A 52085-nucleotide genomic window follows, 5' to 3' on the forward strand; every position below is an offset into this window, starting at 1 on the left:
AGCTTAATTAGCACCTTTCTGTTTCAACATAAACTGAACATAACAATCAGTGAGGCGGGTTTTGTGAAGGACTGTTATACTACAAGGCATTCATTTTCACTGGTGTACCTAATGAACTGACAAGTGAGTGTTTGTACTTGGGCTCTTAGATGATTGTTATATCCATATGTGAAGCTATAGGGATCCAAATTAATGAAAGAACATGCAAAGACAATCCAACCAACTAAAGAAACAACACTGTGTAATTTAGCTTATTTATTTAACTTATTATGTCTTTGTTAATGCTTTTCCGTAGGCTCTTGCTGGCCTATATTAATCTCTGCAATCTTCCTGTGGGGATTCACAAATGGTCTCTGATCCACAGTTTGGGGGCCAAAAACAACTAAGCTTGCCTTTTAATTTCACTGTCATAAAAAAAAAAAATATATAAAAATCAGCGTGAGCGAGCACTTCAAACTACCTAATTAAAACCCTCCCCGGCCATCACCGCACACCGCTGCTGGTCCCACAAGGCAGGATGCTCTTTTTTCCTCTGATGAATAAAATTAAGCTCTCTCTCTCTCTCTCTCTCTCTCTCTCTCTCTCTCTGTCTCTCTCGCCCTATAAAACCGCAACAGCTGATCTCGTGCATCACAGAGAGCCGCAGCTCTGAACGCGCAGAAGAGAGAGAAGGAGAACAGAGAGAGAGGAGGAGGAGGAGAGAGTGAAGCGGGAGAGATGAGCTGTTCTGGTCTTCCATCTGCAGTTTTGAAAACATTTTTTGAGCAATATTTTGAAGGAGCTGTGTTTGTCTCAGTTGTGCATTCGCGCGCTTTAAAATCTCCTTTCTCTCAGACCAGCCTCAACCAACCGTGACAACTCGTTGCCTGCTTCTTTTTGGAGACACACACAAAAAAAAAATCCTAATTTTGTTGACTTATCTGCATCGGAGAGTAGTTTGCTCTCGGCTGAGCCAGATTCTCTTTCTTTTTTTTATCTCTGTTTTTACCTCTGGAGCTGCACAGCTGTGGCATGCGGTGTTGAGGACGGAGTCTCGCACCGACAGGAGCTGTCCGGTGCTGAAACCACGAGACTGGCGCGGCCGCAGCTGTTTACTGGGAGCTGTCCGGTGCTGAAGTCCACATCCTTCTGTCTGTGATAAACAACGGGATCAAACGAGCAAACGAGACTCGCGGGACGTTTTTTTTTTTTTTTAACGGAATAGCCATAGAGGAACTGATTCATATTTTTTTATATTTGACCTTTTTAAAACTCCACAGGTCTTCCGGAGGCGACTCGAAGGGATGAAAACAGACTATTTATCACCCTAGGATCCAACAATCACTTCGCAAACCATAGCAACAAACAAAAACTAACATTTGCTATGACAAAAACACAGAAGCATGCGAGGACTGCTTGGTTTGTCTGATCCTTAAAAGCCATGACTCAATTTTCGAGGCTGTTTGATCGGAAGTAGCAAACACACGTTTATTAGGCAGAACATCAATGCAAAAAAAAACGAAAAAAGTCCACTGAATACGAGTTCCTTCCATAGCTTTTGAGTTTAGATTGAAGTGGGTTAAAATAAAGAGCTTGTTTATCGTGTGAGTGTGGAGGAGCAGCTACTGTCCCATCATGCCTCGGTCTTTCTTAGTGAAGAAAGTCAAGCTGGACGATTTTTCAGCTGCTGATCTGGACAGCTCCTATGGTCACAGCCGAAGAGAAGAGCTCAGTCTGCGATTCCATCATCATGACAAAGGTTAGTCACCCACCTACACGCACATACAATCCCTGTCGTACATCACCCAGGGTTTTCCTCCTTTTTATAAATGTATTTATTTTTCATGTATCTGTGGATGTCAAGTATTCATGACTGTTTCAGAAAGAGGAGGTACAGTGAATTACAGGGTCAAACTCCGGTCAAAGCCCAAAAATATACCAGTTGCAAGCCGTGAAATTCTATTCAGTGAAACGCGCGCTTTCCATGAAACAGCATTATGTGGAGAAACAAACAAGAGGGATGGCTGGGGGCTGGGGGGGTTGGCGAGAAAACCTACGTCTTTACTTTGCTGGGAATGCAGCCTCATGCTTGAGGCAACACAAGAGACACATTTGGAGTAAAAGTGCGTGAATATTGTCCCTTTCCACGGTCAGGTCAGAGGTCAGGGCAGAGCAGAGCACAAGGGACTTTCTCAAAGGCACTTCATCAGAGTGAATTATTGATGGCTTAAACCCAATTTATGTGAACTTCCTGTTTCCCCCAAAGGAGACGCACAGAAAACATTCCCTCATATAGGTTTATATATATACAAATGAAGAGTTAGGGAATCAAGTGCAGACATATCAAACATATTTTATATTTAAGGTTTAAGTAAATAATTAAAAATAGATTACCAGTTTAATTTATGTAGACATAGTTGCTAACAAGTGAGGCAGAAAAAGATATTTTCCCCTTAGAACCCGTGCAGACTGTTCTGGAGCAACAGGGAGCCGAGATCATTGCAGGGAGCCATGCTAAATGATTATGTTAATACCTTATGTCACCAGCACACATACGCAGGGATTTTCCGTTGTTCTGTTGCCAATTATTTTATTCAAATCAGCTCCTTTCCAGCACCTGCGAGCCTGTTTCCAAGATTTCGACAATATTGCCCAGCCACATTGACTGCAAATGGTTCCCACGCGCTCCATAATCCCAGATGCACGGGCGAAATACAATACCAAGTCAGCGAGGATGGGCAATATTGGGCCAAATATTCAGTAGAAGAGTATTGATAAAAAAATTTTCCTCAACAGAAGATGAGATGGTTATAAAGGATATTCTGGTTTTGAAAGGTCGTTTATAGTTCTGGAGGCTAAATCGACCTTAAAACCACCTCAGTCATAGCTATGTTCACTTTCTTTCTTCTTTCTCTCTTTTTTTATGTTAAGACTGCATTAATGTCTATGCACTGAGGAAGAGTAAAGAGTTGACTTGTCTGTTAGCATTCTTGCTTGTTGTTTTGGTTTAAGTTTGTGTCAGTCTTTCCTCTCTTACTAGTTTTCAGCAAACATGGTCTGAGGATATGTTAGAGAGTCAAAGATAAGCACATAAATAACCTTACTTTAATTTTGCACGATTATGGCCCTAACACTTTTATAAAGCTCTAAATTTTCATTTCTACTGTGTCTGCCGGCTTGTTACCGCCCTCTAGTGGGCGAGCGCGGATGAACACAGCTTTAAAGAGCTGACAGAAAAATTCCTTGTCACCTCACGGGGACAAGCATGTTGTGGAGTTAGTGCATCCTGGTGGGTTTTCATGTTGTACCACGGTCAAATGTACGATGGATGGCTCCAAGGCGTTCTGATGACAGATCTGAGCAGAGAAACATGCAGCGGCAGCAGCAGCTTTGTGGCAAGCATGTAAAGACAGAGGAAGCTATTCTTTGTTATAAATATAACAAGAGTTTGACTGAAGCAACTGCTGCAGCTTGTTGCACACACACACACACACACACACACACCAACACACACAGACACACACACGCATATAGCCGTGTTTCTGTCAACTCGGCACATTTCCCAGGCAGCTTGCACAGCTGAGTGCACAGCATTACGCACTCAAACACACTCACACTCACACACACACACACAGGAAGCAGTCAGTGACCTACAAGTGTCCAAAGCACACAAGTGTGCATCAGTTACTGCTGGTTTGGTTCAAAAATTAAATTGTAGCTCGCAGCTCTTCTTTTTTTTTTCCATCTCTCATTGCCTCTCAGCTTTTCCTTTCACTTTCTAGTTTTTGGTATTTCAAAGGCACGCCAAAGAGGCATGGACTCTGGTTCGGCAGAGTATTTAATCTTTAATAAGCATTTAGAAGAGCTATCAGCTCTAATGCTGCCGGAGCACTTTGAAATAAATGCAGAGTTGACACAGCAAGACAGAGACAGAGAGAGACTGAGACGAACAAATAGAGGCAGAACACTGATGCCGAGAAGCACAGCAACAGTCACAACGCTTTCTATAAAAAGAGGATAACAGGGAACGGTTGTGTTTAATTGGCAGGGATCACAGAAAGAGCTTCTGTGGAAAAAAAAAAAAAACAACAAAAAAATAAAAACAGGTCACATTGTGTTCACACTTGAGAATTTTGCCATCGTGAAACCGGGGACCGAGCTTGTTTTTATTCCTGCCTGTCAGTCACATATGCACAACTCAGTCTGGCCATTAGTACCTTCACAGCAGGGTAAACAAATGCAGCTGCAGAAGAGGTGACATGATGCACGGTGAACAGTGGGAGGGAAGGCAACGGAATAAGCTTCCATCCAGCCACCGGGCAGATTTCTATTAAGTTAGGTATAGATCATATTGGTTCCTGCAGGAGGGAGGATTTATTTGGTGACCCTGTTTTTTTTTTTACTTAAACACTTTCAATTTCCTACTGGTGGCCGAGAAATATTGATGCATTTGTGTTCCCGGACTTTATTATCATCTGTGTATATACTGTATTATCTGAGAAAGACTGATCCCAATAAATGTTACAGCTGCTGGGGCACTAACAAGATTTTTGAACTCATAAAATTTTCACTAGTGGTTAGAGGGGGAAGGGAAGCAGATGTAGGTGGTTTATGTGTATTTTTTATATAAAAAAAAAACTTTTCTAGAAGTTGCCAGCAGCAGCTCACAAGGCAAGGCCGCCTCCAGTGGAGCTCTTCAGCGTCCACCGGGGTTGAGTCATTATGACTCTCCCCAAAGACTGCAGCCTTTCCGAGTTGACTTACCTGGATAATTAGGGGTCTTGTCATGTTTCAAAACTTTACTCAAGCTCTCTGAAACAAGGCACACGCAAACATGATGACTGAATATATATGACTCATGGTTTTCTCTCTCTCCCCCACCCCATCACTCCTTCTCTCTTTTGTTCTTTATCTATTACCTTGTCTTAATTAAATTCAAAATGTTAAACTAGCATGAGGTTTGTGTACGGCACTGCCAAACCACCCAATCACCACTTTCTTTCTTTCTTTCTTTCTTTCTGTCTGTCTGTCTGTCTGTGTCTCTCTCCCTCCTCTTCCCCCTGTCTCTTATTCTCATCACATTATCGACCAACATCTGAGCTTTTCTCAGAACTGCATCATAAAATTATATTACCAGCAACAGTATCTCCTCTGCTGTCTGTGTCTTAATGCTCACATAGTGATAATTGAAATGGAGAGCTATCGATCGGCAGGAGTTGTGTCCGTGGGTTATTAGCTACCAGTCTCTCCTCCTGTCTGTTACCGTTCAGCTTGTTGAGCGTAGGAGCCAATAATAGATATAATGAAGCAGCTGACATCAGAAAATAATTTATCAGTTTTGTCGATAGCTGTGCTCAAAAACAAACAAAAAAAAGGAGGTTGCTGAGGAATTTGTGATTCTCAGGCATCTGTGTTTACTGTCAAAAGGGAGACTGTCAGTGTCAGGGTGCCCATTGAGCAATGCGCTGGAGCCTCCAGCTGCTGTAATAGAGACGCTCTGTGTACAACAGTTGAAGTTTTGACAGCCCCGAGGTGCGACTGTGCGCAGCTGTAGACCTGTCAGGGAAGGTGGAGCTCACGAGGAGCAAGTGTGCTCACTGAACCCTTCTATGAAAAATAAAGAGTGGAAAGTGCCTCCTCCTTTCTTAGCAAAGACATAAAAGCATTTTACTGCCGCTAGAAAACACCACAATTCCTTCCTTCTCCTTCTTTTCTGTTTTATCCCCGTTTTGTTTTTAGCGTGAGGGTGCTTCTTGAGAATGGACATGCGACTCCTTCCTCCCTCAAGTGGATACATGTGTTAATGGGAGATCACCTTAAAAGCAAAGTGCGCATGCTAATGTGATCCAGGGTGGTCCAATTGACATTCAGAAACCCGAGACGCCGGGCTGTAATCAGTAATGTTATGTGGAGACAAAATACGAAGCAGCTTTGTGAATAATGAATGAACTTTGGTGAACGAGTTTGATTTGTGGCCCATGTTTTTACAATTATACGAAATCAGTTTAATTGTACTGGTACCTCTGGATACTGCAGTAGCACTATCGGGCCACTGACGATATGTGTTGTGCACAAAGTCTGTAACACCGTCCCCGTCCAGAAGATGATACACTAGTTCAAATACGTCATAAAAGTGGTCTACAACCATTCTGGATCTGGATTTCACTGAATCTGGCTAAACACAAGTCCTACCTTATGCAGAGATAAATCATATTATCTTATATCTGATTAGACTCAAAATAAGACACTGTGAAAAAGAGCAGTTCCAATGCTGCTAAAGGTTCGGTTATTGAGAGGTTTGCCAATACTCAAATGTCTGTACTCCATGGTGTCAGAGGAATAAATCGATAAATCAGGATGGATCCGTTTCTAATTTCCAGTCAATCCCACTGCCACATTGACTAACCTCTTCCTCTGTCTCTTCAGGCTACGTCAGCGATTATCTGAGTCCGAATCCTTACGATGACGTGGTGGGAAGCGACTCATCAGTCATATCTAAAGTACCCTCCCCGAGTCACTCTTCAATCATCTACAGCCGCATCGACAGCACCTATTCTGGTATCCATGGAGACATCAACGGGGATTCAGACCAGCCAGACAGCCCGAGGTCCGAAGTTTCGTCATCCGCCGGCGGATACATCAACGGGGACGCGGCGGTGAGCGAGGGCTACACGGTGGATGCGTTTTTCATCATGGACGGGCGGTCGAGGCGGAAGGCCGCGGCCAACCCGAGAGGAGCCACCCAGAGGCACACCTGCAGCGAGTGCGGCAAAACCTACGCCACGTCCTCCAACCTGAGCAGGCACAAGCAGACGCACAGGAGCATAGACAGCAAAATGGCCAAGAAGTGCCCCACGTGCGGGAAGGTTTATGTCTCCATGCCCGCCATGGCTATGCACCTGCTGACCCACGACCTCAAGCACAAGTGCGACGTGTGCGGCAAGGCGTTCAGCCGGCCGTGGCTGCTGCAGGGCCACATGCGCTCGCACACGGGGGAGAAGCCGTTCGGCTGCGCGCACTGTGGGAAAGCGTTTGCTGACCGGTCAAACCTGCGCGCTCACATGCAGACGCACTCAGCCTTCAAGCACTACAAGTGCAAGAGGTGTAACAAGACGTTTGCACTCAAGAGCTACCTGAACAAGCACTACGAGTCGGCGTGCTTCAAGGGGGCTTTCTCCCCTATGAGCTCACTGGGGGAATGATGGACTCATTAATCATAACTTTATCTAAGTTGTTCACATCAGATTTTACTGGCCTCACTTCCTGCTTTTCCTGCTTCTTCCCACAACAAGAACCTGAGCACTAAGTTAAGATAAGATAAGATAGGTGTTTTTTCTGCAAGGATCATAAGGTACATGACAAAAACAGACCGACTGTGCTTATCAAGAAAACTTAATTCACTCTTTTGTGTCATCTCTCCTCATGCGGAAGTGAAAAATGTCCAACGCCTGATTCTAGATGGCCACCTGCTTCAATAAGACACGTCTGCTCGAAGCTTTTTTAAATATCTGTGACGATAAACAAAGCACAGCACATCTAGCTAATCATTTTTTTATGATACCTAGATCTGTTTATGTCCATGTCCATCCTCTTCATTCAGTATTTTTTCCCCAGTCTATGAGAAAAACAACACTGAAGCACAATTGTTCTTCCATCTCTCTGTCTTTCTGTGACAGGCCTTTCACAGCGTTTAAAAGCATGAATCAAAGCTTCAGTTTCCCTGCAAAGAGATTCAATGGACTTTTGTATTCCTTTTCTTTTGTATAAACATTCATAATCTGAGGATACACCTGGTGTCCTGCTTTTAAAGAAACTGACCTTGGACTGAACTTCCAATAAGAAAATACGCATCAAAACAAAGAAAGCACACAGCAAGAAAACAAGGTACTTGTAAAGGTTTTCGTACAAACTAGAGCACACGCTACAGCCTCTATACTATTGGCATAATGAACTGTGAAGAAAATAAGACACACAAACCTGCCATTACACGGTAGCACAGGTACAAGGAAGTACACCTGTGTAATGGGGAAATAGTGTATTTTTTGGGAATGTTTCTTTAAACCATTCAGCTGTTTCCTTCACTTCAAGGTCATGTTACTTGACAGAAAACAGTGGAAGGTCAAAGGAATTACAAACTAGACTTCCGGTTCAGGATCAGACAGCTAAAAAACACACCCACTGAGCCACCAGGGTATTCTTTAACAGTGTTTTTATTATGAATCTGACGGTATTTATTTCTATTTATCAATGTCAAACGGGGACTGAGACATTAAAAATGTCCCAAAACGTCCTCGAAAAGGTCAAACCTTTTTCCAGGTGTTGCGACCGAGCGGCACAGTATTCAGCTTTGAGGTTTTCGTACTTGTCTATTTATTGCCTAATTTATTTATTTATTTATTATTTTTCATTTGCACTTTATTTTGTTACTGTTTTTTTATTTTTTGGCCTTTGTTACGAATATGCCAAAGCATTTGACACTTTCTAATTAAGACCTTTTTATTTTTGTCTGCCACTTTAATTATAAAAACTACTGCATGCAAAAAAATAATAATAATTACAATAGCCTAATAATGGAATCTATGCCAATTTTATGAATTATCTTTGGGATATTTTGCCAAATCTCTTAGATAACAGGCAAATTAAGCAAATTTCTGTCTTGGGCAATATTTCATTCATATCTGATAGAGCAATAATGCATGATATTTTTGAAGAAACGTGAGTCATAACTGCTTGTAACATCTTGATTTATTTATTTATTTTATTTTTTCCAAGTACCACTATTCTATGTAGTTATGAGAAATGAAATTTCAGGGAGTTAGCGAACCAAGTTAGTGTTAAATAACGGGAGGGTGGGTTTGTTGAGCTGTGAATTTACAGGAACTGTGACACTGTTGTGATTCTTTGGGGCTTCATTCTGAGACTTTTGTGAGCAGTCAAAAGAGAGATTAAATTAGAAAGAACAGAGAGTTAGTTTTCTAATATTCTAACCTCTCCTGCTTCAGGATGTAATATTGTACAAAACAAGTGGGTAATAGTTACAATCAAATCTTGGCATCATTAGCTTATTGACAATTATGTCTGTACAAGCATTAGGAGCTGCTGGGGCTTCCAGGGATTCACACAGATGGCTCAGCTCCTCTAGATGGAAGGCTCTGGGTTGGGTCGGGACGGGACTTTTTGTACATGGTTTATGCACTGCCTGCCTTGTATTATTATTCTAAAATATTGTAGAAAGTAGAAGGTACTGCTGTAGACCTCTGGTGCTGAAACATGGACGAAAATGCGCATCCAAAGCGAGAACAGTTAAACGCTGGGTGCATGTTTTCATTGTTAAATGAGTGAAAGACAACTTTACAACGGCTGTGGTCGGTTTGACCCCCAGTAGTTGTTCATGCTTGTGTCTCGTAAGAGCTTTCTCCGATGAGCGGTTCAACATTAGTGAGTCCTCTTCTCACTTTGAATCCAATCAAAAGATCAGTTTTTCTCCTGGGCTTTAGGTGAGACATTAATTCACAAACTCCGCGTGAGGACTCCAGAGCCAACAATACTCATTAAAGCCTCTGCACAGTTTCAGGTTGTTGTTTTTTTTCGTCTTCTTCTTTTCATCATCTCTGGCTGTTGTGAGTTTGATGTGGCAAATCCCAATGCAATTATAAGGATTGTTGGGAGAGAGGAGAAGACGTTTGGTCAATATTTCAGCACCAGAGTGCATCGCCGAACACTTAGATTCTACTATGAACTACCGTAGCCGACTATAGCCACAAGCTAGTTTACCTATTCTTATATAAAAGCACTTCCTCTTACGAATAATATTCTACGACGTTTTGTTTTCAAAGACAGTAGCACAAACGAAAGAGTTTAGATTCAGGTAGACGATGCCTTGTATGTAGAAACAACGACCTCTTTCTCATTTTTCTACGACGACGAATCAAAGGTAAAAACATCAGAGATGCTGACACAACACAAGTTGTGTTGATCTTACATAAGACCTTACAGAAAATATAGTAAAAAGTGACACCTTCAATACATGCAGTGTCATTTTTTTAACATATTTGCGAAAGCATCTACATCCACGACTTTTTTTTTTAGAGCAAATGAAAACTCGACTATTTTGCGGCAAGAGGCCTTGTACATAAGCACTGATGTGACTTTGGACTTATTTCTACAGAATTGTACAAAGCAATGATGATGATGATGATGGAGACAGTGATGATTCATTTTTCTGGAGCTTCCTACTTTCTTTTGAGTTGTTTTTTTTTTTGTTTTTTTGAGACCTCCAGTGGCCGGTTTGAAACAACTGTAAAGCACAAAGACAACACTGGGCATTTTGGTTCACTTCCTAAATAAAAGTTACTTTAAAACAGTCATGGGTTAAGATTTTATTTCTACTCTGAATACTTTGAGAAAAACACAAATTATTAAAGTCTCAATGAAATGAGGGTGTCTTGTACTATAAGCAACGACCTTTACACAAGTGTCGAGCCTAACGTTGATACAAAAAAAGTCATTTTGTGGGTATTTTTGATGGTATATTAATGTTAATCATCTACAACTAAACACTTTGTCTAATTTTCATGTCCGTCCATCCGTCCACCTGCATCTCTTCTTCACCCGTAGCCCTGATGGTTTCAGATCTCAGCTTGAACATGTCTGGGCAGTTCTTACCACTGGAGTTGGCCAATCAAGGCAGACTGAGGTTTAAAGGAGGAGGGTTCAACCTCTTTAGCTTTCTGTTTTTACAGGAAACACAGACTCAAATAGCACTTCAGCTGCTTTTCATGGGGACTTTAGATAATGTTGATCTCGACAAGTAAGAACGTCTACTTAGCCCCTTTTACTTATGCACTGCAGCCTGGATTTTATCCTACAAGCTCCATAGTTCAAAGATGCTTTCCAATTAAGCCAGCGTACAAATACAGAAGGCAGTGAATGTGATGATGATGTTGGTGAAATTGCACAATCTATAACTGCTCATTGCTCTTTTCTTCTGGTCAATATATTGCTTACCACTCTGTGATTTATATTGTGAATACTTCCAGAAACATGCAGTATTGATGCAACAGCGGTCACTACATATTACGAATGACTCCTCCTCCTCCTCCTTCTGCATACTTTACCCAGCCTTTGTTTGTTGCATGTGAAAACAACTTTTGATATATTACATTCCCATGTCTTGCAAAGACTGTGGCCTTAGTTTGTGGTTTCCAATCTTTTCTCCTTACTTGTATCTAAGAACAGCTGAGGCTCCCCTGTCCACAAACAATCTGCACTCACAGTTTGTGCACAAAAGATTAGAGAGCATGTTTGCACTGAATGATGTTTGATATTTTAGTTAACAATCTAATTTTAAAGACTTCAAAGCAGGGAACACCTCAAAAACCCCCCTGTGATGTTTGATGTCCACCTTAGGAACCATGTGCCTTTCTGTAGTCTCCAACCTCTGACTTACTAAAGCTCCTCTAGGGCCACAGAAGACATTACGCATCTGTTTTCACAGGCCGAACGCTACTGTTCAAGATGAGTACACTGACCTTTAAGTGTGAAAGGCGTGCAGTGACCCCTTTAAAGAACGCATTCATGCGACCCGCAGAGTCCTTCAGAATGATATTCATGCTATCTATACATAACTTGGCCAGCTGTGAGGCAACAAGGATTGTTATTGGCTGCCCGTGTGTAGGCGGTATAAATTAATCAAAGGCAAATTGACAAAACAAGAAACAGCACAGACACACTGAGAACGTGTTAACGGTAATAAAAAAATAAATGTTAAAAGTTCAGTAAATGTTGTTTTAGGCCCCCGTGCTTTTATTACCAGGTAAACGGTTAATTAGTGTTTTTATAAAACATTCATTAAGTCTTGCCCGCAGTATTAAAAACTGATTATTGTTTACTTTCTTTCCCCGTGGCAACCGTGCAGAGGTCAAAATCTCTGCTGCGCTTGTGTGCGGTGTGTGATTTTTATTGTTCACACTGGGACCCCCCTCATGAACAGGGAAGCTGATGTCAGGGCAACGTCTTTAACCTTGACAACAATGCGACACAATGTGTGTGTGTGAGTAGGGCACTTGTGCTAGTGTGCGGGTGCACACTCAAACGTTAATATTGTGCTTTATTAAATAAGGGCATTAGTAATATGCATCAAGTATTTATATATGGACCTTAAAGCCGTTTTGGATGAATTCAAGATTTTAATAATAACTGAACGTAATAAATAATGGCGAGTGAGTTATTTTAATGATGTAATAAAAATCATGAGCTATTCTTAAGAAGAGAGTAATGGCTGCTTTAGTACTTTAATTGGATACTGCCATAATTTTCAACACGAAAGCTTGTAAGTTTAATTACAAAAACCGGTCTGGAAAAAAAAAGGGAACTGCAATGAAGTCTGTTCCATAACCAAAAACAAAAATGCTTACATTGCCTAGCCTGTAAAGACATAACATGGAAAACGTAAAGTAAAATGTAAAATGAGTTGCTGCCATCGTGTCCGCGCAAACTGATTAAAGAGAACTTTCAATTAAATTAAGCACGTCTGCGTCTCGTAGCGCAAATGTGTTTTTTCCCAATTCATTAGACGGTATAAAATATAATAGAAAGGGAACCATGAGGCTCCAGAGGCAGCAGCCGCTCCCTAGCATGCCTTGTATGGATTTAATGTAATTTCTTTGGACTGATCAGCTAGTTTTCCCCAAACAGCACACGTCTAAGAGCCAGATTGAAAAATAATAAAAACGGGATATGTCAGTTTCAACAGTGTATCTGCAGGAGAATGAGATGCTTGTGTAGATTCTCTGGCAGGAGAATACAAAGAGTATGTATTAGTTGTACCTGGTGGTTATAAACCATGAGTTGGGATGCACATCTATGATCTTGTCTTTAACAAGAGTCAAAAGCTAATGGCTCTACGAATGACTCATGATGGCACTTTGAGCCTAATGCTAACGTCAGCAGCTAACTTTATGAGCTCCCTTAAATACTGTCTATTATGGTAAAATGCTGATGTTTAGCAGATGTAATGTTCACCACGCAGGCTGCTTGTAAGGACTCAAATCCCATCACTATCGCTGCCGGTAAATCTGAAATCCATAATGCACCCATCAAACCTTTAACAACACATTATCTTTATTTTTCGACTAAATTTAGCTTCAGTCGCCATCACGCGCTGCCAATGATCTTCTTAACACTGCAACTTAGATCATTATCGGCTACACGGAGGATCCCATTGACTGCGATCGGCTACTATCTGCCAGTACTTTAACTCAAAAGATAAATGACCTTCTATTAAAAGGTGATTGATTTTCTCCTGTTGCTACTAAAGGTATTGATTCTTGTTACATTGCCTTCGGTCCACTAATGATACTAATTCTAATATTCACTGGACCCGAAAAAAGGCTTCCTAGCTATAATAGCTACTGTTAATGTGTGTTTGTTGCGCAAAAAACATCTATGAAATCCATACGCGCATTATTTTACTTACACACTACACAAGAGTCTGAAGTGGTATAGATCCACTGCAACAGATGGAGCATCACGGTTGGGAGATCCACCAACAACAACAAGAACATCGCTTTTCTACAGCTATAAACTGAGTGTAAAAACAAGTGAGTGAATGTATAAATGGAATTTAAATGTGGATAAAACATAAAAAAAAAATTAAAAAAAAGTTTACAGGCCATTTTTAGGATGAAACCAATGTGACCAGTACAGAAATTTCCACCCCTGTCGCTTAGAAATTAAATTTTAAATGAATGATCTGCGTTCGGGTTGGCTGGAGGTTGTTGGGGTGGAGTGTGGGCCCATCATCAGATTCTGGTTTTAGTGAAGTGTAAATAAACATGTTCCATCTCAAATCTCAGTGAACTATAGGTGCAAAATGTTGACTTCCTTGATGCCTAGAGGAATAGCTGAAAAACTAAATGGACTAATTATATCATATTTCCAAATGGATTTCATCTGTATGCACGCTCATACATACAGGAGAAAGACTAAAAAAGATATAAAGTGGAAGAAAATCAGAATATTTTATTTATTGCCCCAAAGCATTTAAATATGTTAATTCCTGTTTCCCAGGCTGCCTGACCTTCCAGCCTTCTTCAAGGATGATTTAAATAGTTCACACACCGCCCTTGTGTACGGCTCAGCTTAAATCATTCATAAATCGAAAGGACACTAAGACTCAAACCCACAAAATGAACACCACAATCAGACCGTCCGGTGTTTTGGACTTGAGATGGCACAAAACTGAAACCTGTTCAGAATAAATCCTCGCTTCATATTCTTCCCTTCACTTTTACGAGTTAGTGTCCTGTCCCTAAAGCAATCTTTGATTTTAACTATCACTGTCTAAAACCTGCCATCACACCTGTAACGTCCCCCGTGGTTAACAGCTGAAAGCTCGTCCCAGAGTGAAATGGGTTTTAGATGCTGCTGGGAGATTTATCTCTTATTTATTCACATCTGAGGTGTAAAGGAATGGGAACAGAGCACGCATCCTGCATGATCTGCCCAGTCATCACTAAGGGGCTTTTGAGTACAGACCAAACAGATACCGTAAAGTCTGCATGTTAACAAACAATTTTAGTAAATTTGTGGTAGACAATGTTGCATCTTCGACCTACAGAGCTGATTTGGCTCAAAACATTAGTAGTACAGATCCGACAGCATTGCTGTTCTATATGTTAGTTACACATTCAGTAATCTCATAAATCTCAGTCTCACAGAGGTTTGGAGTAAATCTTGTCAAATAATTTGTCCTGAAGTTGACTGGTGTGAGTAGTCTTGCTTGCTTCCTTATGACTGTACTCTAATGAAAAACAACAGCATCAATAGTGTCGGCACATGCTCCAAATTTACAGGTTGATTCTCAGAAACAAAAGGCTCTTCAGACCAAACTGTTCTGGGGTCTCTCTGAGAGTAACTAACTACTGGATATTCTCCCAGAAAAGTACACACCTTCAACATGTTTTTAGCTGTTTGTGTTCACACCGTCAATAGGCAGTCAACAATATGCTGGCTAGAGGCTGGTATCCCAACGTCACTCTGTGTGACATACAGCAACGACAACAACAATTTTTCCAATTTTTCAATGCTAACATTAACAGCTGTTGTTTACACAGATCACATTTACTAATGTGCTGCATCCATGTGTTTCATGGGTAAGTTAAGGTGACTTAAGGTTCCTCTTGTGTTGGGGAGTACAGGACCTGAAGTAGCAGCTAAAAAGTACCCAATTATTCGTAGTTCTTGCAGTGTGGATACAAAAGAAGTGGGCACTTTGTTCCAGCAGATATTGTTGGATGAAGTGCCTACATTTTCAGATCAGAGGAACATTTTCACAATTAACTGATAACTATGAAAATGTTCCTCTGATCTGAAAGCCCCTAAAGTTGTCTAGTTGACACATGGGTGCCCACTTTGATCTAGAGTAGCCAGAGTAATGACGTTAAGAGTAATGACATTATTATAGAGCCACAAAGAACATGTAGGGTTGTCTTACTGTATCAACAATCAGCATCAGGTTTGATGTTTGCTGCTTAAATTCTGCTTTAAAGATGGTGACTAAAAATGGTTTTACGTTTTATGTGGTTTTGGATAACACTGAGAAATGGGACTGTCCTGACAAACAGCATTTATTTTTAGGTTCTGGACAAACAAGATCTTGTTACTAAAGTTGTTCTGGTACAGTGTGGCTCCATGAGATGACATTTTTAATATCACGTTGATTTACAGTTCAGTAGTAGAAAGAAGAACACATTACATTTAATGCCCTGGACCTTTTGAATAGATTAATGATGTGACTGTCGATATGTATGACCATAATTAATTGATTTTAGGATTAAAATCTCTGATATTTACTAATGTTAAGCATAGAAGTCAAAAGAGAGATATGACGTTTGTCTTTTAGCTGAACTGGTTGTAATGTTTGCAGGCGCAGTGGCCCCAGAGCATGTTTAAAAAGTTATGTACATTAATTAATTAATTTTTATTTATTTTTTAATTATGGATATTTATGCCTGATGATGTTACAGTTTTGTTTTATTGTGGCCTTCGAGGACAAGTGACTTTCCTGTGTGTTTATATATGAATGCAAATGAATGAATATGTAATGTATAGAAGAAGCCTAGAGTGTAATATCACGGTTCACTAGTCTATATACAGGGAATATGCACATATATGCACATATACAAGCACATACTGTACATGACATTCACAGTGACAGTGATTTTCTGAAGACCTTAATCCTAAACAACTACGTGTGTAATCCTAACCTCACCCTAAAACATGCCTTGACCTGAGAATTCAATGATTTAAGGTATAGGGACTTGCTTTTTGTCCATATAAGGAGGAGGTGTCCTTATAAGGTGGTTTAGGTGCGCACAACACAACAGAAACCAACTGTCTTCAAAGAGGTGGGCGATGAGCGAATGGCTTTATATGTGGATGCTGCTTTAGTGCTTGTTTAATATCGTGCACACGCGTACAGAAAGATATTTATAGGTGTAGTTTTGTTTGTTTCAGTTTGAAATGCCCCTGACTTATTTTAATTCCTGTTCCAGTGGTTGATGTACGTTTATTTATTTCATTTGAAGGGTTTATGTCTTCAAGTTCATTTAATTCAATTAGCACTGATGCCTCACAGCTAGAAGGTTAAGGGTTCGAATCCAGGCTCCTTAGGTTAACTGGTGATTCTAAATTGGCCGAAGGTGTGAGTGTGAGCGGTTGTCTGTCTCTTGGTATAAGCCCTGCAATAGACTGTACCCTGCCTCCTGCCCAGTGACAGCTGGGATAGGCTCCAGCCCCCCCACGACCCTCCAGAGGACAAGCGGTTACAGAAGATGGATCAATATTGTTTTCTAATTTTGCCACGACCATTTTGTTAATGGGTGTGATAGGATGAGCCTTTTAATGCAGCCTTTTTAAGGTACCGCTGCACTAAGAGGCAACAGTCTTAAAGCTGCTACACTTGCATTATCAAAAACTGCACTGACTGCTTTAATTTCCGCAATCTATAAAGAATATATAAAAAAAAACCTTTTGATAAATAATGAGACAGCCTGCTGATTAACAGGTAACAGTGCAGCAAGCATGCAAGATGAAAGAAGAATGGAGCGTAAGAGGAAGACAGACGTAGAAGAGACAGAGATAATGAGAAAGAGATGGAGGAAAGATGGTGGAAGTCAGAGAGGCACTGAGGAGAGAAGAAGTGTCAGGACGCGGAGGAGAAACTCAGCCTGAGCACTAAACGATTCCCTAACAAGAGACTGAGAGGGCGAAATGAAATTAGACCTACACATGCATGCACGTACATTTATGTTTTGGTGTATACTTGTGCTCACGCTGCCCTCACGCATGAATTCAATTGCTACAAACAGGTTGCATGCAAACAGGTACATCCCTGCCTGTGTATGACACTCACACATTTGCATTTAACACATTCTGTCACACACACACACACCAACACACACACACACACCACATTGTATCTGCGGTCAAAGGGAGTTGATATGCATTGCACACACACGCATGAGCGTATACCCCAAACACACATTTAGCTTCACACACTGTGATAGGTCTTTTAAAGGGGTGTTTCACACCTCATCGCATTTCAATTAGTAGGTAAGACAGACACACACTCTCACACACACACACACATGCACACAGAGCTTGACAGTCTGTCCGTTGGGTGAAGAAGATTCATTGGGATTCTCATCTCTTCCCTTCCCTCTTCCCTTCTGTATATGCCCTTTCTTTTCACTCTTCCTCATTCTCCGTGTACCTCCCCCTGTATATTCACTTTGCTTTCTCTCTTCCTTTCCACCCCCCTCCCTCCCTCCTTTTCTCTGCCTGTCTTTCTCTCCATATCAATGTGAGTGACAGTGGTTTGACCTCCTGGCTTGTCAGGGGAGGCTGTTGCACAGACGGCTTGAATAGAGGAGTCTTTCCCTGGGTACAAGGCAGAAGAGGAAGTCCAGAACTCTTCAGACGCACATTCAGCACTAACACCACAGTGCAGCTTTGTCAGATAATTCTTCTCTTAAGTTACATAATAACTTATAACAAAGGGATAATTCTGAATTCGTATATGATGGGAAAGTCTGACAAACAAGGGCGGGATGGATGTCCTGTAGAATAAAATGGAAATGGTCGATGAGGAATAATAAGAAACACGTGTAAGTGCACCTGCAAGAAGCCAGTAGGTGTAAGTTGACCCACAAGGATTTCCTTTAATCTGATTGTCTGACTGCTGGACTGTTCGGTTTCATTGAGGTGGGGTTGTATGAGGTTCTTACTTAATGTCAATGTATTACACGCTGTAGACGGCGGTCAACAGGCCTCCAGGTTGGAGAAGCGGAGAAGAGCACGAGCAAATTTGCACTACACATCTACACACTGCGGGAACGAATGAATGGGTTAAATGCAAAGAAAGAAATTCCCCATGAGGGATCAATAACGTACAAATTAAAAAAAGTGAAAGTTTTGACCACTTTACATCATCGTTAGACAGCCTTTTCCTCCAATCTCTAAAAATCCACCAGACTCCATTGACCAAATCTGTGATTTTACCTCAAAGAACAACACATTAATTCAGATCCAAACTGACAGTCACTCAGCTGTACACTGGAAACTTCCTAGTTCTGTGAAGTAAAATTTGAGATTCTGTCATAGGAGTCAGGTGGCGTTAAAGAAGGTATATATCAATGTAACGACTTCAGTTCCCTCTGAGAGAAAGCTGTTTTAAGTATAGTATAGACTTATAAAAACATTATATTAATATTTGTAGGTGGCTATAACGGTGTCAACTCAGTCCACAGCAGTTCATTGTTAGGCATTTGCGTGGTATTCCTGCATGCTTCTCTAAACTGGGAACAAGTCAACAGTCATCTACTCTATACACCGACTATAGATAAGCACCTCAAGAAATCCCACCCATCCCCTTATGGATGATGCATTGTTTCCACATCACAGCTTGTGGTGAGCACAGTGTTATTAGCAATGAGACAGCCGGCCGACATCGTTCTCCGCCTGCGAAGTTCATCCTCACGCTGCGGCTTGACTTTATTGGGAAACTCCTCAGTAATCATCTCTGCTCTGTCTGCAATATTTCACAATGCACTGGGGGGGAGAGAGACTCTCGTTCTCCGACGAAACTGCCGGATGGCGGAGAGGACAGTAACGGCGCTAAAGCACAGATCTGCATTGTCGGCCTGGTGTCTATTGACTGACACACAGGTAAGAGGAACAGAAAGAGGTCGCGTAGAGGTGAAAAGGGAGATCAGGAGCTGCCGTATAGTGTGTGGTGAAAGAGGGAGAGGCAGAGGATGGATTGAGAATAAATTGAATCCTATCCAACTGGGAAACTATTGTCTGGTCATCACCACTAAAACACACCCGCCTTACACACACACTGTGACGGTAAGACAGGTGTTAAGCATGACAAGGAAATTGATTCTACCCTTTCTTCTTTTCTTTCCTTCCTCCCTTATCTTTAAGCCACCATCCTCCTCTTGGCCGCGTCTTCCCTCTTTCTTCATCCTCCAGGTTCTTCTCTACAGACTTCCCTCTGATATTTCTCCCTCTACCGGTGCAGCCAACGCTGTCACAGCTCTTAAAGGACACTCACTGCTGCACTTAAGACTACAAAACGCTTGTTTGCTTCAGTACGCCGCAACAAATGTCAATGAATGTCAGATTCCTCCGTGCCGGCGCTGACTGGTTGCAGTTACAGGACTTCCAGGCAGATACATCATGTGAAACCCCGCTCTGTTGCTTCTCACACCCACACAGATTTATTGTTTTTTTCTGTGAAGGGGGGAGAAAAAAAAAACACCATTTATATGTGATAATATTTTTTCTGTAATCTCTCTCTTTCTCTAATGTGTCTTTTATTGCACCAGTACAGAACAAAGCCTGGAGGCACTGCAAACACACACACACAATGTACTCCCTCCTTCTACCACACACACACATATAGTGCACATTCACGCACACATAAACACACGGGACATACGGAAACATGACGCGTTACGGTATGTTTGGCTTCATGTTGACAGATCACACAATATGTAGGACACACACACTCTTAAACATGCAGCCTACTCATGTGCACAAGTGCCCAGCACACACACATGCACACACACACACACGCAGGCTTTACATTGCTGATGCCATGATGTAACTGTCAGCGAGGCTCTAATTCTGCATCGTTTGTCAGTTTGCTGACAGTCGCTCACGCAGAACAATAACCGGTTGTGTGTTTTTAACTGGCTTTATGAGCGAGTAGCTGCATTTTACTGTTGGCCCTCGGCTACAGAATGGGCAGACAGACAAAAGGAGAAGCAGAGACAGAAAGTGGAGGAGACAGAGCAACCAGACATAGCAAATAAGGGAAAGGAAAATGGCTCAGTGAATGTGTGTGTGTGTGTGTGTGTGTGTGTGTGTGTACCCTGTTGCCAGTGCTATTAAAGTTGTATTGCACGCAGGGCTTTTAGAGCATCGACCATCAGCCAAGTAACTTTAGCTAATAATTTTTTTAAAACCTCTGTGCTTTGTGCATGTCAAGGCTCCCCGATGTGTTAGTGCGTGTGCGTGCGTGTGTGCTTGGAGGTAGAAGTCCTTTTCGTTGTGTCTCATAGGCCCACATGAGCCATCTTAGACCACTCTGCAGATTTTACATGCTTGCATCATGTCGTAAAAAGGCCAAACATCACCTTATTCGCAGCGCAAATGTTCAGAATTATCTTCACCGCCGTTATAAATGAGTCCCACCGCTATTAATAGCATGCGCAAGATTACAACAACCATATCAACACACTTGTCCTTATAATTAAGCTCATATTGGACAATTCAACACCTCACAATTTACGCCCGCAGCGAATGGAGGAAATAACGAGCCTTTCATGAAGTGAGGTTTAAAGTACAGGTAACACCCTGTTCACAAATATGGACTTCAAGTGGCTCTCTCCAAAGCCTGAAGGCATGTTTAGCACAGAGAGCGTAATTTACATAATCAGCTCTGATTAGACAGCTATTTTCTCCCTTTGCCACTATAGTATAATACATAATGAAGTAGTTAATTTCACGAGCAATCCGTTTCCACGCGCTGTTTTTCTTATTAAGTCCAAGAAGCTCATTAAAGTTACTGTAATGTATGTCATAGTAATTATTAGAGCCGTTGACCGCGGTGTTGGGCCACATCAGTTTGAAGGACTTCTGAACGGTTGCGTTCGAGTAGAAAACATGGTTGTTTCTGAATTGTCACTCCTCCCACGTCAGTGCAAATTTGCAGGAAACTCAACTTTAGCATGGCATCACTGGGGGATTGTAAAATCTTGCATGCAACTCCAGAAAATAATTTGGTGGTTGACAATGAATGGGAGTCTGTTGCACACAGGGTGTGCAGGAGAACCTGTTTAAAGCCTGTAATTAAAGTTTTTATTAACTGCCCCCTAACCCCCTAACCATACTGTAATCTAGTTTTACCTGGGGGACATCTTGTGATTCAGAAATTACCACTCTACGTTTGGCCCATGATTAGCAAACTGTGCGTTTTACCCAAATTTACTAACCATAGTTATGTCTCTGCTACTTTCCGCTCCACTCCACTGCATGTCAGAGGACATTTTACACTTTTTGACCGCTTTAGTTACTTTGCAAATTCTGAATTGATAATAAAAAATATATTTTTAAATAAAAAACATGATGTGATGAGACTATTGATCCAGAGGAAGAAATTACAAACGACCCGGCAGTATTTAAATTAGTCCCATCTTTGCAGATGAACACATTAATGCTTGATTTAATGTTTTCATCCACCTAAATGGGTGAATGGATAATCTTGACTCTGCACCCTAACATCTGTCCAAACTTTGATTTATAGCACATCCTTTATAATTATGAATAGACAAGAGGCAGAAAAAAAGCCGTAAATCAGTATTATCACAGAACCAGGGTAGGTAATTTTTGGTGTAATCGGGTAATTTTTACTTTACAAATTACAGATATGGCCGATTCGCACGGGATTAAGATCACAGACAACCCCCGCAATTATTAGAAATTACCAGAGGTCCCCAGGTAAAACTAATCCCATGCGAATAGGACTATTCACATTAACCACAACATTAGCATCTAATCAAATAGACTGGACTGGCTAGGTATGCCTCTGAAGGAAGATTTCTGCACGTTTCCCTGCGTGAATAATCCTAAATCACAGTGAGAGCATGATGGCGACCCCTGCACTGCGTTCCTAGCTATGCTGAGATGTTTTTACTAATAAATGTGGAGCATAGACAACAGGAGAGGCCTAGAGCTAACTGTACAATCCAACACATATCTAACCACATGTTTTTTCATGTTCATTAATAGCGAGCGTCAAAATCACAGTCGCTCAAAGACTAAACAACATTATCAACCTTTACACAAACTTCGGAGTCCAGCTAGACTCTGAATGAATGACAGCCATAACTGTACACGTCTCTCTCTATATATGTCCATATATACAATCACTCAGACACAAATATATTTCTATGCAAACACACAGACAAGCCTTTGCTGTTTACCTCAAGGTGACTCTGCCCAAAAACACTGGTAAACCAATGCTTTGTGTCTGAGATAAAGAGGAAGACAAAAAGAGACAGCATAGAGGAGGGAAAGACAGAGATTAGGAGAGACACAGAGAGAGAAGGGAGAGCATGCGGCAAAACAGAGAAGGACAGACTGAAGTCATTCAAGCTTTTCTTCCTGCTGAATAATCCCAGTTTTGTCCAAATTTAGTTGGAGGAGATTGTGGAACACCCAGTCCTTGACATCAGCCAGAAAGTCATGTAACTTACACTGAGCCCGAATCCTCTGTCTGTCATTTTTTATTTTTTCTCAGACGTTTTTTTCCATTTTTCTCCCCGTCTCTCTTCTACTTCCCAATTCCTTTCACACCCCGATTCTGATTTTGTCATGCAGTCAGTGAGAGACAACAAATTGCTGTAGACGAAATTATCAGATCTGTGTGGAGCAATGAGAGGGAGTGCAATATTTTTTTTTTCCTCAAATTAAAAAAGGGAAACAAACATAAATGTCACATTTTCATCATGTTTTCCAAATGATTTTCTTTCATTTTCGAGAAGACTGGTTGTCTTTTGATGTCCTCGTCTTCCTCTGCTGTTTGGCAAATGGAGACTTTTTGCCACCAGCTGTTTACATCAATGAATTGACTTTTAATTTATGGATGAGCACAAAGTGACTCATCTGTATATTTCCTGTAAAGTCATTCTGTTCAAGAACATGGTTGCATGCACTTATTTAAGTATATCATCCATGACATTCAAAATTTGTAGTTTCCATGATGACTGCTACAAAAGGTAGTGTGATAATAGCAAACTGCTTGGTTAATCAAAGCTGAAGTCTAAAATTGGTCAGAGCTCGGCTGCTGAAACGACAGTGCGCATGGCTGGAAGATGGAGTGTGAAGACAGCTAACGTTACACTTGTTAATTGGCCGTCATACGAATGATCTGTTGCTCCACGAGAACAGCAAAAGTAGGTCATCTTTGCTAACGTTTAATCTTTTAAGGCGGTTATTTTTGCAGTGGCGTGATATGGCCGAAGAGTTTCTTCCCCGAGTCCGGAAACTCAGTGTAGGCTCAGTCTAGATGTGACATGGCATTTCTTCTAAGCTGGTATCTGCAGCTACTGACTGTGTGCAGACACTGAAACCTGCACTGTTGGTAAATGTCTGAATTAACCCTTAATATTCCTTGAAATATGTGGTTTGTCTTTGATATCTTTCCTTGCTTCATGGGCTCATATCCAGCAAATGTGTTTTATCAGGAATATGTTCACGATACAACACACCCCTGTCCAGTCCGCACAGAGAGTTATTTCTCAGAATTAGATCATTAACTACAGTAAAACATTGTTCTTCTGCTCATGTAAAGAATATAAACCCCCTCGGCTTCTCCTGTGATATCAGACACTCACCGAATGTGCGGGATACAGTTGGCAGAGAGGACGACCTTGAGGATTTGAAATTCAACATCCTGGATTTTGATGACGGCGTCACAAATTCTTCCCCTTCAAACGGAGCTCATTAAACGGCGAGCTCGAATTACGGAAAAGCCGGGCCTCGTTCGCTCGTCTGGTAAACGTGCTGAATTTCCCTGGCCTCGTTGTCGCTGATGTGTCCAGTGAAGACAGAATTGTGAACGCACTCTTACATCACTGTGCATACATTCTAGAACGGAACCTCATCACAGGACGAAGACTGAGAGCACTTCACCCTGTGGAGCATTTATTTGTTTATCTGTGTTTCAAAATGACATTAAAAGGTTAATGTTTTTGTCATGTTCCCTGCACTAAATCCTGGCTCCATGAAGGAAAAATAACTGAGAGAGCTGTGGAACTCATTTTGGATGCTGTGGTCCTCTTACTTTGATGACCACATATAAGTCAGTGGGCTAATGAGATGTTTAATTCAATCCAGTTTAACAGCATCACAAACTATATCCTCCATAATGATCATACAGTTGAATCACCACCTTTCTTAAATAAATTGAACATTGCAACTGTCACGAAGTTGAGATTTAGAGCCACGCTGTTGAATTAGAATACATTTTCACCACTGTATCTAATGTTTTGTCAAGAGACTGCATATATGATGTGATGTTCGTGCCCCAGAGGTCAACCACTGAAATATGCATCTCAATCATTTTACTACAACTTTATGCAACATAAAAGCAGCTGGAAGGACAATAGTTTATAATTACAATCAGCTGCCAATCAACAAATTACAATCAACCTCTCTGTGACGGTGCCAATCAAAACGGAACATCTTTGTGAAAGGTTGAATTCATGTCTGAGCTCTTGTAGTGGATTAGATTAGATTTTAAAGGTGTACCAAACACTTCTGAGTTCAGTATCTTCCCAAAAACCAGCTCGATTCATCGACGAATAAGATTTATTACCTAAAGAGTTAAGCACCTTATTCCAAACACATTCAACTCAAATTAAACTGAACACCTGAACAACCTTTCTTCATCTATTTGTGTTTACCCAAACTGATACACCGTGGACACATCTACGCAGCGAAGCATTTGTACACTTGCTCAGACGTACGTTTATCGCCCAAAAATCTGTGCCCACTTAGTGCTATTAAACCGCTGCCTTCCTCAAAGGCAAACACAGCAGGTAGCCTGAGATCTAATTAGCTAGTTAGTCTTTGGTTGACTGAGTAAAGAGCTCATCCAAAGCAAATCTGAGATCCCAGCTCATGACGTTCTTGCTCTGATAAAGATGAAATGTTTGCGGCTCTGAGCGGTAGGGGAGGGCATTGCGTTGATGAATGTCTGCTAAATACAGCAGTTACTGATTCATCAGTAGCCGAGGTGGTGTGCACAGAAAACAAAGAGGCAGTGGAGAGGAATGACTGTAATCAAACAGATTTCATCAAACTGCTTGAACTTATTTACTGGGGTCACTGTGCGTGTTTTCAAGTCACTGGTCCTCTAATCTGTCTTGAAGGCAAAACTACTCAGAGTGAGATGTCAAAACATTCAGACACTCAGTGTGAGCTGAATATTTAAAAGGGAAATAAGTTTTTCACTGCCCCATAAGCAAAAAGCGTTGTCTATAAATAACCGTGCAGGGCCGATAGAGTTGTTCATTAATACCGTGACTCAGAAAACTGCTGAGTTTTCCTAACATCCAGAAATCTACAAATTTGGAAATTTAGATTTTACTGCAGCCAGTTTTATTTTGTCTAAACCACGAGTGTGGCTGTAATTTTGTCTCCCTTTCCCTTTTCTTTAAGAATAAACCTACTAGTTAAGTTTTGTTGGTATATTCACAATGACACAAAGCTATCCTTGACACAAAGCTATCCTTTTTTAATATGGCCAAATATAAATTCAAACAGTGTGGCCAGTATATTCGATTCATTTGAGAAGACTCTTTTGCAGTGTCCGACAGTGTCCGACAGTGTCCAAGAAAGCCGGCAGAGGGTTGTGGCCAACCAAGTGTTTCACTGTAATCTTAAAAAACTGAATGCTGCCTGCCTGAATGCGACTTCTCTAAAATCCAAAACCAAAATCATCAAACTTTTATGAACACATCTAAGTTTGCTTCATTTTCTCCCACTTTAGATCTTAGCTGTAGCAGCCTTGTGTAGTGTTTTAGTAAGTTTTATTTGAAATCGTTGACAAGTATGGAGGGCCTGTAGCTTTATGTGCAACGACCTAATAATCAAGGAAAAAGAGAAAAACATGCAAATGAAGACCTATAGGGCCTCAAGCTGTTTCCTGCCTTGCCTGTTGACAAGGTACACCTCTGCTTTTCTCATATCAGGAATCAAACGACAAAGTAAAATATTATATTTTTATATTTTTATGTTAATATTTTTTTGACTCCCAAATGCTCAGAATATTCTCCGGATTTGTTTTGGAGCAGGAGTGATTTTGTGCAAACTGATGTGTGTTTTTTTTGTGTTTGTTTTAAGTATTACTCTTGGCAATTATTAATTATTTTAGAATCATCAGATTGGCAAAAATTGCTCAAAAACTGTATAAAGGGAAGCTTTTTACAGCCATGTATGAAAATGTTAACCTATAAAACTGTGCCTTATGAAACAACTAAATGTTCTTCCTTCCAGAGGTGAGGCTTTTGTCATGTTAGCAAATCATCTGAAAGATCATATTTACAGACATCATCTCTGAGCTATCTGCCTTCAAACTCAACATCAGTCAGGAGAAACTGTCGCCATAAATTTTACTTATCGCAATAAAATGGAAATCTAGGCATATTTGTCATTTGTGTGCGTCTCTCTCTCTCTATTCCTCTCTGTCTCACTGTCTCTTTCAAGAAGGCTTCCTGTGTGAAGTTAAGCAGCCACATTCATGATTAACTGGAAACTTGACTAAACAGTCCTTTGAGCATCTCTCCGTCATTATTCCTAAATATGTCAGAGTTAATACTCAGAGAATTTAACATTCATGAGGGAAAAACAAAGAAACTGGAGCCACAAAGTGTGAGAAGAACAGAGATATGATTGGACGCTAATGAAGATGTATGTTGCCAATACACATCAGTGTGTGTATGTGTGAGCGCTTTGGGACAATGGACTCCATTGCGATCCAAATTGCCTCTAAAATATCTTGATAAATGCAAGCAGGGAAAAAAAATAAATTACAGTTGTCAGTGACAATTTATTCCACCGGTAAAACCTCCGCTGCTCTGTCTGCCATTACACCGTCCTACTGGTTCATAAATTATCACCGCCTGACTTTCCTTTATCACCGTACTGAGCTATTGTAGTTTTAATGCGCATGTTTAAAATGAGATATATCAACTATTGCTAACACAGTTTATGCGTGTTGTGGCACAACACGTTTCACTGCGAATGTTCTTACTTTTGTCAAATTCCCGCGGCCTGTCACTACGATCTGGGAACAAGGAAGCCATTGTGACTTCTGACCTTTGTGCGAAGAACAGCCTGCAGCCAGTCTAGAGTCTTTCTCCGCAACAAAGTCAAAATTAAGCAGAAACATTGTCAAACACGTTGACCCATATTTGAAAGAATGTAAAGTCATAGAAGGTCAGGAATTACAAACACCTTGGAGCAAAATAAGTCGAGATTTTGTGAATTTGGTGACACTCTGAGTCATAAAAGGGAAGACTTTATTGAACAGAATGTGTCCTCTGTTATTTCAGCAAGAAACCTTGATACAGTCCAGTGGGGTGCTATAAAACAAGGTATGCGGCGCACACACACACCAAAGGAATAACAAAAGGAATAATGTGACATAATGCAGCCACAAAGTACGCAGGCGAAGGAGGTCGGGGTGGATTGATGGGTGATTAAACACAAAATTCTGACACGCCGACGAGCACTGATTGTTTCCTCACAGACAACGTTGACTTCTTGAAATCATGGCCGCAATTATTCAATCATTCCCTACAGAGGCTCATGATTAACAAAAAAAAGCGCTTGTCAGAGCTTGTCAGACAATCCTCTGGTTTTTAAATTTCTCCAGTATCCGAGAAATCCAGAGATTCGGTTCATAGCCAATCACGTCTTGTACCAAAATGTAATCACTGTAATCAGATACAAAACGTGGCTCATGTTCTCAGATATCCATGGCAACGTAACACTTACTGTTTCTTGTAAAAGTTTACATACTGTACGTGCTCGCACGAGTGATGACTACTCACTTAAATCAATATTCAAGCAATTCAAGCCATATCAGGTATCATCGGGTCTTTGCTCCGTCCTCTCTAGAATGGAGCAGGCAGATAAAAACAAGATATAAATCTCTAGATAATTACATTGTTAAGTCATAACACCAAGAACGGCGGTTATTTTTCTTACGTGAATGCAATGTGCTTTTTTTTTTATTATTTATCTAACCTTTGCCAAGCAGTTGTTTTTTTTAACCATGACAATAAAGGGACCCCTTTATTACTGCTTTATTACCCTTTAATATTACAAGACTGTAATATTACCCTGAACCCAGATGAGACCAAATCAAATAATGTGTGCAACCGGGACTGCCTATTTTTTAAACTAGTCACATGTTAAAGGAGAATTACCGTTTTTTACAACCTGGACCTTATTTCTGGCATAAAATACGATTGTTTACTCACCCATATAACTTTGGTGCCATTTGGAGTCGTTCGGAAGATATTTAGATCCAGTGGAGCGCCACGTATATCCATAGTGGGAGTGACTGGGGCACCGAAACACAGCCTCTAAATAACGCATTATCTGCCGCGAAACTTGTTCATTTCACCAATATTTTGTTATGATACACTAGCGCTATTCCCCGTTGAGTCCGGAGTTAGCTGTTATCTATTCACGGACATGCAGCGGTTTGTTGTTCTTTGGCCAGCTGTTCCTCTCTCTGCCTCCGCATCCTGCTTTCAAGAATTAGAATTAGAATTAGAATTAAGTGTCTGTCGGCCAAGTATACTTGTGTATACAAGGAATTTGGTCTCTGCAACCGTGAATTAGTGAATTAGTGAACACACACAAAGCACACAGTGAGGTGAAGCACACACTAACGCGGAGCAGTGAGCTACCATGCTACAGCGGCGCTCGGGGAGCAGTGAGGGGTTAGGTGCCTTGCTCAAGGGCACTTCAGCCGCTTTCTACCGGTCGGGGGTTCGAACCGGCAACCCTCCGGTCACAAGCCCAAAGCGCTAACCAGTAGGCCACGGCTGCCCCAACGAGCTCCTCATTCATATACTCTGGCTCAAAATGGTAAGGACGTCAATCATAAATAAAGTTGTCGTCCACAACCTCAGAATTCAAAAGATATTCAGCCATGTTGCAAAAAACTAGCAGTAGCAAATTACAGGTAATCAAGCCGACCGTCGCGTTGTGGCGCTCAGAGATGACATCATCCACGTCAGAGGTTAATAGGTCAATCTACAGACCCCAGATGATGATAAATCCGGACTCAACGGGGAATAGCACTAGCGTATCATAATAAAATATTGGTGAAATTAACGAGTTTCGCGGCAGATAATGCGTTATTTAGAGGCTGCGTTCGGTGCCCCAGTCAGTCCCACTATATGGATGTACGCAGATCTAAATATCTTCAGAATGACTCCAGATGACACCAAAGTTATATTGGTGAGTAAACCAGTATTTTATGCCAGAAATAAGGTCCAGGTTGTAAAAAATGGTAATTCCCCTTTAAGACGAGACAAATTAGCCACAATACATACATGTTGTACAGGACAATTAGACTGCAATGATCAATATTTTCTCCATATGGTTTACGAGCAACGATATAATGTTCTTAAATGTGTCTTGTAACAAATTTTCTGGCTTTGCTTTTCTATTTTTTACTTCTTTACTGCTCTGACTACACAGTTATTTTAGGCTGGAAGGTGGATAGAAGACTAACCATCAGCAACATGAGCATGTACTTTCTATGAATCTTTTTTTTTTTTTTTTCCTGCTCAGAGCACTTTTACATGTGTTTAAAAGCCAGATTCTGGCGCAATACGCAGCTGTGTAAAGCAAGGAAAAGTAGGTCTGTGGTGCTGCAATGCCTCCTAAAATAAAGAAAAAAGCTGATGGGGCAGAAAACGCAGCGCTCTGATCCATATTCATATTTCCATTCATTTCATAGAGAACTTGCTCCAACTGTTGATTCACTTTGAAGACGCTCCCGTGCAGTCGGTTTCTTTTGCATAACTATGCCGCTACTTTGAAGGGTTTTCCCGTGGTTGTTTGAGAGTGGCTAGCGTAGAAACACACACTCACAAAGGTGGGGTGTGTGTGTGTGTGTGTACTATACTCCACACACGCGGTCTCCATCTAGCCTCCTGCAGAAATCCTGCATTCAAGGGCTCGTTTCATTTGAAGGAACAGTTATTTTCCACTATACAAAGTCTGAAATACACAGGAACCGAACCGCAGATGGAGTTTTTTTGTCTAAACATACTGAACGGCTCTGAATATAGAAAAATCTAACCAACCAACCAACCAAAAAAATAAAAAAATAAAGTAGACATTGTACAGTAACTGTTAAAGTTTAAACCAATCGTTAAGACAACTTGTGTTATCTGATATTCGCTGTTTTCTATTGAATTTAATTAACTGCAAGTGCATTCATTCAAAATATAAATAAAATAAAATAAAACAAACCATCAAATACTTCTCTTTTGTCAAAGCCACTTGTGTCACAGACCATTGAGCATTGGTGCAACTGTGTTTCCAACCACGTCAACCTGGTCGACGCCACAAGGCCCGTAGCCAAATATTCTGTGCTGCGCTCGTCACTGCCACTCATCCGTCGGGCAACAAGATATTATCACTTGTGATAACCCAAAAACCCAGGCTCTTTTCCTAAACCTTATCAAGAAGTTTCATTGCCTAGTACAATGAGTGAAAACAAGACTTTAAAGAAGAAACATAAATGGGATCTGAACACAGTCTAACATGTAACATGGGCTCTAAGGAGTTAGTCACTCTTGTGTAACGTTTAGCGGCATCTTTTGGAGTCACTTTCAAACACCTGATGCATATCTTTGACAAAACAGCAGACTGAGAATGACCATGCATGTTAATATGCTGAAACATTATATAAAAGTCAAGATTTTACTCATCTGCAACACGGTTCTTCATGTTTAAAGAAAAAAACATAATGATCTACTCTTATTATTCAGGACACTCTTATTATCTGAAATAACTCTAGGTCACTACAAGCTGGTGGTCAACCGGTTAAGATAAGGACAGGACTTACACGAGAGAAGACAAACTTTAGCGTGTTCAGATTGTGTACTTGTGCCTTCCTGCCAGAGACAGCCACAACTGTCGATCCATCCATCCATCTTATTCTTGTTAACGCGATTTCCCAGGAATGCCTGGAGGGAATTTCATTACACAGGGACTCAAGTATGAACTGGAGAATTCATGATATGACAAAAAATTTCACACAAGTGTCTAATAGGAGTTCGCCCTCTTCACTTCCTTTCCCTGTACGACAATTAGGACTTTTTTCCTAAAGCCCATTGGTTTAGCTGATACTACGCCATTGTTGCTGCACCATGTGATGAAGCTTCATATCAGTCTCTGGGCTTATCTGCAAAAATAGTATCTAAGGGAAGACAGCATGTTTCTCTCTGGAAATGATCCACTGCAACCATGCATTTTACCAAACCTAAAGTAACTCTAATACTGTTATTAAATCCTTTTAAAATCTTAACTTTATATATTATATGAGTATGCACTGACATGAATCTAGACAGCAGCTTGACTTAGTTGCGCAGACATAGAGCGGTGAGTTCGTAAATTGCTATTCAGACACATCTAAAGTTTGTCACGGTGGCTCCCTTCTCTCTACTGTGCCTTTAACATCTTAAATAGTACAAATCTGGAAGCTACATGCACAAATGTATGACTCATATACAGTTTTTTTTTTGCTCAATTGTACAGAAATGCAGCTAAAGCCAGCTATTCTTCCCCGAAAAATCCTGATGACTCATCATAAATCAAAACGCCGTTGTAGCCTCCAAAAGGAAACAGCAGCCGCGGTAACCTCGGAGCCGAGCAGATCAATATCACTGTAATGAATTGTACTCAAACACACACACTGGTATTTTTCATTATTTCTGCTCTGTGTTGCTTTTTGAAGTGTAACAGAGTCTACCGGAGAGCTAATTCGGCCGCAATGATGGGAAGAAAAACCCAACAAAGACAATTTTTAAAGGGTGATCTCCACCCATTTCAGTTGGAGTTGTGCAAGGTTAAAAGGAAAGAGTTGGGGAGGCCGGTGTGTGTGGGTGTGTGTGTGTGTGTGTGAGAGAGAGAGAGAGATAGAGAGAGAGACTGTGTGCCATGTGCAGATTCAGCAGAGTGAATGTGCAGGTGTGTTCTCACAGGTGTGTGTGTTTGTCGGAGGAGGCTCGAGGGGATGTGGCAGCAGTTCCCTGCTTCTCTCCATCGCTCCCTGAGAAATCAATTCCAGCTGCAGCAGAGCTTCTCTATCCTCCTTTCTCTGTTGTCCTCCTACTGTACTTTTCCCGCTCGCTTCATCCACATTTCTCTTCTTCTCGCGTCGGCTTCGTTTTAAAGAAACAGCCCTTAACAGAAGTAATCATGCATTTCGCCCTATTCATCAGGTAGTGTTTTGTTATTGATCCAAAAAGCAAAGAAGCCAGTTTATAGTGATCATGTGTATTGAACATGGCACCGATCATACACAGGCCTCGGGAAAACTACATTTGGACCGAATACATTCAATACATGGGCTAGAAACACACTGGAACAGTTGCTGTGCAAACAGAGGAATGAAACACACTTCTAAACACTACCTGCTTTCAGTTGGACTGAACAACCACATGGAGCAAGATTTGCTCAGATTTCACTCTTGGATGTCTTTTATCAACCAGCTCAGACTCACGGACTGAATATGGATTTATCAAGATTATAAAATTAAAATATGTTAACGCCAAAGACAGAAAGACTTTTGCACAAAGTCGGACATTAACCAATTCAAGATTTTCTAATTTGGCCAGTCGTCAGTCTTGATGATCTGTGCAGTTTCTAAAAATTGATATTAAAACATTCATTCGTTCATTCATCTTCTGTAACTGCTTCTCCTCTGGAGGGCCGCGGGTCTGCTGGAGCCTATCCCAGCTGTCATACGGCGAGAGGCGGGGTACACCCTGGACAGGTCGCCAGTCTATCACAGGGCTAACACAGAGAGACAGACAACCATTCACACTCACATCTACGGCCAATATAGAATCACCAATTAACCTAACAAGCATGCCTTTGGACGGTGGAAGGAAGCTGGAGTACCCGGAGAGAACCCGCTCAGACACAGGGAGAACATGCAAACTCCACACAGAACGGCCCCAGACGGCCTGGATTGGAACCCAGAACCTTCTTGGTGTAAGACATCAGTGCTAATCACCACCCCACCCCTTGTGCCGCCCCTTTAAACAACAAATGTGGACAAATTGAAGTTACAGTCAGCTTTACTCTGGTGTTGGCCCAAGTTCTTGCTCATGAAGCACTCTAATACATAAATCCGAATTTGTGAATCAAACAGAAAATGAACCACAAGCAGATAAGGATATGCTGATGAATATAATCAACAAAGAAGAAAAATAAAACAATAGTATAAAAAGTACTCAACCAGACATAAGCAGCATAGTATAGTAGTAGAAAACCCGAAAGCAGGACTTTAGTAAAAGACGACCAAACCTAAACTAAACCTGCGCTCTCCCTTTAACCAATTTCCCGTGTAATGATTTTTCAGCTCGTCCTCGTCCCTAAGCTAGCTAACAAAGTGTTCCCAAGCCAACTAAGAAACTGTAACTCTGGCTTAACAGGCACAAAACAGCTGACACCACGACACACACAAACACACAAACACAGCGGTATATTACCGGCCCACCAGGGAACTAAACTGCTTACAGGACACACTGGAGTCCTTAATGACCCAAGGTGTGTGTGTGCGTGCATGGGCGTGTGTGTATGTGTGTGTGAACACAAAGTGTTTTTGTATCTGCATTTCCACAAGTCGCACACAGCCTGGATGTGCGTCTTTTTGTGCTCCCTCTGAGTACAACTTTGGTACATTCAGGTGTTAGGTCTCTGAGTGCAAAATGCAAGCACATACTGTATGTGTGTGTGTAAGTGTTTGTATGTGTGTGGGAGTGTGTGGATCAATAAAGCTATAGCTGTAATAAGCTAGCTAGGCTGTTGTGACAGTATTGCATCTGTCTCTGGAGAACAGATATGAGAAAGTGTTGTGTAATTTACTTCAACAGCAAAATTCAGAAGTGGTTCATTTCCTTAGCACGCACACGCACAAAGACACACACACCCATACATGCACACACACAGTTATTGTAGTTGTATTGATAGTCGGATAACAAAAAAGACAAAATAATAACCACAAAGTTGCATTAGGATATAATTAGGCTGTGATGGGGACTCACTAAAGGTTGAGATTATGTTGAGATAACAGACAAAGAACTTTTTAGTTTTGCTTTAGTCTAAAATCATCTTCAGGTCAGTCTTTTTCCTTTCCTTTCTTACTCTTTATAAGAGTCTATAGACTGTAATTTCATTTTTATCAATAAATCATTAACCAACACTTTAAGTTAATAGTAATTTATTTAACCAGGAGGACCTCTCCAATGGACCAAGAACAGTTTTGTGGTCTTTACTTCCTTATGCTTTATCAAGACTTTCTAAATTATAATGTCCAGTTTATTAATAAGAATAAATCCTTAACTAACACTTTATGATCAGTGTTTTAAGTGTTTTATTTAATTCATTTGGAACACGGCTCTAATGGACTGTCTCATGAATATGAATATTTACAGCTGCAGGCTATTGGGAAGTGAGTAGTCCATGTATTAATTGATTGCCAGTCTGGCAAACAAAAACCTGTCCTTATATAATTTCTATAAATAATCATCATATGATAAAGGCATTAATTATTTCTTATAAAGCCATCACAAAAGAAGCCACCGCAGAACTGCTGGTTGAGTGTGAGGTCAAATATTCAGAATCACATTTACAGCATAAAATCTTTGTAAATTAGTTTTATTTACCACAGTCAAGGTCAGGCAACCTTTACCCTACTTTTACTGCACATAGCATAGAATCATTTACTCATTTACTTTGGTTCAGGAGCATCTTTGTGAAGTTAAGTTCATGAAAAAACGAAAAACTACCAGCATGCTATCAGGGCCACACACGGATGTTCTGAAAGCAGCTAATTGGTTTTCATTTAAATGAATGTTTTTGGACAGCTGTTTAGCCTACAGCCTCTAATCAAAGGCGCTCTTCCTTTTGTCATGCACAGTTATCTCTCCTCTTCACTAATGATTATTAACCTGAAAACCACCAGCCTGTAGACAGCATTTGGGCGATGCCAGTTTACCATGATACAAAAGAAGAAAAAAACAGATAATGAAAACTCACAGGATCATTTGAATTCTGTTAACACTTTACAGAACGAAGAATACAGCAGATCTATCCAGGAAATCTGATATCCCTTATTTGAAGATGAAAGTTAAAGCTCTCTGTGGTATTCCTCCGTTAAGGTATGGACACAACAAACCACCTCAAAGAACTAATGTCAATGAAGCCTGACTGGGACGTTGCCTCGAGTCGCCTGTGTCTGGAGCAAAACACTCAAACACAGTTGCAAAGATTACATCCAACAGCCAGCTGGACATATGTCTGCTAAAAAAACAGTGGCATTTGTCCGACTTGCAGCACTTTGAAACTACTCAACAAAAGCTAAGGCTATAGAAGCTCACCGACAGCCTGACATCAGCAAACGTCTGACCATCGTCTTGGACTGTCACTGCCTAAACATCCATACACACTCATCCAATTATCTACAAGCACATTTTTCAACAAGTGCATAAAGAACCAGAGCAGAAACACCAGAACCATACGAACACAACTGATTTGGGGTAAAGACCTGTAAAGTCCTCTCCAAGTTTAGAACTAGGTAAAAATATGAATGAGTCTTGCTGGACAGAGAGAGCACACGTGCCACACTTTCAAAAATATTGTGGCCTTTGCTCACAGAAGAAATAACAAACCTTTGTTTTGTGTGTTGTAGGAGGAGTGACAGTTGGTGGGATGAGAAAGAGAAACCAAGTGGGAAATAATGATGGGGTGTTAAAAGAAGGGAGGAGAGAGAGAGAGTGAGACGTGGCGAGACAGGTGTGCACGCACTGACACCTGTGAGAACATGCATGGAGAGGAATATACTTGTAGGAATACAAATGTAACACACACACTGAGAGAGAGAGAGAGAGACAGAGAGAGAGAATCCACACAGACAGTTCCCTGGACAGACGAGATGAATGATGTAAGAATATGAAACTGGAGCTCAGGATATCTGATGGTTTGTCCACTCTCTCCTCTCCTCTCTTCTCCTCTCCTCCCCTCCATCTTCTCATCTTTGCGTCTGTGTTTATTGTTGTATTTATCCTCAGGCTAATCTTAGTCATGGATGTCTGCTTGCGTGTGAAGGCGAATCATCCGAGATGCGAGAGTGGTACGGTGGATTATTAAAGGAAAACCATTAGCCGTCTGTTTGACTCACGCCCTCCCCCAATCCTCTCTCTCTCTCTCTCTCTCTCGCTCTCTCTCACACACACACACACGCACACACACAGACTCTATCTGTGTTTCTATCTTTGGAAGATTTCCCATAAACATAATTCATTCCCTGTAGCCCCTTAACCTGACCTTAACATTTGACCCTAAACCCAACTCTTAATAGGTTTTATCCCTCCAAACATCGTGGGCTGGACCCCACAACTTTGGTATTCCATAAAAATTGGCCCCCACAAGACTGCACACACACACCCACATGAGAAGCCACTTTGACTGGTGTATTGTTGCTCCCCCCTGCTTTTATCGCTCATAGAATATACATGATGTTACCATTACTGGAAGAGAAGAGAAGAGAAGAGAAGAGAAGAGAAGAGAAGAGAAGAGGAATCCTCATGTAATGACTCAGAGAGAGCTACAGGGTTTTTAAACTGGGTGTAAGCCTCTGTACGCATGTACTCGTATTTATAGGGTACAACCGTGTACAATGTATTCATGCAATTGCACATGAATGTATAGAAATATGTATGCAAATAAGCCTCTATTTATATATGTGCATGGAAATATATATATATATGCATTGTTGATGTCTAGCTGTGCAAATTCATCTAATGCTGTGAAAATGTAATTCCACCTAGAAAAGGGACAAAAGACGGAGTGACAATAAATAAAGTACTGCATGTCAGGATAAAATTATGTTTGAGATAAACCAGCAGCTCCTGTTCAACAAGTGCTTTGCAGTTACTGCTGTGACTACTGGTGTCATTACGTTTTCTAGACCGACAGTTGAAGTGTTTTTCCATGTGGTGTTAATGATTGTGTATTTAACACACTTTCACATTGACAGACTATGTCTAAAATGTTTCTAAAAAGGATTTCTGTGTTTTGTAATCCTTTGACAATCCCAGGGAGGCTGTTACTTTACTGTCTTGTCTTGACTCTTACTCCTGTGGACTTCATTATACGTTCAAATTTCAAAGTACAGGTTTGGATCAGGGTTACCAGGAGTCGAATGTGTCGTTGGGTTTAATCAACAGGCTGCAAATATTATTTTACAAGATGAGATAGTCAAGCAGAATCTCAAACTTAACATATTACATTTATTTTATAGAAAACACAATTAAACCAGCATTAAAGCTCATCATAACTTGCTAATTTGTTTTAAATGAAAGTTAATTACTGTGTTGCACTTCTTCTGGCACAGTATTCTGTTTCCTCCTGACATGAGGAATAATGTAATTTATTAATCAGCTTGTCTGTATTTAGAGTCCAGTTGTTATTTTCACTAATTTATTTCTACGTTATACAGAGTCTCATTCTTGTTTACAGTCCTCTTCTTTTTCTAAATTGTATCCCGCTGAATCTTTATAATTGAATTTGTTGTTCGACGCTGCTTTTACAGTTCCACAGTCGCCTTCAATAAAACTTTAAAAGCCCATTCCTGTCTTCAACCTTTATTGGAAGTGTGTTTAGCTGCAAAGCTGCCTGTCTACATTTACAGTTAGGGCAGAAGGGGTTTATTCCTTTTAACGTTTTAAATTTTCTGTAGGCAGTGCTGCATAGCGTTGTAGTGTTGGAGGTCCTGGCTGCACACACGAAACTCTCACACACACACACACACACGCTCAAAACACACTCTGGTGTGTGTTCAGCGCTGAGCACAGGAGACTGTTGCTGTTAAAAAATGCACATCCTGCTCTGTTGCACAAGCTGCTGCCACTGCTGCATGGCAGACAAAGTGGGTCAGCACACACACACACACACAATCACAATCACGAGCACATACACATGCAGGTGCACACAAACACAAGCTAACACACACACACAGAGGGATCTAGGGACATCCACACACTCACATTCATATGTTCTCTCTTAATAAGTTTCCCTCTCTTTCTTTCACTAGCTCATGAACACACACACACACACATACGTGCACACTGAGCAACGCCCCGATGAGAGCGTTCCCTCTTGCGTCTGGCAATATTTGCTGTGCTCCAGCTGTTCCAGCACTCAGAGCCTGTGGTGATGAAGGCTATATGAGGAGCAGGCTCCACACAGTACAAAGAAACAACAGCAACAGTAAAGAGAAAAGGGGAAGGAAAAGGAGGAAATTAGAGAGGAAGAAGGTAAAGAGGAGGCGAGGTAAGGTAAGGTAAAGAAACTAGGACAAGATATAAGAGGAGCACAAACTAGGGATGAGGAACAGAAACGAGAGGAGGCGAGAAATAAGAAAAGGACACGAGAGAAGACAAGAGATGATAAAAACAAAGAAAACACGCAGAACAATGTAAAAGTGAGTTCAAAGTAGAACACACTTTTTATTTTTTTTTATGCCAAATGAGCCTCTTGATTAACTTACCGTTGTATAACATAAAGGGCTGATGGCAGTTTCACCGCTGTGTGTCCAGTATTTAATTAGATCACAAAGATGCCTGCTAAAGCTGTAGCACCCCAAGACTGTTTATTGGACCATAAAAGCCAGTGTTGCATCATCTCAGAAGGACTAAACACACACACACCATTGTATGGTGATCAAAGAGTGTGTGTGGAAAAGTCACACACACAGAGACATATTTGTGCTGCTATCTTAGTGAGGACATTCATTGGCATAATGCATTTCCTTGCCCCTTACCCTAACCCTAACCATCTCAACTAATCAACTAACCATAACCTAATTGTAACCTTTACCCTTAAACCAAACCTTAACCCTCATAGCCTTGTAAAAAAGTGAGGACATTGTGCCTTTGCATAAATGTCCCTGCTCCAATGGTGTGAAAATCAAACTCATTCATTCACTCACTTTCTGCAACCGCTTGTCCTCTCACCAATTAACCTAACGAGCATGTCTTTGGACGGTGGAAGGAAGCCGGAGTACCCGGAGAAAACCCACGCAGACACAGGGAGAACATTCAAACTCCACACAGAAAGGCCCCAGTCGGCCGTCGGATTCAAACCCAGAACCTTCTTGCTGTGAGGCATCAGTGCTAACCACTACCCCTACACTGTGCAGCACAAAACTCAAACTGGTCCTCAGAATGACAGCTGTACAAGTGCACACACACACGCAGACACACACACACACACACACAATGCACAAATGGTGTCATATGTACATGTAAATAAACACAGGAGAGACAAGAGATATGCCAGACATGGACACACTTCCCGCTGACAAGTTCAAAGACACACAAGGGTGGCATGAAAGCAAAAAGTCCCTTGTCCTTCCACGGCCACCTGTCAACAAACAACACAACAATCTGGTTTCATATCAGTCACTGAGTGGATGCAAAGAGTGTGTTTCAACACCTAGCAAGGGACAAAACACTATACATACACACAGTGTCAAGTGGCGGCAGCATCATTTAAGGAAAAGAAAACACTTTAGTAATGGAAAGCTGTGATTGCTCATTTAGACTGAAACTTCCCATGGAAAACAGAACTGATGAAACTCTTTGAAACTGTTTTTCAAATATATAAAGTATTTAGTCCATGGTATAAAACATCTATCCATACAACGTGATATTACTGAAACAATCCTCAGGCTAGGGATTGCACAGCTGCACACGGTAAGTCAAAGACACCACAGCGTAAAACATTATTTATTATGGATCCAATGTCAGATTTTTTTAAAGTGCAGGCTATGCATGTTCACTTAAATTATGTAGTGAGAGCTGTGCTCTTCCACAAGGAATCTCAATGTGTCTGAATGTAGAAACATATATTCTTTTTATTTTTTCTTCAAATATATGTCCTGCCCTGGGGGGATGAATTAAAAAACATAAAAAAACTACTTCCAATAAATCTGATTATAGAGTTTGAGTGGGCAGCAAGTGGCTCCCAGCAAACTGAGCACAACTGAACAAATAATCAGGAGTTAAATCAAATCCTCTAGGGCAGTTCAGTCAGAGACACTTACATCAAGGAATTTACAGAAAAAGTCAGCACTTTTGATGACGCTTCCAAGGAATTGTGAGGCTTTAAGAAACACGCTGTCCTGCATTTAAAGAGGCGTACACACAGGAAAAGACATGCGTTGATGTGGCGACAAGAGATGACTGAATCGAAACCCTTTAGTCTAATCTCAGCTTTGAGGCGATTGAAGCATCGACCAAGCTAGCAGCATCTGACACATATGACACAAACACAGAGCAAGCATCCACCACTTAGCTCCCTACCATAGACTGTATAAAGATGGATGGTGGAACAGCTCCTCAGAAGTGAAGCAAGTAGAGCTCCCCCTGGTGGCTGACTGCAGTATAGGTCATAAGATAAACCCCCTCCATGTTAGTGGATGAGAATTGGGTCAAACTAAAACACTAAAATACACGTCAAATCATTTTGTGTAAGGATGGTTTCTGTCATTTTAGGTACTTAATACAATGTTGATGGTCAATTGTTTTGGATAACTTTAGTTTTAGTTTAGAAACAGGATGTGACATAATGGCGACCACCAGCTGCCATGCCAACTGCTCCGTATAGCGGTCCCATGGGGCCGTGAGAGTTGTAAAACATAAAAATAAGTGTATAATCTAACATTTCCAAGCGTAGTATTAATTAAATGAAAACGAGAGTGAGTCTGGTGGAAGTGCAGTCAGGTCATCGATATCGCAACTCCACGTGGCGCCACTCTCGGACTGTACTGTGCAGACTCTGACTCCAAACTCGCAAGATGCCGCTGTCTGTATCCCCGGGAAAATAGCGTCAGTTTGGCCGATGCAAGGAAGTGGGGACACATTGTCCACATTTATACAGTCTATTCCTAAATTCACCATGTTGATAGCACGTTGGGTGAACTCAGGTGGAGCATTTTCTTTTCAAATAGAAAGAGGTGACGGCAATATATTTTGCCTTGTTTCACTCGGAAACCTTTGGGGTGGGAAATATACAAGACGGTTACCTAGGTAACCAGAGCCTGGAGCATGCACTAGCGACTATCAGTCAGCAACAAGGCGATGGGCAGCTAAAAAATTGCTTTGTATGTGGATGGTTGCATTAGCTTGGAGCCTATTGAGACGCCAAAGACATTTTTTAATGGCACTTTAAACGCTGCCTGCTGCACAGTCTGCTACAGCGCAGGTTTGTTTACTTTGTCTCCAGTTCCTGTAACACAGCTCAGACTGCAGTCAATACAAGACTGACAAATTGGACTCATTATTTTTATCTGGGAAAAGGGGATGTGATTTGGGCTGTAAAAGGAAAAACACTTCTGAACACTTGCCCCACAATCACTCTAGCTCTGAATGGACGCGCAATTAACACACATCACGTTTGTCAAACTTGCATTACAACTTTTGTCGGAGCAGTCTCCTCCATATTGAGAGTTGCCTGAAAGAAACCCACTTCTTCCCTTTTCGGCGATATACCTTGGTGAGATATCGCTCATTCCGGTCTTATTTTCTCCCCACATGGTGACAATTACTTGTGATTTTACTCCTCTTTTAAAAGTCAGTGTCCAGTAGAAGTCCCAGCAGACACTTAAATTGGCTTTTATGAGGACGTCTTGTCTGAGGGAGAAGGTTGACTTGATCAGCCTGCTGTTAAAAATGACATTTCCACCACTCCTGGTCCTTGCCTTCCTTCTCTTCCCCTTCACGCCTGCAGAAAAGATGGCAGAGTGACGTCCCATCCTGACTGACATCGCCAATTAGAAACCTCTAGTCTTCCATTTCTGAGCCTTCCTCTATTTCATTTGGTTATTCAGTTACACCCTTTTGTCTATCACATCTTTTCACATTCCTTAAACATAATTTCTTGTCTCTCTTTTTTATATTTTTATGTCTTTTTGCATCAGCCTGTGTCCCGCACTACCGCTCTTTACATTTCCCTGTATTAAACCCTGCCTGTCTCTTTCGCCCCCATCACCGCCCTCCTGTCATATGATCTGCAGAATTAATGGCTTTATTTCCATCAAATCGCCATGGTGATGAATCATGTTGTTAATCATCATATCGCTGGGGTGATGGATCATGTCATTAATCAAGATCTCTTTTTTTTTTTTCTGGGCAAAAGCAGCATGTTAAAGAAAGCAAACCCACACGTTCGTGATTAGCAATTAACACACACACACACACACACACCGGAGGCACCCTGCGGAGCTGGAGCATAGCCAGTCAGCAGAGTGACTTCATCGCTGTCGGCTTATTCATACTGTCACTGATAAGCTCAGACTATACATTTATAAGAAATCCATGGTAGAAACAGAGACTGAGATTGTAAATGAATAGAAAAATAGAAATGGACAGCTGTTACAGAAGACTGTTTGGCTGTGAGATGTGACAGTACAGTGAGTCTGCTATTTGAATTATTTACAACAGATTTCATCGTGGCATCGTTTAACCAGCCTTGTGGTCAGAGCCCCAAACACAACAGATGAATTAAAGTGGCCACAAGATGATTACTAAAGAAATAAAAAACAAGTTAGTTAGTTAGTTTTAGGCTTCAAACTGTGTATTATTTACTTTTTCTGATCAGTCAATAGTTGTATTTTATCGTTCGCATTGTCGTCACATAGCATAGACGGTTCTCGGTTCGAACCTGCCGGGTTTTCTGTGAGCTAGTGTTAGGTTGGTGATTTTAAATTTCTGGATGAATTTTTAACTCTGGGTTAAGAGGTAAAGCAATGATAGCTGGTAACACAGGTTGGAGCTACAAACAAACCATCTGGAAACAGCAAGAATTTGCTTTTGTTTAGATGAGTCTTATAATAGGAAATAGGAAAGTTGATGAGTAAAGTCAGCATAAAAACTTTTTTCTCTCCTTTTTTTTATAGTATGGCAACATATCATATCAAAAAAATTTTATTTATTAATTTAAAAATTTATTTTAGGTCTACCTCCAGAAAGAAATATTTGGACCATCTGTCACAAAATGTCCATCCACGAACACAGGCTAGTTGGTACATCTGACATTTGAAGTTGGGCAGGTAGATCAAATCCTGAAAACTGACAAAAGTGTTGACAGAGAAAGAAAATGTATTTCAATCAGAAGAGAAAAAAAATAATACTTCTGCAGGCAATTGGATACTCCTTAACTGGCTATGTCATTGTTGCTCTTCTGTCCGTCACTAAATAAAGCCCACCCAAACAATTTGATTGGCCCACCAAATCTTTGCTGGAGCATAATGAACTCCCAACATTGAGACTCCAGGCCAATTTTTCCCCACAAAAATGGGACGGTTGGGGTAGTTCGGGCTAGTTTCCAGGTTGGTTTATACAGAGTACTATCAGGTCATAATTCTGTGTACAAGCGTCCTCTTTCACATATAAGTAGTCATTCAACCAACGCTAATCTCATATTATCTAATTATCCACTGTTGTTTATCTGGAAAGCGGTCACGGAGGCAGCAGTCACAGCAAAGTAGCCCAGGTGTCCTAATTCCTGGCCTCTTCCTCTCGTCCTGGGGGATCCCGAGGCATTCCCAAGCCAGAGGAGACAAAATCCCTCTGCCCTGTGGCCTCCTCCCAGAATACCTTCCTAGGGAGGCGTCCAGGTGGCATCCTGGTCGGATGGCCAAACAACCTCAGCTGGATCCTTTTAAAGCCAAGCAGCAGCAGGTCCGTCCCAGTGCCTGAGCACCTCACATGTGCGCCCACAGGCGCTACAGTCTCCTTCTTTTAGTCACCGTCAGATCTCGTAATCATAGGTGAGAATAAGAACACTGCAAACTAAGACTGCATCTACTTTAAACATGAAAAATACCTAAATTTGACCTTATTATCACAAGATATGCGATTCGGGACAAGAGCCCTCCAGGCAATGGGACGGCTTTATTTGTTCGACCGAGACAAAGGTTTACAAATTCACACGTCAGCAGAGTCATTATGAAGCGCTGTCACCCCACCCCCCACCCCCCACCCCCTGCTGCGAGGAGGTCGACATGTTTTCCTTTAATTGCCTCCAATCTCATCTGGGATGTTCACATTATTATGAGGCACGTCTGATGTTTTCATCAGTGGACTTGTAATATGAGCAGGTGAACACGCTGAACTGTCACTCGGGTGGATTCCAACAAGGAAATTAGGTTGGACAATATGAGGGAGAGAAAGAGAACTGATGAGTGTTTTCTGGTCAGTCACAGGGATAAATGTGTGTATGTACACTATATGGCAGCAGGTTATCTCACACACCTATCGTCTGACTTTGTTTTTTCTCTGTCTCAGGCACGTCTTGCTCTGTCATCCTCTGCTCCGCTGATGGTGGTAATGGATGAGAAAAAGTGCTATCATATCTAAATTTCTGATGAAAATCAAAACAACAATCTATGTCACACACACACCCATGCACGCACACACACACACACACACACACACACACACACACACACACACACACTTTCTTTCCCTCAGTGATCTCAGATGAATTTCATCTGAGATCATTGCTTCATTAGTGAAGCTCTACTTGTTCAGATTGATTTAATTATCAAATCATCTATGCAGTCTGTGCGTGCATGTGTGTGTGTGTGTGTGTAGCTGTGTGCGACTGTGTGTGTTTATTAGTGTGACAGAGAGAGATTATGCAGTGATCTTGGCTGACATTGATCAGCCCAGTCTAATTGGGAGCATCTAGCCGTGTAATTGATTCTGCAACACTTCACAACTAGATGAGTTTAGCAACATCAACAACACTGATTCATACTGATGAACAGAACTGAACTGAACCAAACTGAACTGAACCAAACCGAGCTGTACTGACACTGAAACTGAGAGGTACGAGGAAACGGAGTCAGATGACGGAGCTCGTTGTGTTTGATTACCTCTTCGGCCTCGGCGTGCTTGTAAAAATGAATGTGCAGACTGGAACATTTAAATATGACTAAGGCTGGTATACTAGCAGCCACGTGTTCAAATGCCACAGTCAAAAGCCTGGAGCTCTGAGTCCGTCCCTCATTCCACTGTGTTTCTGTCTGTGTGTCATATCACTGTCTCATCACAATACTGCCATGATTTCCATACACCCAATATCCACATTATATTACTGATGGCTGAACCTGATTAGCCACAGGAAGTGCATTATTGTCATCATTGTCATAATGTCCTTATCATTGTTCTTTGTCGTTATTATAGATTGGGGAGAAAGTGGGACGACATAATTACTCTCCGAAACAGAAGTCAGAATATCTTGATCTCCCCCTGGTGGCTGGTTGCAGTATAGCTCATAAACTCCGCCCCTTTCTAATAACACGGAATATATTTTCAAACATTGTTTCCGCCATATTCTGCAAGAGCTTTCAGCTGGTCAACAATGAAATCTATCCTGCCATCCAAATCGTACATCCCCCGGTAAACCATCCTGGCTGTCAATATTCTGTTCAAATGCCTCCTTGCAGGGGCGTGGTTTAGAGAATATCGTTTGTAGCTAATTCTCAGCCTGAAATAAAATTCAATCAAACCGTCTCTGTCCATCATGCTTAATATGCTGGTTTGTGTGCTAGCGCTAACTACAGAACATATACTTGCTTTCACAAGGAGCATGCAGCAAGTGTATGTTAGGACAGTACACGACAGGTCGAAATCTAAAAAGTCTAAATCTGCTTTTTTTTTTCTAAATATGCACACATACAAGGAATTTGTTCCCATTCAATCGTATACACAGAAAGTAGTGAGCACACTTGGCGCAGTGGGGTCTGTTGCTCAAGGATGCTTTAGCTATATGCTAATGATATGAATGTAGAGGGGATTCGAAGTTCAAGGGGGTGTGGACTCACGTTTGGGACTTTTCGTTACCACATCTCCACCTCCCGCTCACAAGATCTTGGTTGACATTATCGACACAGTGTGGCAGCGGCCATCACCGGTGAGAGGAAGTGGTGGCATGTTGCAGCCTCTCCAAATACGATACAAATACAAAGCGGTAAAATAAGGACTAGCTGGTGCATTACATCAAACAACGAGACCTGAAACAATAAAATGACTTCACGTTTAAAGACCAAGTTGCCTCTAAAATATGAAAAAGCTGCAAAGTCGATGGCTGGTCTGAGGCCAAGAATGGGAATGACAACATACTTTGATCACAGTTATTGATAATAATAGCATTAAGGAAGACTCACGAAGACCAACACCAGTAATTCACAGCTTTTGGCAATCCAAACATTAATAGCTTACTTCAGTAACTAAACAGAGACTTGTATTAAGCCAGAACTAATGTAAAAAATCGTGTTTGGCCTCTGTCCAGCTTTCCACACTGGGAAGACAGGATATCCTGGCAAACTTGAGAAATGTGAGGGAAGGATATTCAACCAACAGCTTGAGGCAAAGAACCACGCAACCTCTTTGCTTGTGCATCCTCATCTATCACAAATGTACACTTTTTCAATACAATTCCTTAACACACTAGACTGGGCATACATACCTTCTACACATCATTTAGAGCTATAGGCACTTAAGGATGAGGATCGTTGTTTGAAAATGTCTATGTTGGTTGGTTCTGAGAAACTGAGATGTTGAAGTTATTCCTGATTCATGAGAGATAATTCCTTTGAGGTTGATTTCAGGTTACATCAACAAACTGGAAGAGAAAGAACGTGTCAGCAAAAAGAAATGAAAATGACAGGCTGGTTATTAGAAAACAGCAAACCGATCTTTAGCATTTCATTGAAACTCTAACCCGTACCAGCGAAATGTGCCAGCGTTCACATCTGCCTCGCACATTTGGGGAAAGCGCTAGAATTGCATCATGGGGAAGGGCGGAAACTGCCTTTTCAAGAGGCTGCCATCTTCGTGCACCTGGTCAATTTGAATGAAAAATTACCTGGGCAGGAGCTAAGTACACTGGCAGGTCAGCACAAACGCCGGGAAAATGGTGTTCATGCAAGTGCCAACTTCAGTGTGTGCGTGCGTGTGTGTGTGTTAATCTGTGTGTGTGTGTGTGTCCTGAGGATTAGTCATGCTCTTCTGCCTCTGCAGCACTGCCTACTTCCTGCCTCACGCACACACACACATACACACACACACCTGCATCCATCTGGCCGGTCCCCTCTGTTAGCAGAGGTGTGAAACAGAGAAAATCAGCCGAGCGAGGGAAAGAAAGAGGAGCGGAGGGATGGAGGGGAAGAATGCAGTGGGAAGAAAGACGAGATATTAAAGAAATATGGAAAGGGGGATAAATGTACTGGGAGGGGGAAGAGAGGGTGAGAGTGTGGGCAGGGAAAGAGTGGGAGAGTGATATTAAACACCAGGGAGCTAACAGAGCAAATTCACCTGCCCACTCTTTCTTTTTCGCTGTCGATCTCCCTCCACTCCCCCCATTCATTTGCCTCTCTCTCTCTCTCTCTTTCTTTCTGTCTCCCTCTATCATGTGTTTCTTCTCTCACCTCCTACTCCCCTAATTAGCTCCAAATCCTCTTACATCTCTCACTCTGTTCACCGTCCTCCTCTTCCTCACTGTCTCCCCTCCCCGACTCTTGCCAAAAAAAATCAGGTTGACCTTAATGAACAGATGAAGAGAGGAGGGGAGCGATTGCATCCAGGGAGCCCGGGAAAGGCTGGATCAGCGCTTTCTGGATCAGCGTTTGTTTACTCAGGACTCCCCCATGTGAAGCTGTCAGAGTTTTTTTTGCTCTTTTTCTTCCTTCTTCTGAGGCGAAACCATTAGGCATCGGGATCATTTGGAGTTTTTTAATCTTTTTTTTCCTGCTTTATTTAGAAGAAAGGGAGGGTAGTCGTTTCTTTTGACAGTATTTCCTCAGTGTTTGACAGCGGACAGTGACAAGAACGACGACAGAAGGCGGGGTGGAGATGACACGGCAAATACCACAAAAAAACTTAAACACATAAGTAATCGAATAAACTCAAACCAGACAAACTGAGACACCTTAAACAGAAAATAATATTTAGTAAAACTGCATCTACAACTTCACACCCGTGCCTTAAATTGGACGCTTACGAGAAGTTTCAGTCGAGTACACTGAAGCCAGACGTGCACTTGCAAGGCACATTACACTGAATGGCTATTTCTCAGCTAGTAACATCCAATCACATCCATTCAGACTCACAGGACGAACATTAAAACCTGACACATTTCACTGTTAATGTGACAATCACACTCATGCCAGTCGTCGAACGCTGCCACGTCTCCCTCCACCGACAAACCTCCTCCGTATGTTGTGTTATTGATTTCGCTGTTAATTTATGTTTTTATTAAAGCAAGTTACCTCTCCCAGCAGAATCCTCATTATTGCTGAGATTCCCTTAAATGTATCTGAAATAAATCTAGTTGTATAATCATGAATGTATGTGTCATATATTCTCTAGCCAGTTTTCATCAGATTTGTTTGTCCGAGCAGGAGCAGTGGAAAAAAAAATTAACACACTGCCACTTTTAGTTGTTGCGGCAAAATTGTTAGCATACAGTTGCAGTTTAATTATCCAGCAGAGCAACTTTAGCATTTATTTTGAAATGTTCCTATGTTCATCAGCTAGTCAATCACTTTTCTACTGTTTTAGTGTCGAGTAATTATTGCACAGTGGGATTATCATATGTTTTTGTCATGTACAGATAAGAACAATGACAATGAACCGAAACAGACACTGAAATGAAAAGTCTGCAGATGATTAATTTGTGGTTTGTGGTCACTACAAGTGACAAGTTTCGCATAACTAGAAGTTTTATGATTGATTTTCAATATAAAATGCTGATTATTCCTGTTTTACCCCAGGTAAGCTTAACTGTGGTGTCACAAAATTTCTTTCCGACTAATGTGCACGACAGAACATTTTCAAAACAGCGATAGATTCTGCAAACCTATCATACTTTTATGCACACCTCCTACAACAGGTTTCAAGTGTGTGATGTATATTTAACTATTTTATTACAGGATATCTATGTATATCTATATTTTTACAGTGAGAGTCTCCTCATGAACAGAACATTTCACCATATTCCATTTGAAAAATTTGCACTTCCTACCAAAGATTATAAACACACTGGAAATCTTTGCCATTAGATTGGCAAACAAAATGACTATTGAGTGACACAGGAATGGAGACATTAAATATTAGCAGTAGTAAGTAGTAAGTGAATGAGTCTCCTAACTTTCTGTGGATAGCAGCCTGAAACTGATGACGTGACATAACATGGGAGCATCTCCGCAGAGCTACAATGATTTTACTGGACAAAACATTTTCCCTTTCTGTTGAATCTCCAGTAAACATCAGGTCTGTGTCTGTCCTTGTAAATAAAAGAACAAAGACTTCTTTCCAGATTCAAGATTTTTACCAACATTCACCAATTACAGGGAGAAATCTGCTGCAGAAACAACACTCAACATTTGGCCTCAATAGACGAGAATAAAGTGCAGCGACAGTGTGTGTCTTTGCGGATCTGTCATCTCTGTTACATGTGAAAAACAACACTACCGCAATGGCATTTTTGTACAGTAATTTGGCCATCTTGGGACAGCACAACACATTTCTGTTTCATCACTCTTACTTGTCCATTATTCCCTCCACTAACACATACACAGAACTCTGTGGCTTCTGTGAATCGTCTGGTGGGGAAACACAGGTAATCACTGACTGAGGATGAAAAGGTTGACAGAAAGAGTGGGCGCACGAAATGAGGAAATTACCAAATAACTCCTCCGCTTCACAGACAGTGAATTTTTCTTTTACACATTCATGTGTTTTGGGAGTGAAGACATGTTGAAGAGGTAGACAGCTTGTAAACACTCCAGGAAAAACTGACTGGCTTTTATGTCTTTATTTGACAGCGGGCAGGAAAGACGGAGCACAGCAGGGGTGTAACATGCAATAACTGTGTAGCCATCCGTGAATGCTGGTATGGAAGTACCAGCATGGTATGGACACAGACTGTATATAAAGATGGACTCAGAAGACACACGCCGAGCTCCACCTAGTGGTTGGCCGCAGTATAGGTCATAAACCCCACCTACTCCACGTTAGCAGATGGGACATAAGCCAAACTAAAACACCCCAGCAGCCAGGATATGTCAAACGTTCAGAAAGATGTTTCAAGTCTTGAGTCTAGTGTCACATAACAATACCATGACACTACTGTGCTGTCTCTGGCTTTCAATATGCAAGATGGTACCACCCATAACCCTCAGATTTTTGGCTTCACTTTGTGTAGTGGGGGAAGTGGACACGCAACATCCATTGTTATATACAATTTATGGGTATGCAAATGAACCTTTTGAAACCTCTGTGCTGACTTCCTTTAGCTTGAATTTGTTGTGTTTTTAAAGCTGAAGGTGATCAGGGTGGATGGTGGGCGAACAAAGCTTCTGCAGAACTTAAATACAAGAGAGACACACCCCAACCATCGTGTGTGGTTAACATTTAGGCAACAAACAGACTTTGATCAACCTCCACCTAACCTCAAACGAGTGCTAACACCAAGCAGATATTGAGTTTGAGCATCTTGCATTGCAAAGACCTGAACCTGGGTCTCATGGATGAAGTTTGCTGTTCCAGAAAAATTCAAAAACCTTACAAGCTGCCAATTAGTATTCAACCTAACAAGTGTGTTCAAGAGCTGTGTTCATTGTTTTCACCTTGCAGGTGCAAGCATTCAAATATTTGGCCCTGCAAACCACTTTCCTCTGCGTCATTCTGTAGTGATTTAACCTCCTTCCTCTGTACATCCTCCGTCCTCAGTGAGTCTGTGGAGTGACCTCGCCGAAGCCTGGCCAGTAAGATAAGCTCACACCTTTCTCTCCCATCCAGCTCCCGTGCTCTCTCCTCTTCCCTCATTCGTACCTCCTCCTCCTCCTTTCTTCAGCCTCCAACATTTCTTGCCCTGTCTCCCTCTCCTAAGCATTTTGTGATTAATTTTTCACGTCCTCGTTCCGTCTCTGCCTTGCCTCTTCTCACTCACCTCTCCTTGATATTTTATCTTTCCGGCTCCCTCATTCTCTATTTGTCTTTTTACGAGCTAACATACAGGGAAACACCAAAATGAAAGGCACCACCAGGAGCTGTTTTTCTTGCCAGCTGTGTGTGTGTGTGTGTGTATGTGTCACAGATTTGTGCTGACTGGTAGGGTTAAAAGATTCATGACCCAACAAAGCCTGTCAGGGCCACACACGCACATAAAAACACACACACTCAATTTTGAGACCAGGTGAGTCTGCAGATTTTGTTGTTGGGGAGAGACAAATGAGAGAGAGAGAGAGAGGTTTAAAGAAAATATGAGAAGGAAGAAAATTAGAAAGACTTATGAACAAAAGAGGGAGAGAGAAAGAGAAAGGGGTAAAAAAAAACTGAATAGGTAGATAAAAGAAGAAGAGGCGCAGAGGGAAAGGAAGTGGTTCATGAAGCAGAAAGGCATTTGAGCCATTCAGTACATGAGGGATTTCTTGGCTGTGATGACACATCAGAAGGAATAAACAGAAGAGAAAGGAGGCGGAGGAAGCACAGCGGTAGAAAAAAGACTGACTCACCTTTCAAATCACGACTCTACGGGGCGCTTTTGACTCGTCACATATGGAAAAAAATCCCACGTTAACTGAGCAGAAAGTCCCGGTAGAATGATGCATAATATCAACAGAATCAGGCAAG

General features: G+C 41.4%; 1 protein-coding gene across 1 annotated transcript; it reads left to right on the forward strand.

Moving 5' to 3' along the window:
- The first annotated feature begins 1519 nt into the window (after positions 1 to 1519).
- LOC311501851 (transcriptional repressor scratch 1-like) lies at positions 1520 to 7454 on the forward strand. The gene is made up of 2 exons (XM_084563896.1): positions 1520 to 1738; positions 6406 to 7454. The coding sequence occupies exons 1-2, from the start codon at positions 1615 to 1617 to the stop codon at positions 7179 to 7181; spliced, it is 900 nt and encodes a 299-aa protein (XP_084420022.1). The 5' UTR covers positions 1520 to 1614; the 3' UTR covers positions 7182 to 7454.
- Positions 7455 to 52085: the final 44631 nt, after the last annotated feature.

Source organism: Chelon labrosus (genome assembly GCF_963514085.1).
Source record: "Chelon labrosus genome assembly, chromosome: 16".
NCBI classification, from domain to species: domain Eukaryota; kingdom Metazoa; phylum Chordata; class Actinopteri; order Mugiliformes; family Mugilidae; genus Chelon; species Chelon labrosus.

Coding starts and splice junctions, on each gene's coding strand:
- LOC311501851 (XM_084563896.1), top strand. CDS start 1,615: ATGCCTCGGTCTTTCTTAGTGAAGAAAGTCAAGCTGGACGATTTTTCA. Junction 1,739..6,405: donor ATTCCATCATCATGACAAAG/GTTAGTCACCCA, acceptor CTGTCTCTTCAG/GCTACGTCAGCGATTATCTG.